This window comes from Magnolia sinica, chromosome 16, assembly GCF_029962835.1.
Source record: "Magnolia sinica isolate HGM2019 chromosome 16, MsV1, whole genome shotgun sequence".
In the NCBI taxonomy this organism is placed as follows: Eukaryota; Viridiplantae; Streptophyta; class Magnoliopsida; order Magnoliales; family Magnoliaceae; genus Magnolia; species Magnolia sinica.
In genome coordinates this window covers 40736140-40808228 of record NC_080588.1, presented here as the reverse complement: position 1 = coordinate 40808228, position 72089 = coordinate 40736140, and the positions used below count along the sequence as shown (strand labels likewise).

At 40.7% G+C, this 72089-nt stretch overlaps 1 protein-coding gene across 1 annotated transcript; it reads left to right on the top strand.

Annotated features, from left to right (window-relative positions):
- The first annotated feature begins 28151 nt into the window (after window positions 1–28151).
- LOC131228810 (uncharacterized) lies at window positions 28152–29198 on the top strand. Its single transcript, XM_058224669.1, has one exon. The coding sequence runs from the start codon at window positions 28152–28154 to the stop codon at window positions 29196–29198; it is 1047 nt and encodes a 348-aa protein (XP_058080652.1).
- The last annotated feature ends 42891 nt before the right edge of the window (window positions 29199–72089 follow it).

Genomic DNA, 72089 nt, shown 5'->3' with positions numbered 1-72089 from the left:
AGAGGTAGCCATAGTCAATGTAGATGTGGTGGCTCGAATCATGGGTATGGAGCGTGGACTAGTGCATGCTGGTGAGAAAAACCTTGCCAGTGAACAAGAAAGGAATCGCCGCACCCGTTTCCTCTGTGGCCAGCTTGAGCTGTGGAGGCGAGAAAATAGCCTTGTGTCGACTAAATTTACAAATGATTTCTGCCTGCTCCACCACATATTTACATATAACGTATACCCAAGGTAGAGTAACCGCACAGAGTGTACTTGGCTCATGGTGGATTTCTTATATAGAGCTGGTCGGGGAGACAAGCTATGTCTGCCTATGTTCATATTATCTTAGATTGTGGATACCACACGATCTATATGAGGAGATGCCTTACTTCCCTTCGATCGACTTATTTGAAAAATTGCCCACCACTTTAGTTTCAAACTCCATATGGGTGATGTTACCCCGATTCATATCATCAGTGACATTACGCTGAACAATATGGGCATAGGCCCCAGGCAATGCCAAGAAAGGCTTGATGAATATGGGGATGAGATTGAGGAGGAGAGTGAGGAGGAAGAAGGGAATGAAGATGAGGAAGACAATGATGAGGAAGGTAGTGGCGAGGAGAGCACTGAGGAAGGAAGTGATGAGGAAAAGTGGGAAGAGGAAGAAGGGGAGGCCAAAGATCTGCATAGGGAGCCTCCTACTGCTACACATGACCGCCGTGATCGGGCCACCTTAGAAGCACGCATGGCTCAGATTGAAGAGAACCAGGCTGCCCTAAGACAGGAGGTCAAGGAGACCCAGGCCGAATTAAAGCAAAGGCTTGAAGAGAATCAGGAATATATGAAACAGAAATTCAAAAGAATGTCTCGCACTCTGAAGGCCCTCTTGTGTTATATGTAGGACAAGGGGGCACCTCCCCCAAGCAATACCCATATGGACCCTAGTTTGGGCCTGAATTTTGAGACTATGCCGAATTCTCAGCCGGCCACTGGCCCCACAAATGGGCCAACACCTTTTCCACCATCGGTTCCAAAGCAAAACCGTGTGTCTTCATAAACGCCACCCGTACCACAGTCGGCTCCTCCTCCTGATAGGTTGGACTAATGCAGCAGCAATAGCAAGTTTGGACCACAATTGCGGGGGCCCTTGCCCAAAACATGAATATGGTCCCTCCTGCACCATCTGTGCAGCCTGCTGAAAATATGAATGCCAATGGTCTATTCAAACGCTTTCAGTATTTTCGACCTCTCACCTTTGCTGGCACTCACAGGCCCGAGGAGGCTGAATACTGGCTAGATCGCATCTCTAAGATGTTAAAGCCGTTGCACTGCATTGAGGTAGAACAGGTAGAGTTGGTTACTTATATGTTCGAGAAGGAGGCCAGTCTCTAGTGGGACAGCGTCCTACGAACAGTTATCCATGAATACATATGGACTGGGACGCGTTTGAGACCGGCTTCCATGGGAAATATTTTCCCTCACTTACCATAATGAAAAGGAGGGTGATTTCCTTCACCTCCGACAGGGAGGAATGTCTATGTCAGAGTATGAGAACAGATTCACGAAGCTAGCCAGATATGTTCCTTTGATACTAGCAGACAAGTTGTTATGCCCCAAACTGGGAAAATGGGTTCACAAAATTCCTGATCATCGAATCCGGCATCGACAGCCTCTATTGAATCCCATTCTTGGTTCCCGAAGCCCATCCACTAGGTTCTGATCCTGGGATGTTATGAGGAGGATTTTCAACATCGATTTGATTCGTAATAAGCATAACCAAAGTCATAACCCACAAACAACAACCAAAAACTCCATCACATTTCCACTATGATCAAAATTTTATAAGTGCAGTTCGCGTAAAGGGAAATACAATGATGATAGACAAAAGCTCCAAAATGATCTATCACGCGGTTTAGCCTCAGCGCTATTGCGATCCAACGTCACTTACAGGCAACGGTCGTGCATAAGCTTATGGAAAGCGTAGAGGGTGGTGAAAGTATGTGCTTAAGGTAATAATATAATTATACAGTATTAGAGTAATGCGAAACATGCTGATGAATCTATGAATACCATTAGTCGTACCAAGGCTATGTGATGTAAGGCATGAATGATGTCGGCCGTACCAAGGCCATGCGATGCGAGATGCAACTCAAGCATACGAATCCTCATCTAAGTCCATATATCAATACAGTTCAACTATCGATTATCACCGGGGTCTAGTACAATCCAAACCAGATTGTCACCCCATTGCGCACAATAAGGTAAGTGGAAGAGACCTCACTATCTGCTTACCAATATCGGGCTCGGCTCATCGATAGTGGACCCATTCCTCGAGTTGCTCAAACTCAGCCTAGCTTTGCCCCCTCGTCTCGGGAGGGTAAGGCCGCACTCCCTTCCAACCGACCACAACGCAGTGGAAAGTGTAGCCCTCTGGTAATCGGTACTCGGCGCTCATCCACCCACTCAGTGTAGACGTTGGAGCAACCTCCTGGTAGCATAAGGGTTTAGGAAATTTCACCCAAGGATATCTATAGCACCCCATGTAGAACAAGATTTTTGAGATCCAATCCTGCTAACCATGAGATGCCTGTGGAGGCTATGACCCTGATGTCACTAGGGCGTACAATAACCATGTCACATAATGCGAAATGCATGAATCACACTATTCAGTCATGCAACAATCCTGCACGTATTGCACGCTCATGTCGGCAACTCCCTTTACCAGGGAGTCCTATAACAATTTGCTCAATGGCGGTGCTATGATCAATCACTCAGCTCATCACAAGCATGCAGATGATGTGTATGAACATGTATCATGATGTTATGTTGTCACATACTCATAATCGAAATCGAAAATCGGAATCGATCAATCACATATGGCAAATGGGGCCCACTTATTTAGGTTAACCCACGTGGAGAATGGGCTTAACAAGGCCTAAGGGAAGGTCACAATGAGGACATCAAGCCATTATTACCCATTAATGTGGACATCTAACCAACATCGCTCCCAAGGAGTGGCCTGCATAAAGAATTCATACACAATGTAGCATCCACACATACATCACATTGGGCCTCACATACATCTCATGAGGCTAATTGAATGGACCGATTCAAATGGGCCGATCAAATGGGCCAACTCAGATGGGCCGAATCAAATGGGCCGATTTAAATGGGCCTTATGTATATTAAATCGGGCTGCACCAATGGGTCGACTCTTATGTATATTGATATCTAACCTATTCATAAGTTAACATAGAGATAGATGAAGAGAAAACCAAATATCAGCTTGGGCAAGAACCACTCTGGCTCCTAAGAAGTTTTAAACGGTGGATGTCATTGTACCCCATTATTATTGTAAATGGTGGGGTCCACTTAAACTTTGGATCTCACTCATTTACCCCATGCCATGAAATGATATCTCAAATGGTTGGACGGTTTGGATACAACACATGCATCATGGTGGGTCCCATAGATAAACGACATGGATGGAATAGGTGGGACCCACGGAACTTGCAGCCGTGTATAGCAGTAGGTCCACACGCCACAGGGCAGCTAATGCTACTGTACATGCAACATATACTGCTAAAAGAACAGCAGAGGTGGGTCCCACGTAGGGCCCACCCTTATGAATATATAGACAATATATAATATATTACAAATATATCTGCTACAGTGCAACTTTTATGCAATAAAGGGTCCAGAGGTGGGTTCCATGTAGGGCCCTCCCTTATGAATATATATAACATATATATGACATATATGTATATATTATAATATATATAATATATCATATTATATATTAATATAATATAATATAATATATTAATATTATATTTAATATATCACAAAGTCCAGGTCCTGGACAGCTTGGACATACACATACATCATAGTAGCCCACACATGGGGTGGGTCCCACCGTCCAAAGCCGGTGGACGGTCCGGATCAAACACATACACTGTAGTGTGGCCCACCAAACTGGATAGACGATGTGGGTGGGTCTCATGGACCACACCATCAGCACACACCTCCCTGCTAGCCCACGTACAGGAAATCAATGCCAAGACCTCAGCGTGCAAAGGATGTATCTTTCACTCAGCCTACCACTGGGGCTATAGGTCTAGGTCCCACGTAGAAACGAGGTATCTTTTACTCAGCCTACCACTGGAGCTATGGATCTGGGTGTGGATAACCCTGTCAAGGAGGGCCCCACACGGACGTGGGTCCCACCGTCCAGGGGTGGTGGACGGTTTGGATACAACACATACACTATGGTGTGGCCCATTTGGATGGGTGGAGGATGCGGATGGGTCTCATGGACCCCATTGTCAGCACACACTTCTCTGTTAGTACACCCACTGTCAGTCCACACTTCACTGTGATGCACGTCCAACATTCCTGGACACTGGACTATGGATGCAACACAGGCATCATGATGGGTCCCACTTGGACGTGGCCCACCAGATTTGGATCAATCTGATATTTGTGTTTCTCCTACATCCAGGCCCACCCAAAGATGGTCAGCAAGGTGGTCCCTACGAATGGGACGACTGGATCATATATCATAGTGGGGTCCACAATACATGAGAAAGAAGAGAGAGAGAGAGAGAGAGAGAGAGAGAGAGAGAGAGATTGGCGAGGATGGAGGGGCCCCGCCACTATGGGCCCCTCTTTGATACAAAGCCTACATCAAGGTGGGTCCCATCATAAGTGGGCCCTTGCATCACAAAAAGATAAAGAACTGGAGATCCAATATCACTCACTGTCTCCTTCTTGCTCCCTAGGCTTCCTTTGCTCCTTAGCTTCGATTCCAATGGAAGATGATGGAGTTTTGATGGTTGAGATGGGAGATGAGAGGGTAGGAAGTGGGCCACATACAAAACTCTCTCATGGAGGTTTGGGAAGCTTGGACGTATGATGTTTTTGGTTGCTTGGAAATGAGCTTAAGAAATGAGAGAGAGAGAGAGAGAGAGAGAGAGAGAGAGAGAGATGGGTGATGGATGTGGTGAGTGATGGGTGTGTAAGAAACTTTTGACTTTAGGGGTAGATGGTGTAAGAAGGGTTTGGGATGTATAAGAACTTCTTGACTTTTGGGGTTACTTGGGGATGGGTGTGAGGTGATGGTGTACTTGACCCTTAATGGGATTAATTGATGGATTGAGGTGACATGTGAAAAGGCCTAGCTATATGTCCTAGAGGGGGCGGGGGAGGGGGGGGCTGAATAGGACTATGCCAAATTAAAACTTTAACAGTGGAATTAAAACGAATAAAGTAAAGATAACACTTTAAACTAATCACAATATAGAAATGTAAAGCAACCCTCAAATACTAGAACTGAGAGGTTGATACCAATGTTGTTGTAAGGACAACCTTGCACCATAAAAACCAAGGGTTTATGACAGGACAACCTTACTAGAACAATTTGAATATCAAAAACTCAAACTGAAAGAAAATAAAGGAAATAGCAAGAAATGAAATTCTAAACTATTACAACATTCCCCACAATACTTGAAATGTAAATATTACAACCTTCACATCCACACATACATCCCACAAACTTGAATGATAAAAGATAGGGAAAATAAATCACACATCCACAAAACACAAAGAGTTATAGTGGTTTGCCTGTGTGTTAACTAACTATTAAACAATAGCCACACAGCTTGCTACTCCACTCCTAATATCCTCACATAGGGGATATCATCGTTCACTATGAAAATAGGTTTCTCAGGTTCACCTAAAACCTTCACAATTTTGTCTTTCAAATGGGCTTACACAATTCAAAAAACCCCACTTCTAAGTTTTCTGGCTCTCCTCAGATAACCAACACAATGAGATTTTTCTGGCTCAATCTCAAAAGAAACTAATACAATAAAAGATTTACACAAATGTAAAATGCCTGGATTTCTCCTTTTGTAGTAGCCCAGTAGAACCAATCGGAGTAGAAATTTGAATGTAGAAGTTCAATGTCCAATACTCACTTTGAAATGGTTCTAAGTTCTAATTGATTTTAAATTAAATCCAATTAGGGCTAGCTCTATTTGATTTTGATTCCAAGAAGAAGGAACACAACAATTCCTCTTTTCAATTCAAATTGGAATATAGAAACAAAATCAAATGAATAAAGCTAACAAAAGAGAATATTAAATATGCATAAATTAGCTTTAAAATGAACACAAACTTATTTCAGAGTGATGCCTTGAATTTACTTGAATTGAGTTGTAAAACTCTGAAATTCGTCATCTATTTATAGTTTCAGAAATCACATCTACGATTGGTCCTATGGACACTACGACTGGTCGTAGGACCAACAACATTTTGAAATTTTGAGCGCGATTGGATCAGACCATTCCACGACTGGTTAAAGGCAGTCTACGACCGGTCATGATCCCTCCACGACTGGTCATAACCACCCTATGACTAGTTGTGAGGCACCAGATTTAGTTGTTGTAGTTTGAGTCGTAGATCCAAGATTGATCGTAAGACGAGTCAACACTATTCACATGACCGGTCGAACAGAGTCCAGGACTAGTCGTGGAAGAATAAAAAATTCTGAAAAATTGCAACAACCTTAGGACTAGTCATGGAATTTCTTGGACTGGTCGAGGCAGTGCTAGGACTAGTCGAACAGGGTTCAGGACTAGTCTTAGAATAGCTCAAATACATGTAAAGTAATTCAATTTGAATTATGTATACAAAATGACCTACCCTAAAGTCAATCTATATCATACCTTGAAAGTAAGATATGAACATCGAGACTTCATTTTCTTCATATGATAGTTGACCTTTGAAGATTGTGAAGCTTGAGATCTCTATACTTGATGTAACATTGAACTTGAGATCTTCTAGAGTTTGAATTACAGTTCATTTCGAGTTATACACAAACTTGAGTCTTTGAACATGATCACTTATTTCACTGTAGCTTGTACTTGCATTTCTTGAAATGGTTTGAAGTAAATCTTCGTTCTTGACTTGAAGCAACATGTTTAGAGAGGTGATGCAATCTTTTGAACCCAAATGCAATGTCTTGATCATATATACCAATGAGCTACACAAGACATATATTGATGTTTTAGCACCACAAAATTTGACAACCAAAGGAGCATAAAACCATAGCACTTACAATCTCCCCCTTTGTCAAATTTGTGACAAACCATACTCCAATCAAAATAAGAGAAGCATTACATGCTCAATAAGGAATTATGCACCAGTCATATATAAGAGAACTAGAACCAGTTACAGCCTGGTTAAAGAATCATGCACCAGTTGTCATTAACTAGTATATAACATTATGAACTAGGCACAACATAGGTAAAACATCTCCTCACAAACTCCCCCTAAGTAGCACACACATATATCCAAAAATAAATAAAAAATTATATGCTACCCACAATCCATATCCATGCCATAAGCAATCAATCCAAATAGGCAAAAACAATCAATCCAAATATTTTTCCCCATTTTTGGCACAATATGACAAAGGAAGAAGAAGAAAAAATGGAAAAGGATAAGAAACAAGAGTTAACTAGACAAGAGATAAGCAAATAAAAGACCACATACCATTAACTAGGTCAATCAAAAGTTAGTAAACCAAATAAAGTGCACAAACCAATACAAGTAGACTTAAAGTTATTACAGACCAAAGAGTAAAGCACTTAATCAGATCCTGAAGAAGGCACAGGAATGGTAGGATCAAGTTGATGAAGGCTCTTGTTTAAGCGCCTAAGATACTTGCACATATATTTAAACCGTGAATCATGGGCCACATTCATATTCTCTACCTTCTCCTTTAGAGCACGAAGACGAGCATCAAAATTAGATGGCTCATAGTCAGGATCATTAGTAGAATCAGAATCAATTTCATCAAAAGTATCATCCAGATTTATATCATCAGGAGGAAGATCACCAGCTTCTTCTTCATTCCCTGCTTCAGCTCCACCACCACCCACATCCACTTGGCCAGGAGCCAATTCCAATTTCATCTTGTTAATATTCGAATTGTTAAAAATAAGATGATGGATAGGAGCATCTCCAATAGGCATAACAACTAGCATGTGAATAGCTAAAATAGTCATAAGATAAGCAAACGGAATATCACTCTGACCTGGATGAAAACGAAACTGAATGACGAAATGGCATATTAAGGAAGGAAGACAAACTTTAGTACCAGAAATGATAGAATGCAAAACTCAAACCATAAAGGCAGTCAGCTCTATTTTATTACTAGAACACGGATACATATTTGAAATAAAGATTCTGTGGAGAACCCTGTATCTGGGTAACAAGTACTTTGAGGGGAGCGCATTCCCTTTATGAGTCTATTGTACATTTATATTACATCGATCTCTAGTGAGCATGTGTTTTTCTGATTCTGAGAGTTTCTCAACTTGAGTATGAATAGGAATACCCTCATCATTGACAGGTATGTCCATAAGGCCAGATATCAGATGACGATCTACATTAAATGGACCTTCTCTAGCAATAATTTTAAATGATAAATTCTCAATCGAAAAATCAAAAATACATGTAAACATGGACTGAGCAATAGATTGGTATGCAGGCCCACCCCAATGTAAGATGTTAGCCCATCATACAGCTTGAATAAGAGGTAGGATACCAAAAGGAGCAATGTGGTCGAGATCAACAGGACGTTCAACAATGACATTGCGCATATGCAAATCCCACACATATGAGGGATCATCTTCAGGTGACTGAAGATGGCGCCGAGTGATAGGGGTTGATCCCTCTAGCATCCATTTGCAATAAAATAAACAAAGAAACAAGTACCTACACAAGATGTGGAGTGGGGTTTTGATAGATCAGATTTTTGAAGATAAAACCCCAAAATTGCAATAAATGAAAAAATAAATTACTTCAAGAGTGAAAATGAAGTAATATTGACTAGAATCTACAAGAAAAATACAAAAGACGCACTAACCTTGAAGATCTAGGAAGGTGGGTACAACTGGTCGGGCATCGGCTTGTTGGAGAGGAAATAGGAAATGAAGAAGATGAAGTTTTTCCCAAATTTTAAAAGGGTCAGCGCGCTACACGACTGGTCGTGGGTCGTCCTCGACCGGTCCTGCCACGATTGGTCGAGCACATCCACGACTGGTCGTGTACCATCAAAAACATGAATTTCTCATAAAAATTTGAAATTTAAATCAATAAATTATCAAATATATATACACTATGATACAAATATGCATGAATAATCAATTTAGAATGCACATACTAAGATCAAATTTTACTTTATCAAACCTGCTTTTGTCGAGCGGTTTAGTGAAAATGTCAGCAAGTTGAGTCTTAGTAGAAATGTATTCCAAAGATATCAGCTTTTCTTCCACTAATTCACGAATGTAATGATACCTAATGTCAATGTGCTTAGTACGTGAATGCTAGATTGAATTTTTTGAAATGTTTATAGCACTGGAATTATCACAATATAATATCATTGATTCCTGTGCAATTCCATAATCGCTTAACATATGTTTCATCCAAACAAGCTAAGTACATGCACTTCCTGCTGCGATGTATTCAGCCTCAGTAGTTGAGAGCGATATAGAACTTTGCTTCTTGCTAAACCAAGAAACTAAACAATTTCCAATATAGAAACAACCACCACTGGTTGATTTCCTGTCATCAATATTACCAGCACAATCAGCATATGAGTACCCAGCCAATTGAACACTAGTATCATATGGATACCAGAGAACCAATTTAGTAGTACTTGAGACATATCGCATAATCCTCTTAATAGCAGTTAGATGTGACTCTTTAGGGTCAGATTGATATCTAGTGCAAATACCAACACTAAAAGCAATATCAGGTATACTTGCAGTTAAATAAAGTAAACTGCCAATCATACTATGATATAATTTATGATCCACATTTTTACCTGTAGAGTCCTTTGAGAGTCTTAAAGTTGTACTCATAGGAGTATCAAAAGTCTTATCGTTCTCAAATTTGAACTTTTTAATCAAGTTCAGAGCATATTTGGTTTGAGAGATGAAAATACCATCAAGTTGTTGTTTTACTTGCAACCCTAGGAAATAATTCAATTCCCCAACCACGCTCATTTCAAACTTAGATTTCATTAAATCTGCAAACTCAACAGTCATGTTAGTATAGGTAGATCCATAAATAATATCATTAACATAGATCTGCACTATTAAGATGTGATCATTAAGTTTCTTAACAAAAAGAGTCTTATCTACACTTCCCATTTGAAAATCATGACTTAGTAAAAACTTAGTCAATTTCTCATACCATGCTCTGGGAGCTTGTTTTAAGCTGTAGAGAGCCTTTTTAAGGCAATATACATGATCAGTGTTCTTAGGGTCTTCAAAACCTATTGGTTATTCAACATATACTTCTTCATGCAGATCACCATTTAAGAAGACACTCTTCACATCAATTTGATAAATTTTAAAATTTCTAAAGCACGCAATGGATATAAATAGTCTGATTGACTCAAGACAAGCTATTGGGGTGAATATTTCATCATAATCCATACCCTCAATTTGAGTGTACCCTTGTACAACCAGTCTAGCCTTATTTCAAATTATATTACCAAGTTCATCAGACTTATTTTTAAAAATCCACTTTTTTCCGATAATATGTTTATCTTTAGGTCTAGGAACAAGATACTAAACATCATTTCTCACAAATTGGTTAAGCTCTTCTTGCATCGCAATAATCTAGTTTTCATCAGTAAGAGCTTCTGTTACATTTGCCAGTTCAATATGGGATGTAAAACATATGTAATTACATATATCTTCTAGTTGTCTACAAGTGCGTACACTAGTGAGAGGGTTTCCAAGAATCTGAGTGGTTGGATGATCTTTAACAGTTCTCAGTTCAGAGTCAGTTTGATTTGATAAAGTATCTGGTTTGTCAATTAAAAGAACTTAATCATTATATGAACTTCGGGCAGGTGTATTCGAGTGATCATCTATGACCACATTAATAGATTCTTGAATAACACCGGTCATTTTGTTCAGTACACAATATGCCCGACTGTTTAAAGAATATCCTAAAAAGATACCTTCATCACTTTTAGTGTCAAACTTTTCCAGATTTTCACAGTCATGTAAAATATAGCACCTGCTGCCGAAAACTTGAAAGTATTTGACAGTAGGCTTCTATCGAACCACAGTTTATAAGCAGTTTTATTATTTGACTTAGTTGTATAAACTCGGTTGATAGTATAGCATGCAGTATTTACGGCTTCAGCCCAAAGATTTTTAGGGAGCTTCATACTATTTAACATTACATTAGCCATTTCTTGAAGCACTCTATTTTTTCTTTCAACAATACCATTTTGTTGTGGTGTTTTAGGTGCATAGAATTCATGCGATATTTTCCATTTGAATCCGTTTGAGAACTTTTTTTACTTCATCAAGGGTTTCTGATTTATCTCTTAAGAAAGCTACCCAAGTGAATCTGGTAAAATCATCGACAATTACCAAAATGTATTTTTTGCCACCTCGACTCTCCATCATGGTAGGTCCTATAAGATCTATATAGAGAAGCTCAAGTGGTCTTCATGTGGCATTGGAGTTCACCTTCTTGTGAGAGCTCCTTGATTGCTGGCCAATCTGGCATTCACCACATATTTTATCTAATTTTTATAATTTAGGCAGACCTCTTATTAGTTCTCTTTTACTCAGTCTATACAAATTACGGTAGTGTACATATCCAAGACGTTTATGCCACATATCAGTCTCACTGGTATGGACCATATAACACAATTGACTAGATGAGCTGGATTCAATAACAATATAGCAGTTTTCAGAAGTTCTGCGACTAGTTAATATTACTGAACCCTTATTATTTAGAATTTCACAACCTTAGTTAGAAAATTTTACACTATGATTGTTATCGCATATTTGAGATATACTTAACAGATTGTGTTTTAAACCTTCAACGTATAAGACATTTTTAAACAAAGGGAGGTTAGAAAGTTGAACCGTACCTTAACCAATAATCCTGCAGTTGCTACCATCACCAAATGTGACTGAACCATCAGTCATATCTTTAAGATCAGTGAATAGACCTTTATCACCAGTCATGTGCCTTGAGCATCCACTATCTAAGTACCACTTTGAATGGCTTGAAGCTTTGAAAGTCGTGTAAGTAACCAAACAAGTACCCTTAGGAACCCATTTCATAACTGTTTTGGGTTTAGGAGAATAGTTGGTCTTCTTATTTTTGTAGTTGTTGTAAGAATGACCCACTAAGTTAGATTTTAACAGCTCCTTAAGCAAATCAACTATTTTTTCAGCTAAAGGGTTTTGGGTTTGATTTTTGTAGTTGATATGATTACTTTTAGGTTTAAAAGATTAAAATGTTTTGGTATTTTTAGAAAAATTTTGATTAGAAATTTTCTCTTTTGAGTTTAAGGACTCTCCTTTTACAAACTTAGGAGAAGTAATCTTGTGATTAGGAGGAACATTTTTATCGTAGCCCAAACCAGATTGGTCACCACATTTTCTTGATCCAGACAAAAGTTTTTCTAACTTTGGATCGCCTTGGACATATCTCCAAGTATCCTTTAAACTCAAAAGAGAAGAGACTTCAAGTTTTAGTTTTTCATTTTTAGATTTTAGATTTTCAATTAAGGAAGTTTTGAAATCTAAATCGCATTTTGATTTTTCAAAACAATCTAAAATATGAGATTTTTCTAAAATAAGTAAATCTAAATTTTCTTTAAGTTTTGAAAACCTTTCTTTTTGAAGTTTTAGTTATACGGCAATTTTACAACTTTCCTTGTATAGGGCATTGTAATTATCTTGAAGATCTTCTTCATTTTCATGATTACTATTTAGATTTTCTTCACCAGTAGAATCATCATGATCTGAAAAAGTGAACTTGGCTAGAGTCATGAGGGCTTTGACTACATTGCCCGACTCGGTTTCAGAATCTTTTGATTTAAAAGAGGCTTTAGTGCTAGAAGCTTTATCCCAAGTAGCCAACATTCCTTTCTTTTTAAGTTTGTCCTTTTTAGGACACTTGTTTGCTAAATGCCCATATTCTTGGCAGTTGTAACATTGACTATCTTTTAAAGATTTTCAAGTTTTAGATTTAGATTTAGATCTTTTCTTATCATTTGATTTTTAAAAATCAACCCTCTTTTTACTTTTAAAAATCTTGTAAAACTTTTTCGCTAAAAGAGCCATATCATCTTAAGAATTTTCACAATCATAATTTTCTTGAGAAATACATTTAGAAGATTTAAGGGCAATAGATTTACCTTTAAGAGCTTTAAAATTTAATTCATGGGTTTGTAAAGACCCAACTAGTTCTCTACCCTCATATTGTCTGTATCACGAAGTTCCTAGATCGCGGTTACCTTAGAATTGAACCGTTCAGGAAGTGAGCGTAGTATCATTGCACACACTTTACTTTCTGGGATTTTATCGCCAAGACCCCACATAGAGTTCACAATGTCATTTAATCTTGCATTAAAGTCCATGAACATTTCATTTTCCTCCATATGTATTTCCTCAAATTTGGTTGTGAGAAGTTGGACTTTAGATTTCTTGACAATTGATGTTCCTTTGTGGTTATTTCTAAAATGTCCCAAGCTTGCTTTCCAGTATCACATGATATAATTCTTTTAAATTCATCCGGTGATAGTGCGCAACTGATTGCATTTAGTGCTTTTACAATGGCGCTACTCTCATTTTTCTGAAGAGTGGTCCAAGAGAAATAAGGTGTTACCTTCATTGATTTTGAACCATCGATTCCAATCACTTCAGTGGTAGGAGGGGTCCATTTTATCATTGTGGCTTACCATATGCTCTCATCCATGGATTTATGGAAAATCCTCATCCTAGCTTTCCAATAGGCATAATTGGAGCCATCAAATGGTGGAGGCCTAATGACTGAAAGGCTATCAAAATTTGACATTTTATAAATAGCTTAGATCGATTAGCTTAGGAATTAAATCCAAAAATATAACAATTAAAATGAGCTATTAGGCTCTGATACTACTTGAAAAGGCCTAGCTATATGTCTTAGAGGGGGGGGGGGGTGAATAGGACTATGCCAAATTAAAACTTTAACAACGGAATTAAAATGAATAAAGTAAAGACAGCACTTTAAACCAATCACAATATGGAAATATAAAGCAACCCTCAAATACTAGAATAGAGAGGTTGATACCAATGTTGTTCTAAGGACAACCTTACACCATAAAAACCAAGGGTTTATGGCAGGACAACCTTACTAGAACAATTTGAATATCAAAAACTCAAATTGAAAGGAAATAAAGGAATAGCAAGAAATGAAATTTTAAACTATTACAACATTCCCCACAATGCTTGAAATGTAAATATTACAACATTCACATCACATCCCATAAACTTGAATGATAAAAAATAAGAAAAATAAATCACACATTTACAAAACGCAGAGTTATAGTGGTTCGCCTGTGTGTTCACCAACTGTTAAACAACAGCCACATAGCTTGCTACTCCACTCCTAATATCCTCACACAGGGGATATCAGTGTTCACTATGAAAATAGGTTTCTTAGGTTCACCTAAAACCTTCACAATTGTGTCTTTCAAATGGGCTTACACAATTCAAAAAACCCCACTTCTGAGTTTTCTGGCTCTCCTCTGATAACCAATACAATGAGATTTTTCTGTCTCAATCTCAAAAGAAACCAATACAATAAAAGATTTACACAAATGTAAAATACCTAGATTTCTCCTTTTGTAGCAGCCCGGTAGAACCAATCGGAGTAGAAATTTGAATGTAGAAGTTCAATGTCCAATACTCACTTTGAAATGGTTCTAAGTTCTAATTGATTTTAAATTAAATCCAATTAGGGCTAGCTCTATTTGATTTTGATTCTAAGAAGAAGGAACATAATAATTCCTCTTTTCAATTCAGATTGGAATATAGAAACAAAATCAAATGAATAAAGAAAGAGAATATTAAAAATGCACAAATTAGCTTAAAAATGACACAAACTTATCTCAGAGTGATGCCTTGAATTTACATGAATTGAGTTGTAAAACTCTGAAATTCGTTGTCTATTTATAGTTTCAGAAATCGCATCTACGACTGGTCCTGTGGACACTACGACTGGTCATAGGACCAACAGTATCTTGAAATTTTGAGCGTGATCAGATCAGACCGTTCTAGGACTGGTCGAAGGCAGTCTATGACCAGTCGTGATCCCTTCACGACTGGTCGTAACCACCCTACGACTGGTCGTGAGGTACCAGATTTAGTTGTTGTAGTTTAAGTCGTAGATCCAAGACTGATCGTAGGACGAGTCGGCACTGTTCACACAACCGGTCGAATAGAGTCCAGGACTGGTAGTGGACGAACAAAAAATTCCGAAACATTGCAACAACCTTAGGACTAGTCATGGAATTTCTTAGATTGGTCAAGGCAGTGCTAGGACTAGTCAAACAGGGTTCAAGACTAATCTTAGAATAGCCCAAATACATGTGAAGTAATTCAATTTGAATTATATATAAAAAATGACCTACCCTAAGGTCCATCTAAGGTCAATCATACCTTGAAAGTGAGATATGAACTTCAAGACTTCATTTTCTTCATATGATAGTTGACCTTTGAGGATTGTGAAGCTTAAGATCTCTATGATGTAGCATTGAACTTGAAATCTTCTAGAGTTTGAATTACACTTCATTTCGAGTTGTACACGAACTTGAGTCTTTGAACAAGATCACTTATTTCGTTGTAGCTTGTACTTGCATTTCTTGAAATGGTTTGAAGTAAATCTTCGTTCTTGACTTGAAGCAGCATGTTTATAGAGGTGATGTAATGTCTTGAACTTAAATGTAATGTCTTGATCATATATACCAATGGGCTACACAAGATATAGATTACACAAGACATATATTGATGTTTTGGTGCCCCAAAATTTGACAACCAAAGGAGCATAAAACCATAGCACTTACAACATGTTGTAGAGATTCTCTTGGATTTTGCAATGCGCGATATTTTTCTCGAACTGAACGCGGGCCCACATCTCCTGGCCTAGGTATCGCCTCGGCACGTGAGACGCGGCATCGGAACCGCGACAACGGTGAGTTCTCTAGGGTACAAATCTCGGGTTGAGCCGACTCTAGTTTGCAGGACTTGGCTTAGGATCATGGGTAAATGTCAGATAAAGGTCGAAGGTTGTCAGAATTCGACAGGGAGGATCGCGAGAACCTATGGAATGATACAGACTAAGATACGGGTCTTACACGAGCCGATGAAGATGTGGTAATTTTCAGAGGGGCTGCAGCCTAAAATTTGTAAAAAGATGTGTTGCGCTAGCATTCCCAATTATGCTGAACTAGTGAATATGTCCCTGTGAGCTGAGCAGGATGGGGACAGAATATCACGTATGCGTATGCCCATGGGCCCGAGGCCTCTACCTGACTTGCCAAACCGACCATTCCTCGGTAAGAGGGCATGTGCAGATTCGCCTCCTAGGCTTATGGCTCCACCGACCTAATAGAGGCGATCTAATCTGTGGTGCACCTACTATAAGAGGATGAGCCATACAGACATTTATTACTTTACCAAGATGAGGGATAACGGCTTTACGCCAACTCAAAAGATCAACCATCAATTACCACAAGCCATTTCAGCTCCACCTCTACGATCATCACCGCCAGCACAGCCTTTTTACTGAACGAACGTACCTCGAAGTAGGCCACCTCAACGACCGATGGTAGCACAGCTGAATCATCCTCAATAGGCACATGTACATGCATTAGCAACTGGTGCATCTGAGACAGCAACTGCAGTGCCTTTAGCCTTTAAAGTCAGTGCCCACATTTAAGGTACGCCTGTATTTCTATTAATGGACACCGGGTCCACTATTTCAATAGTATCATGCGCAGCAGTCAAGCGACTAGTGTTGAAAACTACTCCTATGATTGGGGTAAGACTCTTTACCGCCATAGGGACTTTCTCAGACTCTACCAAGATTTTGTAAATGTTGCTCGATAGACTTAGGAAGCAGAATAATGCTTGTTGACTTAATTGTTACCCCGTTATGGCATTATGATGTCATCCTCGATATGGACTGACTCACCGAGAAGAAGGCAGAGATCGACTACGATACCAGATTGGTGACAGCCCATGGACCTGAGGACACAGCCTTTACGTTCCCAGTGTAGGTCAATTGGCCCTATCACATTAGTTGTTACGCTTCCTTGTTGAAAAATTTAATGGTCCGACACTTAGGGACATACCTGTAGTCCAAGATTTTACGGACGTGTTCAGAACGATACTTGGACTACCTCCTCAGCACGAGATCGACTTTACTATCGACCTTATACCTGGTGCGACACCCATTTCTCTACCGATGTATCGCATGCCTCCATGTAAAATGGAGGAGCTGAGGAGACAAATCAATGATCCGTTGGATGCAGGTTTTATACGGCCTAGCATATCTCCTTGGGGAGCACCAGTATTAATTGTAAAGAAGAAAGACGGATCCCTGCGATTGTGCATTGATTACCGCAGGTTGAACCAAGTGATAGTGAAGAACAAGTATCTCTTACCCAGGATAGATGATCTATTCAACCAGTTGAAAGGGGCAAAGTATTTCTCAAAGATTGATTTACAGTCCAGATATCATCAGTTGTGCGTTAGGGATGAGGACGTGTAGAAGACAGCATTCAGGACCGGTTTTGGTCACTATAAGTTTCTCGTGATGTCGTTCGGACTTACGAATGCACCGGCTGTGTTCATGGAACTCATGAACTGGATGTTTCGGCCGTATCTGTACCGGTTCGTCATCATATTTACAGATGACATTTTGATATACTCTAGGAGCCGAAAGGATCACGAAGAGCACCTACGAGCAGTCTTCGATACACTCAGGAAGAACCAGTTATTTGTTCAGTACAAGAAATGCGACTTCTAAAAGGAAGAAGTCAAGTCCCTGGGACATGTGGTGTCCAAGGAAGGTATTGCTGTGGACCTTCCTAAGGTGACCGCAGTTCAGGACTGGGAGCAGCCCGGTTCAGTTACAGAAGTGAGGAATTTTTTAGGACTTGCTGGCTACTATTGCTGCTTCATTAAAGATTTTTCCAAGATAGTTAGACCTTTGTCTCGCTTACTCGAAAGGATCTTAAGTTTGCCTGGAATGAGAAGGCAGAAGCAGCCTTTCAGGAATTGAAGGACAAATTGACATCCATGCCCGTGATAGTATTGCTAGAGCAAGGGGTCAGATATACGATATACACCGATGCGTCTCATGTTAGTTTGGGTTGTGTTCTTATGCAGAAGGACAGAGTGATTTGCCTATGCATCGCGATAGTTGAGGGAACATGAAGAAAACTACTCCACGCATGACTTGGAATTAGCGGCCGTCATCTTCGCATTAAAGCTCTGGAGACATTACCTCTACAGAGAGGAGTTCGAGCTCTTTTGCGACCACAAGAGCCTCAAGTACATATTTACGCAGAGAGACCTGAATATGAGGCAACGACGATGGATGGAAACCTTGAAAGACTTCAAGTTTGAGGTCTCCTACCACCCTAGCAAGGCTAACCTTGTGGCAGATGCGTTGATCTGCAAGAAGACAATAGAATTTATGGCTCCGCTAATGATTAAAGAATGGAACATGGTAGAATTTGTGCGAGACTTCAAACAGAAGCTTACAATAGAGGAGCCGTTCGAGAGAGTCGCACACATCCGCGTGTAGCCACTTATTGATGACCGAATCATTATGGCTCAGAGAGAAGATGAATGGTTGATGAAGATGAGGAAATGAGCTAGTGACAATGAAGATTCTAAATGGAGACTTGTTCGGATGGGGGTTTACGTTATTGTGGCCGCCTATGTGTCCCGAATCGTCATGACTTGAGAAAGGAAGTTCTCGAAGCTGCTCATAATTCGAAGATGGGGATGCATCCTGGTAGTACAAAGATGTATCGAGATATGAAGCGTTCATACTGGTGGGACAACATGAAGGCTTACATAGTAAATTTTGTATCCCATTGTCTCACGTGTCAGAAGGTCAAGGTCGAGCATTGCTGACCTCCTAGTTTACTTTAGCCCATGCCTATAGCTGAATGGAAGTGGGACTTCATATCTATGGATTTCATTTTCGGGTTGCCAAAGACGAGGAAGGGACACGACTCCATTTGGGTGATTGTGGACCGATTGAGAAAATTGACTCCTTTTCTCCCAATTAGAGTATTAAACCCCGTAGATGATTTAGTCAAGCTTTACACCAAGGAGATTGTACGGTTGCATGGAGTGCCTATAAAGATTGTGTCGGATCGAGACACACGATTCACGTCTATCTTTTGGACTTGAATCCAAGAAGCAATGGGAGTGAAACTAAAGTTCAGTACTACGTTCCACCCACAGACTAACGGGCAGACGAAATGGGTAAATCAGGTGTTAAAAGATATGTTGCGGGCATGTGTGCTCGATTTCAAGGACAGTTGGGATGACTGTCTTCCCTGTGCAGAGTTCGCTTATAACAACAGCTTTCAAGCGAGCATTGGCATGGCTCCCTACGAAGCACTGTATGGGCGTCCATATCGAGCACCGCATTATTGGGCAAAAGTGGGTGAGAAAAGTTTGATTGGCTCGAATTTAGTATAGGCGACCTCAGAGAAGATTGACATTATCAGGCGTCGACTTCTTGCAGTCCAGAGCAGACAGAACAGTTACGCCGATACCAGATGATGATAGCTAGAATTTGAGGTTGGGGACCATGTGTTCCTTAAGATTTTCCCCATGAAGGGAGTTCTTTGCTTTGGCAAGAAAGAAAAACTCACACCGAGATTCATTGGCTCATTCCAGATTCTAGACCGAGTGGATGTGGTAGCATACCACCTTGCTTTCTCCACACCACTTGTAAGCGTGCATAATGTATTTCATGTATCGATGCTTAAGAAATATGTTTTTGACCCTTCCCATATTATCAAATGGGAGTAGGTACAGCTGAGTGAAGATGTTACTTATGTATTGCGACCAACATGTGTTCTTGATAGGAAGGAACAAGTGCTACGTAACAAAGTGATCCCGCTTGTGAAAGTATTGTGGACTCACCATACTGAGGAAGAGGCTACTTAGGAAACAAAAGTCGAGGTCCGTAAGAACTACCCTCGGATTCTTGAGGAGTGCAAAAAGGTACTAATTTCGACAACGAAATTTTTCTTTAAGGGGGGTAGATTGCAACGTCTCGGAAAAATTCGTACAAAGACCCGAGTATCACCTTAGGAAGGAATTACTAAGGATCGAATTATGTAGAAATTAGACAAAAATTAATTAGGTACCAAACTAAATAATCAGTTGAATTAGCTTGGACCACTATCTATACAAGCTGCAAGACCCAAAACCATTAAAATTGTTAACTCAACATTACCTAAAAACCTAGGAGCAATCTTAAAATCCAGTTGCTCTCGGGAGCACATTGAAACCCCGTATCGGACCTGGACCACGCATCGGAAGTCTGACTACCGCGAAACTATAAGATTATGACTGCCTTATTGGGCTTGACAACCATTGTGGGAAATCGAACCTAAATAGTATCTAGAAATACATAACTTGAGACCTGAGCAAAGTGTGTGAAAAACATGAATATCTTTAGAAAATGAACCAGAACTTAAGTGAATTGAACCATTCGCTTACGGGCGAAATTGAAGACTTCAGACCGTCAGTTTTTGACCAAACTTTACCTGTGGATTAGGGAAATTTCCCTGCACATGTCAGCATACTTGTGGCCCTGATCGAGTGACGATGATCATTGAACTGATACATGTCCTCCACGTCGATCCACAAATTCGATCAGACTAAAATCATAACCTGGCTTAGATCCATGGTTAGGAAACTTACTCCATGACATAGGTGAGTAATGGGCCTCCATATGAGTCCCGTTTACCCGAAACAGACACCCTTTGGCTATAACTTAAGTATACCATGGCCCTGGGCCATTTGAACCAGTTCTGGGCCTATTTAAGGACCTTAAACCACCCCATTCCCATTCCATATGAATTTTTCTCCAAACCCTAGGAGAGAGGAGAGAAAAGAAGAGAAAAAAGTGAGGAGATGAGAGAGAGTTTGGGAGATCAAGGTGATGTTCTCTCTTACGACTACACGCACTAGATCGTCTTTACATCTAGCTACACAAGCCAATCCAACTCCAATTTGGGTAAGAAATCCTAACCCTAATCTTGTTTTAGGAATCCAAATAGAGGAATCGATGAAATAGTTAACCTATTTCATGATTTAGGTAGCCATTGTGCTGTAGACGGGGACGTGGTATACGAACCGAGTTCGTAACGGGCGTACAGATGAAAGGTGCGAACTATAAATGTTTAGGTTATGGTTTTTAAGGCTTTCAATGTCAGCAATGATTTATGTCTGACTTGATTGCTACCATATGATCTTAGTTACGATGTATTCAATAAATTATACATGTGTGTGAACTATGTGAATATATAATGCATTCCATGTGTTTGTTAAAATGTTTGAATGAAATTAAAATTTTGATTTGTGCCTGCTATGAATATTAATCTAGAATATATATTTGTTGTATGAACGACAACTCCTTTATGAAAGGATTTGCCACAATATATGCTATAACTAAATTAGTTCAAATATGTAGTAATCTGTAATCTAAGTGTTTAATAAAATGTCTGAATGAGAAAGTGTTTGATAGATCACTTCTAACGAGGGTGTTGAGATGGGATTCTCAACTACCTTATCCATATCTAAAATTTCCTCCATATAATATAAATTGCTACAATGTGATTCGTGGGTGAAATACGTATGTATAGTAACATGTTCAATGTGTTTAATAAATTACTCAAATAAGAATTATGTTTGAATTGTTATTAAATGTTGTTATGATTATCACATGTGACTACTTATTGCATTTGAGTATGATTGGGACTACTATGTAGTCTAGGCAATCGGTAATGTTTCCCGATGGGGTGGCCGAACTAGTTTCGCCACGGTAGATACGTTCAATGAATTCGAGTCGTACGCTGGTTGTCAACAGTGGTTAGGCCACATGGAGTGCTTATGCGTTCCATGTCGATCAATTCAATGTGCACTCGTACCAATCGCACTTATCAATTAACCCGATTGGCCTATTATATGTTTATCATGTATGGACGCTACTACTTAAATCTAAGGTACCACTTACCAATGTAAAGCTTGTTTAACCTTAGTACCGAGATCCGTTAAGACTCATGAGCCAGGAAAGGTGGTGTATGGGACACCAAGGTCGAGCTGTCGGCCTATGCTGAGGTGACGAGCCTTCTCGTAGTGACCAGTGGGTAACCCAAACTCATAAACCGAATATGGTGGTGTATGGGACACCATATTCGAGTTGTCGGCCAATGCTAAGGTAACAAACCTTCCCGTAGTGACCTCAAGCATAAGCTAGGCCTACGCTGAGGTGACGAACCTCTCCGTAGTGACCTCGAGTGTAAACTCGTGAACTTACCTATCCACTATTTTTATCAGGGGTGATGCCCTACAACTTACCTATTGTATGTGATTAACTAGGATTGACAACCCTAGATGGATCATTATTTGGGTAAGTGATATAAAGGGAGGTACCTTAGCTTCTCAAATCTATTGTATAAATAAGCCTAATAAATTACTTAGCTAACACATTCATGCACCGTATTAAATGTGCTTTAGCGAGGAATCGCACGTTTAGGGAGTTTGCCATGCGCGATCATGAGATGATGTTGTTGAGGGAGTGCAGGTGTGGGCATGCATCATTAAGTATATCATTCCTGCATTAACCAGAGTAGTTAGGAAATGTTTGTTGTATTGCCTTATCATTACTGCTTGACTGAATTGATAACATGTTAACCTTTGCCTTATAGTACCACTGAGTTGATCACTCACTACCACTCTGGGATAGTGTTTCAAAACACCAACCAGACTCTGATTTAGTTGCAGGTTGTGATGAGGCTCACATGACGGAGCTGGACTTCTTCGATGAGGAGGAGGAATTCTCCTAAATTCAGCTCCTATGTGGGTCTATGTAGACCTAGAGCTGCGTCGCGGGGATTATAGGGATATTGGATAGGTTGAACCTTTACATTTTGATATTTTGTTTATTTTGAAATAAATATGTATATATTTAGCCCGATGGCATGTTCATACTCTGGAGGTTATGAAACACGTGTATACTTTATATATATTTAGTTCAATCTTCCGCTTGCTTATTTACATTAACTCTGGAGTATGATATGCTGATTTAGTGTAATCCCACTCATGCTTAATGCACTAATATGGACAACATTTAAACATCATTATCTATGTTGCATAAGTAATACGTTGGAACTCAGGAGTTGAGCTTTTCTTGACCCCTGATTTTTGGGGCGTTACATAACCTGACCATACAAGACAAATAAACGGGGTTGATCTCCTGAAAGATCACCAAAAGTGAACCTCACATACTCCAGTGACCGAACAAAGTCAGTATATCCCTACTCACGGCATTAGAGTTTGAGCGAACCATGTTCGCTTGAGTTCCGCCACCAAACTCCTGAACCTAAAATGTCAGAACCATTTAATCTCCATTGGAGGAAGTTCCGACTCTCACTAAGATATCTGAGAAAAATTGGGAAGGCTTTTACGATGCCAAGATTCCTATAAGCAGGGAATCCTTCCGCAAACCATGTTAGAAAAAAAGGATGCGTATTTTTGCGGGACCCACCAACAAGGTCAAGTCGGACATAGGCTCATGAAATCTGATGAACGGGCCAGATTCCAAATACCAACATTGTGGACCTCACTTTTGAGTGGTGTGTGTACATGGTTGGTGCACACCCACCATGCACTGGACTGGAAACCCGGTTAATCGGGTTTGACCCGATGAGCATGACAAAAGTAAAGGAGCCTTTCTTGCTTTTAGAAATTTTGAACAGACAGTGTCCATTTGGCTCAGTTGTGGCCCACCATCAGGGTCCCCTGTTATAATCTAAACCATCCATCCTGTTGATCAAGGTGGCTCGACCAAAACCATGGTCGGCCTACTTGATGGATTGCACGCATGCGTTCATAAGAACCCGTGCTAGAAGACTTTGCGAGCAAGTGTTTTTCCAAAAACAAAAAAATGTGTTTTTCTTGTAGCCACGCTGGCGATCCCCGTACGCTGGCTCCTGTAGGATCCCAACTGTTGGAGTAAATCCATCCTAGCCATCCATTCTCTTCATACGGCTTAGGGCTTTTGGGCAAAACCATGACCGATTTTTTTTTTGCGCCCACTATTTTTCATCCACCTCCTTGCCATAGAATAAATCCAGGCCATCCATCCTCCATCCGATGGCTTAGAGAGAGTTTAGGGCTTCAGAGAAAGGGTGTATAAAGCAAGGGGGGTCGATGCTCCATTCCATGCAACTGCACTCCCTACACTCACCCGTTTCTTTCAAAGTTCGAACCCACCGCAAAAACGGCACTGGAGCTCCATTTTTTCTCTCCCACAAGCATCACATGGAAGAAGTAGATGCTCCAGCATCATCGTTTCAAAGAAAAGAGCCTTCATTAGAAGACCGCCATTAGAGCCAGTCATCTTCCTCGTAAGAAACCACCTGCCGCATCATCATCTGTAGGCGTTGATTCGTGACCTACTCGTTCTTCAGGTAGGCCATATCTATTATCAATGGTAGCCATGAAACAATCCCATTTTCGGGTTCCGGTCAATAGGTGAAACCGGGTGGTGTGTGAGGTATGTTGTCGAGTCGAGTTTGAGTCAACTCGTTGACTGACTAGCTGTTATAATCTTCGTGAGTGGGCAAGACTGACGAGTCCATATCCTGTCGAGTCGAAGAGGTGAAAAGAAGATTGTAATTGAATTTAGTTGAGCATCCAAACCTAGCCCAAAGAATATGGCAATGATTGATCTGTTTTTGTTTGTGTTTTTGTTCTTAATAGTATTCATCTTGTTCAGAGTTATACATTGCCAGAAATTGCAAGTCCTCTCATATATACTAAAGTTTAGTCATTCGTTGATTTCAAAGTATTGAAAATGTAATGCGATAATCATGCCCATGGGATTCTCTGTCCTGAGATCTTATTTCCATCCCTTGTCTGTAACAATATCTGCTATTGTCTGTTTGGACAATCCAAATGTATTTTGACTTGAGGTGATCGTCACTCCTTACTGATTGTAGCATAATAAGAGAATTTTGATATAGAAGTTACATAAATTGAAAAAAAGCTCAGATACCACTGGTGCCACTTGTAGTGGTACATTTTGACTCTTGATCATGTGGGTGTTGGCATGTATGACAGATATGTTAAATTTAAAGATTAAGATATCAACAAGATCCAGTAATATCATCTTAAGATACTATGAACGAACCTATTACTCTCATTAGAGACCAGGTTGCATGGTTGGTGGGCCACCTAACCATGGATCTGTAATGGCTAAATCAGGACAGGGGGACTCCTCTACATAAAGAAATGAATCATCTTTCATCAGACAAACACAGATTAGCTATTGAATAAGTTCTATTTGAGCTGAGTCACACTCGTATTGCACCAACTAACAATCTTGCCAACACAGTGCACTTCACTGGGTCTTGAGGAGATCCGATCGATTGAGCTTCATTAAGGTTCCACCACTGTAGGAGGCCTTCCCTTGAGGGCGGGTATGACTATCTAGCCGACTATCTCAAGCTCCAAAATTCCACATCGAGACTTGCCTACTTGATCAAGTGAAACCAAATCATCCCTAAGTTGGACCAAGGTGAGGACTCACTCTTTGAGCTTCCCACTTGATTTCATTAATCTGGATATAGATGATGACATGATTCCTCTAATCGAGTTACTTACCTTGCTATTAAATATGCTAATTTGTTGTGAAATAAATTCATATGTTGGATAATAGGCATCTCTCTTTAATTATAACATACACAAATGGTTTGATGATAACATGCTATTTTCTTTAGTTGTACATGCATTGATTAACTACATGTTACCATTTGCACTTAACCGATGGAATGAATGGAACCTATCTTGAACTTACTATCATGTGGTCCCTATTTGCCATACATGGCTAGGATCACACCTTGCCTTACATAGCCTGGACTGCATGTTGCCTATGTGGCTTAGATCGTCTAGTTGCCTTCGTGGCGTTGATGGATTATTGGTGCCCTCTTGTGGCTTGATGGTTACATCGATATATCTCATTGCTTCCTGGCCATCTTATGGTGTTCAGTCATACCATGATTTCTGGGTGGAGCTGAAGTTTGTTTATCGATTTTGTAACCATTTTACGGTGTTCACGTAGGACATGATTTTCGGGTGGTCTAGGGTTTATATGTTGTTTGTCTCTTCATCCGTGGTGTTAATCATACCATGATTTTTGGGTGGAGTTGAAGTTCGCTTATCAATTTTCTAGCAATCTTACGGAGTTCAGTACGACATGATTTTCGAATGAAGAAGAGGTTTGAAGGTTGATTTTCTATTCACCTCATGGATTTCACTTATACCATGATTTCCAGGTGGAGCTAAAGTTCGCTTATCTATTTCTAGCCATCTTGCGGAGTTCACATACAAATGCAATTCTCGAGTGTAATAGAAAGTCATATGGTTGATTGTTTAATTATCTAGACATGTTTCCTTGCATTGCGACTGCCATTATATTTTGCTTGTGATGAAATTTTGTTGATTAGTTTGATTTTCTTAATATGAGTATGACTAGAAATGCCCTATTTAGTGTATCTAATTTCATGACTTGTAATCTATATTAGATTATGAATGATGAGTACGTAATCTTAAACGGTGCTCCTAACTGTGATAGCCATTAAGGCTATCAAACTATAGCAGTTGATGCAGGTATAGGGCGAGCTAATGTTGTTCACTAGGTTGCTGGAGTAGATCGAGTAGCTAGGGAGCTAGGTGGGGTCCTTACGGCCCGCATTGATCTCCACTACTAGTTGATAGACTCATGTTTTTACTTACCTGAACTTTATTATTTGAGATTGTATAAGTCTTGTATGGGCGCTACATTTGGAATTTTGTAATGATCAGAATATTTTTATTTAATGCATGGTTTATTCTAGCTCATTGCTGTTAACTCTGATTAATGACAAACGATTTAAATTTACACTGGATTTTATAGGCTAACACTCGTGTTTTTGGAAAACAGGTTATATATTCGGGTCCTGAAAACATGGGGCGTTACAGTTGGTATCAGAGCGAGTCTAAATAAACCAGGCATTGGGAAAAATAGGACTTATATGACCTCAAATAATCCATAGTTGCATTGAATAAATTAGAGACTTGAAACTAGGTTTCATTCCCTTAGTGTTAGGGTAATTTATGAACCTAAAAATCTAAATTTTAGGCTCCCTTGAAATGTTAGGGTAAACCATTTGAACCTAGAAACATAAACCTAAGTTCCTTTGTGAATTGTGATTACCGAATCTAGGAGCTTAAACTTTAGGGTCCCTAATGATTTTAGGCTTAGCCATTTGAACTTAGAAGTAAGAACTTAGGTTCCCTTGTAAATTATAGATGTTTGAAACTAGGGACTAAACTCAAGTACCGTAAGGAAACAAGTACCCACCATGTTGTGCGTTAAATCAAACATAAGCACTCTATAAGCTTAAGGAATCAGACTAGGATCTTGTAATTTGAATCCCCTAATACATCTCTTGTATGTTCCAACGAATGGAAATAACTAATAGTAAGAACTTAGAATTTTAGGCGAAATTCCAGCCCTAGGCTAGGCTTGTTGAAACTAGCTTTGAAAACTTAACTAAGTTTAACATATTTAAACCCAAATCCCCATGTAGAAATTTTAGGCTCCCATAAGAAATTCTAGGATAGTCATTGAACTTAGAAATAAGTTTTAGGTGTTATGGAAAGTTGGGTTAAATTTAAGAACTCATGAGTCTAGATCCCCTATAGTCCATCTCAAGACATTAAAATAACCTTAAAGATTATCATAGGACCTTAACTGTAGGTTGAAGACTAGAAGACGTCGGTATAAGGGTGCTTAAATGGTCATCTTAGTACCTTTGGAGTCTTGTTACACCTAATCACAAAGGATAGGGAGTTGTCGAGCACTTATCAATCTGGACAATACTCTAGTTGCATCATTCATATGAGTTGCCTTATGATCTTAGTTTAAGATTGGTTAAACTTAGGAGGTTATGACCATGATGAATCCTTTCCTTTAACAGGGTTATGGCCCCATCCCATTACCCGAGACTGCAGACTGGTCATTTATTGACTTCACCGACGAATGAGGTTGTTAGAGAAGGGAGTCCCGTGCGCTCTCCTGCACCTTCAGTTAGGTCAAGTGGCCCTGAAAGAGAGCCTACATCAGGAACTATCCCGCCTCAGTCACCTGTGAGTCATGTGGGCACACCTCCACCAAACACGCAACCTGAAACCCCACATGGTGATGTTATTAGTCAGCTAACTACTGTCATAATACAACAACAAGCTTCAATTGCCACACTGTTAGAGGCTCTCCAACGTAATATGGATGCAGTGGCCTCGAAGATCGAAGAAGTTAGTGGGGCAAATATGTTTGAATGGTTTCAGGGGCTGAGGCCACCGTCCTTCTCAGGAGCACCAGTTTCAGTTCTAGCACAACATTGGCTGAATAAAATGGCCAAGATGATGAGATCGCTGCATTGTTCGGATGCCCAAAAGGTTATTCTCGCCACTTATGCCTTGGAAGGCGAGGCCGATATATGGTGGGAAGGCATGTTACGAAGAGTCCCATCTGATTATGAGTGGACCTGGAATGAGTTTAAGAAAAGGTTCAATGAAAAGTACTTTCCTCCATTCTATCGTCATGAGAAAATATCTGAGTTTCTTAAATTGGAACAAGGGAATATGACAGTGTCACAATATGAAGTATGCTTCGACGAATTGTCACGATATGTACCGAAGGCTGTTGAGGACGAGGAATATAAATTGGAAAAGTTTAAGATAGGTCTTCGACTTGAAATCCAGTCGAGATTATGCACCTTCGACTTTACTGACTTTGCTGATCTCGTGGACAAAGCCATGCGAATAAATAAGGACTTCGAGCGTAGGTCCAAAACACGTGCTCTTATTCAAGGTTCGGCAAGCAAAGCCAAGACAACGCCAATTGCATCTCCTATGGCCGAGAAGAGAATGGAATTAGTGCCTCACCTAACTCATTCCTCGGGTCAGGATAAGCTCTGTGATTATTGTAGAAGGCAAGGTCACTTCTTGAAGCAGTGTTTTAAGAAATGACGAGATGAGAGGATCTTTCCTCCAGTACAATGACTTTAGCAACCAAGGTACGACCTTTAAAGATCTTCCTTAGTAGTTATAAGATAGTTCGCAAGGATTATAAAAATTTTGAGAATGCATAGTAATGTGACTAAAACAATTAAAAATAGTTAAAATTATAGATTCAAGGATAGCACCCTAGATAGCTAAATTGCAACGTTGAAGCATAATGAATCATTTAGGCCTATTCCTTGGGGAAACAGGAAATTTGTAACGACCTTGGAAATTTTGTGCTAATTTTTCCTTAAGTAGTTGTTTTTGGGGTAATTAGTGCTATACTCGATTGCTTGTGAAATTCGCATCAATCACTTTAAAATTGATCTGCATGACTCTAAACTTGTAGATTAGTTAGCGCTATGTTCCTCTGAAATCTGGGATCCATCGCTAAATCCAATTGTTCTGGGGAATTTTTAGAAGTTTTGGATAGGACCTGGACCGCGCGTCGAAAGTCCAATAGCGATGATCTTAGGCTGTTGCGGTCACTATGTTAGGCTTGACCATCACCTCAAAAATCAAGTCCATGTGATGTTCTGGGTCGATTTGATTGAGTTCGGAGTGAAGAGTGTGAGAACGGTTGGAAATTTAATAAGCTTTTATGAAATCTGAGTCGTGTTGCTTGCGCGATGATTTTAAGCAATCTGACTGTTGGATTCTGACCCAATTTCACCCTCTGATCAGGGAAGGTGGCCCAGGCATGTCCTTGTACATGTGGACCTGATCGAGATTCCGTGACTGTTGAATTGAGTGTGGTCCGCCACGGCTGATCTTAAGAGCCGATCGGTACGAAAACTCAGCTTGACCTAGATCCATGGTCAGTGAGCTTAAGTCCGACCTTTTGTGGTTATAGGCCCACCAGAAGTGCTTCGTTGGATCGAGAGAGGCTTGCTTTGGTTATAACCTAAGTATACCTTGTCCCTGGGGTTATTTTCATCAATTTGAGGCCTATTTATAGTCCTTAAACCCTAACTCTCTTTTCCATACGAATTTTCTCTAACCCTAGCTTGGAGAGAGAGTGGAAAAGAGAGAGATAATGAGAGAGAAGTTGGTGAATCATCTTGGATTCTTTCCTGTTCTTCTTCATCTTTGAACCTTCACTTTGAATCGTTATTCTGACGGTTCTGAGTTCATCTTTGGGTAAGTTAACCTAACCCTAATCTGTGTTAGAGCTTAGAATAGTCTTGGTATTGTTGTATCTCATTTCTATTCTTGCTTTAGGGTATTCTATCGCCGTTGACGAAGACAACTCGTCTAAATCAGTTCGGTGTTTCTTTTCTGGCTTAAGGTGCGGACTTTAAGTGTATAGGTTACGGTTTTCAAGGCTTTCAATGCCAGTTAATGATTTATTCTTGTTATGGATGAGATTTCACATGCCAAATGTTATGTTTATGTTGCGTTCCTGATATGCATGTGTTATATTGAGATTTGTGTATTCTATGTGTATGTATAAAGTACCGTATACGTATAAAATATGCACTTGTGTTGCCATGATTATTTTTCGTGTATGTATGCTAGATGTATGTATGATAACTCCTTGGTAAAAGGAATTGTCCAAATGCTTGTTGTTCAACATACGTCATGTATGTTGTATCATGTATTCTAAGTGTTTGTAGAAATGCCTGAATGATCTAAAGTGTAACTTATTACACTACTTGTGGGCATTGAGAAGTGATTCTCAACACTCCTATTGATGTGTATATTTCCTCCATGTCAGTTACATTCCTTGTTATTTAATTTCAAGCATTGCTTATGCTTTCATTTATGTTAAGTTGATATTCTTCAAATGCTTGAGTACCACATGATTGAAGTTGTTGTTCCTTTACTGTTTTACATTCAATACCATTATCTGTTGTAGTGTAATGTGTTTGGGACTATGAATAGTCCAGGAAATCGGTAATCTGCCTTAAGGTTGTGGCTGAGATCGCTTTCGCCACAAAGGACTTGATTAGACGAACCCGAGTCATACTAGAGTTATCGGCAGTGGTTTGGCCACGCGGAGTGTTTGCGCACTCTATGTCGTTCAACTCAACGTGCGATCGTGCTAGTCGAGTTCGTCAAGAAACCCGATTATCCGATGTATGTTCACCATATATGGACGCTACTGTTTGAATCTAGGGTACCAAACTTACCGTTGAAATCCTATTAACCATGGTACCTTGATCCGCTAAGACTCATGAGCCGGACATAGTGGTATGGGACACCATGGTCGTGCTGTCGGCCTACGCTGGGGTGACGAGCCTCCCCGTAGTGACCAGTGAGCAACTAAACTCGTGAGCCGACTATGGTGGTATGGGACACAATATTCGTGCTGTCGGCCTGCATTGATTGGTGACGAGCCCTTTGTAGTGACCTCGAGCATGCCTGGATACCGCATTGAGGTGACGAGCCTTGGTGTAGTAACGAAGGTATGAAAGGCGTGCATTGATTGGTGACGAGCCCTTTGTAACGACCTGAAACCATATGATCGTATGAGATATCTAGGACTGACGACCCTAGAATGGATCACTGTTTAGATGGTGATATGAGGAAGGTATCTTAGCTTCCCAATCCTGCTGTATGAAAAGGACTAATAACAACTTAGTAATCATATTCATGCACCGCATTTGCATGTGCTTTGTAGATGTGGCGCACTTTGAGGCGATGTCATGTGTAACGTAAGATGAAGACGTTGATGGTGTACGCGTGAGGGCACGCATCATTCTGCATGCATCCTTGCATTAACAAGAGTATTTAGGATTTATTTAATTGTTCTGCTTTATCATTACTGCTTGATTGAACTGATAACATGTTAACCAGTGCCTTATTGTTTCACTGAGTTGATCACTCACTCCCACGTTCTGGGGGGGTGTTAAACACCCACCAGACTCTGTATTAGGTTCTGATGTTGCAGATGTGGATGCGACTTCTGAGGCAGAGCGGGAGATGGATGATGATGAGGCTGCTTTCTCTTATATGCAGTTTTCAGAAGGGTTCTAGCGAGCCTTGTTCTGATGCGCGGGACTCTGGGATTATTTTTGGGATTTAAATGATGTAACTTGATACTTGTAATTTTGTTAAGTAACACTTTCATACGACCTGGTTGGTGAATGTACTTCAGGGATTTACACTTGTACACATATATTTCTATAAGTCTTCCGCTTGCTTTATTCACTTATCCCTGAATTATATCTGTGTTTTGGCTTAATCTATTCCATGTTTTATGCACTAATACAGTCAACATACATCCATCATTAAATATGTTGCATAAGTGATGTTTTGGAACTCGGGAGCTGAGTTATGCTCGACCCCCGAATTTTAGGGCGTTACAAAATTAGATAACATATTTGAAATGAATAGAATGATCGGGAACACAAATAGACAGAACCATGTTTAAGCAAAGTATATGCGATTTGATGTAAATTTTAAATCCTAATTATTACAATGATCTTAATGCCCTGATCAAGCAGAAGATTGATACTCACTGGGATTAAGAAGGATACTAACAGACTAACTGCCCGGCCAGGTAGAAGTTTGATGTATTGGGTTCAAACCTACTATAACCATCCTTCTGTGTTGCCTAAATAATTAGAACATGAGATTTTTTTAGTAAGATATCTGCTTACCTTAGATGGTAAGAAACTATTCTCGATTTCATTCATGGTGGAAGAACTGAATTTCGGGACGAAATTCTTCTTTAAGGGGGGTGGATTGTAACAATCCCAGTCCTAACAGTTGATCGTGAACACTAAGAAACACAGAAAACAAATTGTCTTCGTCCCATTTGTAGAAGTATTGAATTTCGGGGACAAAATTCTCTTTAAGGGGGGTAGATTGTAACAACCCATACTTTTAGTACTCGAGTGTCACCATGAATTTAACATATTATGTACACTTATACGGTACTTATGTAGCCAACCTAACCCTACATCCATCCTCCAATATGAATCAAATCAATTAAGAATGATCTCCATCCATAAATCAAGTCATCCGACCGTTGATCATGTGGTTTGATATACGTACTTTCCTTTGACTAAATTGGTGAATAAATCTTTATCTATAATGAGTTAGATGTAAGTCCTATTATAAGAATTGTTTAGAAATGGGCATAGGACCATGTAGAACCATTAGATGTCACAAAACTCTTAGATCAACAATAATTATAAAATTGTCATTAACATAGACCCCTGAATTCTAGATCACATAGTTTCCATGATCTATTTCATGTGAAATTTTGTACCTGGCCTAATTATCATAAATTAACCATACACGTCGAATTTCAGCCCTTAGATCGCAATAAATCAGCTACTTGGCCTCTAGATCCGTCCGTACACTTATCAAATCAAGATTCCAACCCGTTCATCTTGTTCAACCCACATGAATATGCTTAACCCATCATTAGAATTACAATATGAGGAATTTATACATGTGAACAAGTCACTCGAATCTAACAATATACGTGTCATACCCCTAATCACTCCAGAAACACACTTTATGACCATCCATTTACAAAACTGACCGTACATCCACTAACATACATAGCCAGAGTGCTAATCATCAAGTCCCCTTATTTTTAATAAGCCATCTGACCAGCCGTCATGTTTGGATCCACCAAACGGGCTATGTAAACATCATGGCAAACCGATCATCATGAAGACCTTAGAGTTTAGGTCCAAAGTACCTGGTAAGTTGTTAATCAGTGGTGTACAAATATTATTTTAGAATTTTGAAATATATTAGCCATTAAAAGAGAATCTTAGTCATCCTTGAGGGATCAAGGCTCAAATTTGGGCAACGGAAAGAGCGTGAAAAATAAAGATCCCCTATCAAATTTCATTACATTTGGACAGTAGACTCATGAGTTATGGATGGCAGAAGTTTTGAAAAAGAAAAGGAGTAGAATTGTAAATAAGGTAACACCACATGCATGGCACAATTGATGAGAGTTACAATTGAAGTTTTAATGGTGAGTATTCTCGCTACTCGGTGGGATCGTGTGGTCCACTAGATTAACTAAACTACTTCATTTTCGACAGTGTCCTAAAATGATGTAACAAACCGGACAGACGGAGTGGATTCTTCGAGAAATCGTCGCAAGGGTCCCACACAATTTGAACAATCTAACGTAAGTAAAAGCGAGGATTCTAAGTAGTGAGCACCACCCACACCCCGACTGATCATGTGGCCCATCCAAAACTCAGCTCCACCTCATATTTTGGCCTATGACCTAACCTGACCTTACAAGACAGATAAACGAGGTTGATCTCCTGGAAGATCACCAAAAGTGAACCCCACATACTCCAGTGACCGAACCAAGTCGGCATATCCCCGCTCGCAGCATCAGAGTCTGAGCGAACCACATTTGCTTGAGTTCCACCACCAAACTCTTGAACTAAAAAAATCAGAACAGTTTAATCTCCATTAGAGGAAGATCTGACTACAACCAAGACATCCGAGAAAATTTGGGAAGGCTTCCACGACGCCAAGATTCCTATAAGCAGGGAATCCTTCCACAAACCAAGTTAGAAATGAAGGATGCATATTTTTGTGGGACCCACCAACTGGGTCGAGTTGGACATGGGCCCATGGAATCTGATGAATGGGCCAGATTCCAAATACCAACATTGTGGACCCCACTTTTGAGTGGTGTGTGTACATGGTTGGTGCACACCCGCCGTGCACTGGACTGGAAACCCGGTTAATTGGGTTTGACCCAATGAGCATGGCAAAAGCAAAGGATCCTTTCCCACTTTTGGAAATTTTGAACGGACAGTGTCCGTTTGGCTCAGTTGTGGCCCACCATTAGGAGCCCCTGTTATAATCTAAACCGTCCATCCTGTTGATCAAGGTGGCTCGACCAAAACCATGGTTGGCCTGCTTGATGGATTGCACGCATGTGTTCATAAGAACCCGTGCAAGATGACTGTGCGAGCGGGTGTTTTTCCAAAAATGGAAAAACATGTTTTTCTTGCAACCAGCGATCCCCGTATACTGGCTCCTGGAGCATCCCAACTATTGGAGTAAATCCATCATAGCCATCCATTCTCTTCATGTAGCTTAGGGCTTTTGGGCAAAACCACGACCAATTTTTTTTTGCGCCCACTGTTTTCGTCCACCTCCCTACCATAGAATAAATCTAGGTCATCCATCCTCCATCCGATGGCTTAGAGAGAGTTTAGGACTTCAGAGAAAGGGCATATAAAGCAAGGGGCGTCGCTATTCCATTCTATGCAGCCACACTCCCTACACTCGCCCGTTTCTTTCAAAGCTCTAACCCACTGCAAAAATGCCACTGATGCTCCATTTTTTCTCTCCCACAAGCATCACGTGGAAGAAGTAGATGCTCGAGCATCATTGTTTTAAAGAAAAGAGCCTTCATTGGAAGACTACCATTAAAGTCGGTCATCTTCCTAGTCAGAAACCACCTGCCGCACCATTATCTATAGGCGTTGATTCGTGACCTACTTGTTCTTCAGGTAGGCCATATCTATTATCAATGGTAGCCCTGAAACAATCCCATTTTCGGGTTCCAGTCAGTAGGTGTAACCGGGTGGAGTCGAGTTTGAGTTAACTCGTTGACTGACCGGCTATTATAATCTTCGTGAGTGGCTAGACTATCCGAGTACATATCCCATCGAGTCGAGGAGGTGAAAAGAAGCTTGCAATTGAATTCAGTTGAGCATCCAAACATAGCCTAAAGAATGTGGCAGTGATTGATCTGTTTTTGTTTGTGTTTTTGTTCTTAACAGTATTCATATTGTTCAGAGTTATACATTGCCAGAAATTGCAAGTCCTCCCATATATACTAAAGTTTAGTCATTCGTTAATTTCAAAGTATTGAAAATGTAAAGCGATAATCATGCTCATGGGATTCTCTGTCTTGAGATCTTATTTCCATCTCCTGTCTGTAACAATGTCTATTATTATCTGTTTGGACAATCCAAATGTATTTTGACTTGAGGTGATCATCACTCCTCACTGATTGTAGCATTGTAGTAGAAATTTGATATAGAACTTAAACAAATTAGCAAAAAAAAAAAAGAAGCTCAGATACCACTGGTGCCACTTGTAGTGGTACATTTTGACTCTTGATCTGTGGGTGTTGGCATGTGTGACAGATATGTTAAATTCAAAGATTAAGATATCAACAAGTTCCAGTAATATCATCTTAAGATACCATGAACGAACCTATTACTCCCATTAGAGACCAGGTTGCATGGTTGGTGGGCCATCTAACCATGGATCTACAATGGCTAAATCAGGACAGGGGGACTCCTCTACATAAAGAAATGAATCATCTTTCATCAGACAAACATAGATTAGCTATTAAATAAGTTCCATTTGAGCTAAGTCACACTCGTATTGCACCAACTAACAATCTTGCTAACTCAGTGCACTTCGCGGGGTCTTGAGGAGATCCGATCGATTAAGCTTCATTAAGGTTCCACCACTGTAGGAGGCCTTGCCTTGAGGGCGGGTATGACAATCTACCCGATTATCTCAAGCTCCAAAATTTCCATGTTGAGACTTGCCTACTTGATCAAGTGAAATCAAATCATCCCTAAGTTGGACCAAGGTGAGGACTCACCCTTTGAGCTTCCCACTTAATTTCATCAATCTGGATATAGATGATGACATGATTCCTCTAATCGAGTTACTTACCTTGCTATTGAATATGTTAATTTTTTGTGAAATAAATTCATATATTGGATGATAGGCATGTCTCTTTAATTATAATATACACAAATGGTTTGATGATAACATGTTATTTTCTTTAGTTGTACATGTATTGATTAACTACATGTTACCATTTGCGCTTAAGTGATGGAATGAATGGAACCTATCTTGGACTTATTATCATGCGGTCCCTATTTGCCATACATGGCTCGGATCACACCTTGCCTTACAAAGCCTGGACCGCATGTTGCCTATGTGTCTTGGATCGTCTAGTTGCCTTCGTGGCGTTGATGGATTATTGGTGCCCTCTTGTGGCTTGATGGTTACATCCATATATCTCGTTGCTTCCTAGCCATCTTATGGTGTTCAGTCATACCATGATTTTCGGGTGGAGTGAAGTTCATTTATCAATTTTCTAGCTATCTTACTGTGTTCACTTACGACATGATTTTTGGGTGGTCTAGGGTTTATATGTTGTTTGTCTCTTCATCTATGGTATCAGTCGTACCATGATTTTCAGGTGGAGCTCAAGTTCGCTTATCGATTTTTTAGCCATCTTGTGGAGTTCACGTACGACATGATTTTTGAATGAAGAAGAGGTTTGAAGGTTGATTTTTTATTCACCTCATGGATTTCACTTGTACCATGATTTCTGGGTGGAGCTGAAGTTCTTTTATCGATTTTCTAGGCATCTTGTGGAGTTCACGTACAAATGCGATTCTCGAGTGTAATAGAAAGTCGTATGGTTGATTGTTTAGTTATTTAGACATGTTTCCTTATATTGCGACTGCCATTATATTTTGCTTATGATGAAATTATGTTGATTAGTTTGATTTTCTTAACATGAGTATGACTAAGAAATGTCCTGTTTAGTGTATCTAATTTCAAGACTTGTAATCTATATTGGATTATGAATGATGAGTGCGTAATCTTAGAAGGTGTTCCTCACTGCAATAGCCATTGGCGCTATCAAACCGTAACAGTTGATGCAGGTATAAGGCGAGCCGATTCTGTTCACTAGGTTACTAGACCAGATCGAGTAGCTAGGGAGCTAGGCGGGATCCTTGCGGCCCGCATTGATCTCCACTACTAGTTGATAAACTCATGTTTTACTTACCTGAACTTTGTTATTTGAGATTGTATAAGTCCTGTATGGGCACTACATTTGGAATTTTGTAATGATTATAATGTTTTTATTTAATGCATGGTTTATTCTAGCTTCGTTGCTGTTAACTCTGATTAATGACAAACGATTCAAATTTACACTAGATTTTATAGGCTAACACTCGGGCTTTTAGGAAACGGGCTATATACTCGGGTCCTGAAAACACGGGGCGTTATAATTGTAGATAGAAGTAGCTTTTGTTTTACTTCCTGATGCAGGTGATTTCTTAAACATTGGTGCTGCATTTTTGGATTTTGATTTGATTTTGTCATATCCTAATCCACTCTTTTCTTTCCCAGGTCTTCTCATCCCTAAGAGTTTTTCTAATTTTTCAATACTCTGGGAAAATTTATAATTCTATTCAATAGATTTTCTAGATTTCTCTACATCAAACATGAGTGTGTGATTTTCATTCTGAAGATGCATGTTTTTATCTTTTAATAGTTTAATTTGTTTATTCAGTTTTTCAGACTCAGACTTGAGAAAATTATTGATTCTTTTGAGCCTATCATTTTCTGAGTGGTATTGTTGTAGATCATTAATCAAGTGCATATTGGTTTCCAATGTTTTGTCTAGATCTATTTGCAACAATTTATTTTTATTTTCATTTATCCCAAGTCTTTCAAGGATATTGATGCTATAGATATAAAGTTGATTATAGGCATCCTGCAGTTTATCCTTTTCTTCTTCTTCTTTCTCTGTTTCCTCATCATCAGATGGAAATGATTTAGTGGCTTGAGGTTCTTTGATTTTCTCAATTTCTATGGGAATGTTGGAGGCTATAGAGACCATAAGAATTTTCAGGGATATTTTGTCTCCATCACTTTGTAAGTCACTACATTCTGAATTTGACTCTTCAGTACCATCCCATGTGGCTGCCATTGCCTTTCCTTTGATTTTCGTATTTGGGCATTCAGTGGACAGATGTCCAGACTTTCGGCAAGTGTAACATTGTGGTTCCTTGGACTTTTTACCAGATTTACCTGTAAAATGTTTGTTGTTCAACTGTCTTCCTTTAAATGGTCAGCCACGATTTTTATGGAAGAATTTTCTAAACCGTTGAGCCAAAAGAGCCACTTCATCATCTTCATTCTCCCTTTCACTTTCATCTTCCTTAATTGTAGTGTTCTTTGAAGTTTTGAGGATATTATTTTTGGGTTTAGGAGTTTTCTTGAAGTGTAGTTCAAATGTTTGTAGGGAACCTACGAGTTCTTTTACTTTCATCTCATCCATGTTTCTACATTCTTCAATAGTTGTAGCTTTCAAGTTGAACCGTTCTAGTAAGGATCTCAGAATTTTCCTACAGATTTTTGGAACCAGAACCTTTTCTCCAAATCCACCCACGGAGTTGCAGATGATGTTCAGTTTTGTGAAAAACTCCATGAAGGTCTCATGCTCTTCCATTCTGAGACTTTCAAACTGTGATGTTAGGAGTTGCAGCTTAGATCTTTTTACTGTGCTGGTTCCCTCATGAGTTGTTTCCGATAAGTCCTATGCTTCTTTAGCCATTCCACACATACTGATTTGATTAAAGACTTCTTGGGACACAGTACAGTAAAGCATTCATTGCTTTTGCTTCAGCAATTTGTTTTTCTTTATCGAAAGCTGTCCATTTTTCTTTGGGTTTTGGTTTGGATATGGTTGTGTCATTTTCAAGTACTATTTGTTCGGTTGGTGGCACATATCCATTTTTAACAATGTCCCAAACATCATGATCGAAAGATCTCAAAAAGTAATGCATTCTAACCTTCCAGTATGCACAATTTGATCCATCAAATATAGGTCTAGTTACAGATGAGCCCTCTCCTTTGGCCATATTACTAACTTCAGTTAAGATCACTCTCTAGGCGGTGAAGCCCTTAAGAGAGACCTGCTCTGATACTAATTGAAATTGCGGTAATGACCGCTTTAGTCGAAGTGGGAATACGCCAAGGTGTCCTAAAGGGGGTGAATAGGACTTTTTAAAATTTTATGAGGATTTAAAACCTATCAACCCTATCCTGACCTAATATACAAATAGCAGGATTGCTTCAATGTAACTCTAATGACTTCCAAGTCAAATAGAGAATCTAATCATATGACTATTCAAAACATAAATAAGATGTATAACATAGTTCATGATGGATGTGATTGTGTGTGAGATGTGATTCTATTTAGTTCTAGGTAATCATGTAAACATGCATTATGAGAACATTCAGAGAATTCACACAAGTAGTAAAGTAAATAGCAATCCCAAACACAGTCATTTTTATAATGGTTCAACTATGTGTCTGCTCCACTTCCGGCAGACGCACTCAACCCTTGAGTGTATCGAATCTCACTAACGAAGGTTTCAAATCAGGTTCACCTCAAACCAGTACAACCTACACGAGGTTGACTATAAGACCTACACATGGTACCTAACATGTCTCCACGAGACATAAGTTTATGCTCCACACAGGAGCAAGGGTCAACACACATCACTCAGATTTTAGGCCACACAGGCCAACGATCCACACAAGGAACCTAACAATTTATGCCCTACACAAGAGCAAAGGTCAACACACAATACCTAGGTTTTAGACCACATAGGTTGAGGACCTACGCAAAGGACCTAAGTTTATGCTCTCCATAGAGTAAGGGTCAACACATAACATCCCCATGTACTCTCCCATCGGAGGCCTCCTATGAGGACTTGAAAGGGTGAGAATCACCTATGACCCAATCCTACGCAAAGGAATGATCAGCATGGTATCTGGACTCTAGTGAATTATAGATAAGCAGATGAATCCCATTTAACACGTTGATGAAGATCTCCTCCTTTAATGGGGAAGAATCTGCAGCTCCCTTGAACCGTAACAGAAATGATGCTTTAATGTATAGCGACGGGTTGGGTCAAGGTTATGTTGGAATCCTACTCTATTAAATGTTTTCCTATTTTAAAGACAGAGTGATTTCAATCATATATGTATTCAAGGTATCCCTGTTTAATGATTTACCATTAAGGTGGTAGTTGGAGGATCCTTGAACGTGGAAGTTCATTCCCCAATCCACTCTATTGAATATCAATGATAAGGGTGGATTGGAGGATGAACTCCAAAGAGAGAAAAAGGCTTAGGGTATATGATCTAGATTAAACACTCAAAAGCTCTTTCTATTTTCTTTACAAACAACCCTAGGCAAGCTGTCATTAAATAGGCAAAAAGTTCCATGAAAATAAAACAGTCATATTTTTTACCGAGTTCAATATCGTCGAGCAGGTTTCGATATCATCACATGTATACTCTCGATAGCATCGAATTGCCGCTTGATAACATGAACTCAATCTGTCAAACGGTTTTGAACCTTTTTGCCAACTGGTCAAGAAAATCGAACATTCTTCGATGTCATCAGATTTCGAACTCCATTGTCATCGACATATGGTTCTATTCCTCGACATTTAAAAAATGTGAGAGCAAACTTGCCTTTAAAACTTAACAGGTATTGATATGATCTAGCATCCCTCGATATCATCTGAATTTGAATGTTGATGATATCGATATCGGTGTCTATTCATTGATTTTTTCAAGGAATTTTCCTATAAGCTTGCTAGACAGTTTGTGTCCTATTTCTATGATATCGACCTAGTCTCGATATGATCGATATTTGAATATCGATATCCTCGAGGTCTCCTCGATACTAAAATGAATTTACCTGAAGGCTTGCTGGTCAGATTTGTGTCCAAATCCGATATCATCGAAGGTCAGTTGATACGTTGAGGTTTGAAATTCGATGATATCGAGGATCTCTTCGAGATATCAAAAATCACATGATTTTCCTTAGCTGCTTTCTAGACACAACTGACCAGATGTCTATTTTATCGAGCATTCTCGATGAACTTGAGATTCAAAATTCAATGATATTGAACATTCGATCAATTCATCGATAATTTAGTCCAGGATTCATTGTGGTTGCTGGACATCTGAAGTCCTCAATTCGATAATATCAAGTGAGTTTCAAGGACATCGATAACAGGGTTTGATTTCGAACCAATTATTGATAAATCAAGAAATGTAGAAAACTTAGAGATTTTCCTAATTTTACAAAATAGTTTTCTCAGCTTGAACCCTAAGTTGTTCTATCCATCTTTTTAAGGGTTTTATATACCTGGTGTTTTGGGACATGGGATGTGAGGATAAGTTTACCTTTTCTGAGTTTGGGCACACATCCTATTGGGGCAGACGCTTGAATGATCTTCCTATGGGGCCACTTGTCTTGCTGACTCAAGACTCACGCTAATTGACAAACCATGGCACTTTCAAGATCTACACGGTCTACCATATAATGCCTCAAAGGAGTCATGTCAATGGTCGCCTAATAACTGTTGTTGTACGCGAACTCGGCCAGGAGCAAATGCTCATCCCAGCTACCCGCGAAGTTGATCACGCAAGCTCTGAACATATCCTCAAGGATCTGGTTAATCCTTTTGGTTTGCCCATCTTTCTACGAATGATAAGCGGTGCTGAGCTGTAAAGTAGACCCCATTGCCTGCTGAAAGCTCCTCCAAAATTGAGACGTGAATCTGTGGTCTCAGTCGGAGACGATCGAAACTGGAATGCCGTGCAGTCTCATGATCTCCTCAATGAATACCTTCATAAGACGATCCAATGTCGAGGTCACACACATCTTAATAAAATGAGCCGACTTTATCGGACAATCGACGGGAACCCAGATGGCGTCGTGACCACTCTGAGTCTTTCCAAGCCCATGATGAAATCAGTCGACACGTGCTCTCACTTCTATATTGGAACACTTAACAGCTGTAAAGGACCAGGGGGTCTCTGGTGGTCGGCCTTGACACGCTGACAAGTGTCACACTCGGCCATAAAACTAGTAATCTGGTGCTTCATCCCTGACCAGAAATACTGCCTCCTCATATCTCTGTACATCTTCTTGGAGCCTAAGTGGATTGTAAGTCTCGATTGATGTGCCTCGGTCATTAGATCTCTATGCAACTTTAGCATGTCCGGAACACACAATCGGCCTCTGTAGTGAAGTCCACCATCGGAACCAAGCTGCCAATCTGACTGCTCCACGGATGCTATCTCTGCTCGGTATCCCTGTAATGACTCGTCTGTCTGCTGAGCCTCGATCACCCTTATGACAAGAGAGGGCTTAATCGACAAGCTCGAAAGCTAAACAATAGAGGACTGCAAACTAAACTCAAAGTTGAACTCTGATACATCCTTCAGCATCTTCCATTCAAGAACCATCATCTGTGCCACCAGGCCTCGTGGTTGATGGCTGAGCGCATCCGCCACCACATTTTCCTTGCCTGGGTGGTACTGGAGGTCGAAATCATAATCCTTCAACAGCTCCATCCATTGTCTCTGTCGCATATTCAGATCTGACTGCGAAAACAGATAATTCAACCTCTTATGATTCGAGAAGAGCTCGAACCTAACCCCATAGAGATAATGCCTCCACACCTTCAGTGTGAAGACAACTGCTGCTAACTCCAGATCATGCATGGGGTAGTTCAGCTCATGGACCTTGAGCTGGCGTGAGGCATATACCACAGACTTCCCGTGCTACATTAGAACAGCACCCAAACCAATTCTCAAGGCATCGGTGAAAACCACAAAACCATCACTCCCATCATGACGAGTGAGGACAGGAGCGAACGTGCGGCGGTCCTTCAACTCCATAAATGCCTCCTCACAGGCGTCACTCCAGATGAACTCAACGCCCTTCCATGTCAATCGGGTTAGCAGTGCTACAATATGGGAGAAACCCTCGATGAATCATCGATAATAACCCACTAGACCTTGGAAGCTACGAATCTTGAACGTGTTCGTGGGATGGCCCCACTAACGCACTGCATCAATCTTTGAGGGGTCCACAGTGACACCCCCCCTCATCACCACGTGACCGAGGAACTTCACCTCCTCCTGTTAGAACTCACACTTCTCCAGCTACGCATACAGCTGGGGGGCACAGAGGGTCTCAAGTATAATCTACAAATGCATCTCATGGTCCTCCCAGGTCCTTGAATACACCAGAAGGTCATCGATGAACACTACAACAAACTAATTAAGGTAAGGCCGGAAGACCTCGTTCATCAGTTGCATGAAGACGGCAGGCACATTAGTCAGCCTAAAAGACCTGACCAGAAACTCGAAGTAACCATAACACGTATGGAAAGTTATCTTCAATATGTCCTCCTCTCGGACCCAAATCTGATGATAATTAGAGTGCAAGTCTATCTTGGAAAAGAACTGAGCACCCTGCAGCTGGTCAAACAAATCATCAATCCTGGGGAGCGGGTATCTGTTCTTAATAATGACCTTGTTGAACTTGCGGTAATCCACGTAGAGCTTCAACGAGCCATCCTTCTTCTTCACGAACAATACTGGGTCTCCCCACGGCGAACTGCTAGGATGAATAAAACCCAACTCACATAACTCATCTAACTGCTCCTGCAGTTCCCACAACTCCATCAGTGTCATATGGTAGGGAGCCTTTGAAATAGGCACAGTACCGGGCACCAAATCAATCTGAAACTCTATCTGCCGGCACGGCGGCAAACCCGAGATCTCCTGAAATACATCATGGAACTCGTAAACTATCGACAAGTACTCAGAACACCCTGCCACTGACTCCTCAACAACACAAGCCAACAAGCTCAGTAGCGGCTCTCCTCTGGGCTCACCAATGAACTGTAATATCAGCAAGTCGGGAATATGAAACGTGGCTGACCTCGCGGTATAGTCCAAGATAGCATGGTACTCGGCAAGCCAATCCATACCCAAGATGACATCATACTCGGCCATCGGTAAGACAAACAAATCAGCGGGCAGGAACATCTCACCAACCAAAACGGGAGAAGATGAACAACGATGGCTCAAAACTGTACACTTTCCCAATGGAGTCAAAATGGATAAGGCCTCAGGCATAGACTCTGACAGAATACCGGTCGATCGGCAGAACTCCTCGGCCACGAATGAATGAGATGCGCCAGAGTCAAATAGCACACAAGCAATACAAGTAAAGATAAGAAGAATACCCTCAACTACTCCTCCAGAAGATGACTGCGGGTCATACTGGGCACCATCTCAGTTGGCAAGGAAAGCAAGCTTGAAGACTGCGGATCCTGACCCTTCACTTGTTGTGCAGCATATACTCGACCCTGGGTCTGCAGGGGAGGTGCATGTCCCCTCTAGTGCGATCTCTGTTGCTGCTGCGGTCACTGTGGTGACCTACCCTACTACCTCTACTGCTGCGGAGGAGGCCTAGGAATAAGAGTCTGATGCTGGGGTAGCTGCTACTATGGAGGATGGTGCAGGGGCTGCTGCGGTGCCCTCTTCTACTGCTGGGGATGAGGACACTCGTGCCTACGGTGTCATGTCTGGCCACAACCATAACATACGCCAGAGAACGGCCCAGATGAAGAAGCTGACTGTGACGAGGATGAAGTTGGCTGCACTACAGGCGGTCTACATCCAGAACGGCCCCGATGTCATCGGTGCTGGTGCTGATGGGAGCTATTGGAGGGTGTCTTCCTCTTCTGGTCTCCACTGGAACCCTTCTCCCTGGACCTCTGCATCATGGCTTAGTTCTCCTCATAAAGCAAGGCCCTATGCACGGCCTCATCAAATGTCATTAACAGATGTCCCACGACACGACTGCGAATGGTGGGACGCGAGTCACTCGTAAAATGGTGAGCCTTTCGCTTCTCGTCGTGATGAGGTAGGAGGCAAAACAAGACAACATAACAAATCGGGCCTCATACTGAGACACCGTCATCTCACCCTGCACTAGGGTCTCAAACTCTAGGCCCTCTGCCCACGGATATGCTCTTGGAAGAACTTTTGGTCAAAATGGACCATGAACTCCTCCCACGTCCACACAAAATCTGGCCTGGCCATCTGGGAAATTGATGACCACTAATGCCTCTCCTCGCCCTGAAGAAGGAAGACGGCCAAAGGAACTCTTTGCTCACTAGTGCACTGCATGGTGTCGAATATCTTCTCCACCTCAGTGCACCATAACTCTACTGTAGTAGGGTCCGGCTCACCCCGGAACCGTGGGGGTTCATGCTGCCTAAAGTCTCGGAGCAGTGCGCTCGCTTACAACTCCTGTGACTACTCGGGGGTCTCGAGAATTAGATGATGGGTATGAAGAGCAGCAGTGACAGCCTGCATTAACTGCTGAAAATGCTTGATCCCAACTGGAACCGTAGGATAAGCGAGGGCGGCACTAGCCTCCGGCAAAGGCACAGGTGCGGTGGGAGCCTCTGGAATAAGAACGATAGGCTCAGGTGGGGGAACAGGCACTACAGGAGGTGGAATCACAACCTCAGGAACAGAGTCGTCTATGGCTGGAGCGGGATGCGCTTGGGTTGATCGGGTCGCTCGAGTATCACGGGTGCCTCCACCTCTCGTACCTCGACCATGGGTGCCTCCTTTAGGCGGCATCATCTACATAAGAACAAAGGTGATGGACACATTGAGATCAGAACCTTGAAGGCTCAAACGGAAAGAATGGAAACACACTTGGGACACGACTTGTCCTAAGCTCGCAGCAGATATGTGATGTCGTCCTAAGTTATTCTGTAGGTTACTTGTTAAGCTTTGATACTAACAACTTTCACACCTCAAAAATCTAGTGGCCCAGATAGCCTAAAATCAAGTTAAGTGGGTCCCAACAAGGGTGGGCCACCATGGGAATAAATTTCAAGATTTAATACACATGCTAAGTATTTTTTAAAAAGGGCAACAATGAATATCTAGAAAATCTGTTAGTGTAGAAAATACTGATGTCCCCATGTTTGGCACCACATGGGGTGGGCCTAAACTTACTCAAATCATTGGAAAATTAGTGGGTTTGATGGTCCCACATATGGACAGCAAGTGGGGTCCACTGGAGTAGCCCACTTACTCTAAAAATCAAGATGGAAAAGGAGCATTTCCAACATGCAATGTTGTTGGATTGTCCAGAAATTTCTAGACAGTCAGCCTACTTTGGCCCACCCCATAGGCCTCAAACATGGGGGAAATGATGTGGGCCCCATTCCACATCAAAGTGGGGTCCACACTCTAGAAAACCCCCAAAGAAATTTGGGAGAAAAAGGCATATAAATACTCCCAAACAATTACTCAAAATCATACTATAGATGGGCCTGAAATCTGGAGAGCAACATATGCTGTCCATATTTCGGTCCATAAAAATTATCCAAAGGGTTTTATACCCTAATCCATCAAGAATGGTCCACTTAGATGGGTCATCAAAATTTTAGATCCATCAACACACCAAAAGCTCCAAGAAAATCCATGTTTGGAGGCCACCCAACCCATGCATGTCACGGTGGGCCTGAATGTCCAGCAAGGTGGGCGTGGACGTCCCATTTTCTGATGGAACTGAGATGTTGCTGACCGCATTAATGGGCCACAAATCTCCAGTAACAAAAGGAAGAGAAAGGGAGAGAGATCACGGCCATGGTGGAAGGTTCCGACACTATGAACCTTCCACCTTCAATCCACACCATCCACTATATTGGTAGCTTACATGCATGCCATTTACAATTAAAAAGAGGTGTTGAGGTAGGGATATCATCCCTACCATGCATGCAAAGGTTTAAATGACCTATGAAAGGTTAGATCTAAGAAAAATGCTTCATGGTGGGTTCATGGAGAATGGCCCACCATGGAAGGAGATATGCATGCTCTGAGCCCATGGCCTTGAATCTAGGAGTCATGTAGGACCTCCACCATGGATTGGTGGGTCCTACATGCTTTCATTCATGTATAAAAAGGAAGACAAGAAGAAGAAAGGGAGGAGTGTCACGTCCCAAACAGAGAAACCGGGCTTACAAAATTCCCGATTGCTGAATCCAGTGCAGACAGCCTCCGTAGTACCCCATTCTCGGCTCCCAACGCTCATACGCTAGATTCCGATCCTAGGATCATAGTAGGAGGATTTTCAAATGTACATTTATCTCATAATAAGCATAACCACAAGTCTACCTAAATCACAAGGCAACATCATCATCACATATCCACTAATATAAACAGTTGAATAGAAAGCTGAGAGGGAAAATACATATATCGATAATCAAAGCTCCAGAAGATAGCTGCATGCTCTAAGCTCAACACTATTGCGACCTAACGCCACTTGTATGCATCTATCGTGCATAAGCTTATAGAAAGCTCAGAGGGTGGTGTAAGTGTGTGCACAAGGTAAGTGTCAAGTATACAATGCAGGTCCATAAATCATATAATGTCAGAAATACTGGCAAGTCTATAAATCATACAGTATCAGAGTATGTAATGCAGATCGATTATGCAATGCAGAGACATAGAGAGCCAAATATTATATGTTGAGGATGCAATGCAATATGTGGTGCGAATTAAATGAACATGCAGGTGTGTGATGTCGGGATGATGGTGCATAGTATCGCAGGCTATGGGGTCCATCACAAGGGACTTCTATCCAAACCAGTCTCATACCTAATTTGGATAGTCAAACTCAATGTGGTAAACTCTTGATCTCAGGCTGGTTACACGCAACTACTATCTACGCATCACGGGTCACTGGAATTCAACTGGGAGGACCGCAGAAGCTTATGGAATGGTACGGGCTAGGATATGAGTCTCACAGCTATTCCCTTCTAATAAAAATTTCATCTTCAAAATTTAAATCATAATACAACCAATACAGAGCTCACCAAGGGAGGGAAATCCTATTAGAACACAACATACCAACATAATCATATACTTAAGAGATAGGGATAACACCAACGAATCTCAACCTCTTGCTCCCAAGACGCCTTATCAACACTATGATGACCTCACTGATTCGGATCCTGGTCAGAAACGATGGAGACTAGAATAATATGCAACCTCATAATCTCAATGGTAGGGAGCTATATCAGAAAATCTCTAAGTTATTCAAACTCGGGGATCTAACCTTTCTAAGTTCTCAATAATCATAGAGTGTAGGGTAACTATCTGCAGATATGTGATGTTATCCTTAGGTATTCTCAAGTTATGCTCTAATACCAACTTCTGTCACACCCCAAACTTAAAAACCGGGCTCACAAAATTCTCGATTGCAGAATTCGGTGCTGACAGCCTGCGTAGTACCCCATTCTCCACTCTCAGCGCTCATACGCCAGATTCCGATCCTGGGATCCAACTAGGAGGATTTTCCAACATATATTTTCTCGTAAGAAGCATAACCATAAGTTTACCCAAATCACAAAGGTAACATCATCATCACATATCCACTAATATAAAAGTTGAATACAAAGCCGAGAGGGAAAATACATATATCGATAATCAAAGTTCCAGAAGATAGTTGCATGCTCCAAGCTCAATGCTGCTCTGACCTAACACCACCTACACGCATTTATCGTGCATAAGCTTATAGAAAGCTCAGAGGGTGGTGTAAGTGTGTGCACAAGGTAAGTGTCAAGTATACAATGTAGGTCCATAAATCATACAATGTCGAAAATACTCACAAGTCTATAAATCATACAATATTAGAGTATGCAATGCATATCGATTATGTAATGTGGAGACATAGAGAGATAAATATCAGATGATGAGGATGTAATGCAATATGCGATGCGAATGAAATTACTATGCAGGAGTGTAAAGTCGGGATGATAGTGCATAGTATCACAGGCTATGGGGTCCATCACAAGGGACTTCTATCCAAACTAGTCTCATACCTAATTTGGATAGTCAAACTCAATGTGATAAACTCTTGATCTCAGGTTGGTCACGCACAACTGCTATCTACACATCACGGGTTGCCAGAATTTGACTAGGATACGAGTCTCACGAGGAGAGTCTTCATGGAGCACCCACCTCCAATGGACAAGCTCTAACTCCAAGTGCTAGCTTTTATGCTTCAAGGGAGATGTTTTAATGGTGTAGATGGGGGTTTGAGGGTAGGATTGAGGGGGAGATAGGTGGAAGAGTTGTTGAAAATGAGGGAAGGTGGGGACGTCTCCACCATGGAAGGAGAGAAATGAGAGATGCGATGGAGAGAGAAGGGAGAGAGAGGGGTATAGCAAAGCAATCATTTATTTTCTTAGCTTGGGAAGATGGTTGTAATCATAGAACATGAGGAAGAACCCAAGGCTAATGATGGGTTTTTAGAGAAGGTAGCCTACTACCTAAGCTAGGGGTAGGTATGATAGGTGCTAGGGTAGGGTAGGTAGGTTGTTTGGATAAGGGAGCTAGGTGGAGCCCACTCTTGGAAAACGTGTAAGGGTTCTAAGTTGGTCTCACATGCATGATGTAAGGCCAATAATTACTCGGTTGATAACTTAAAATGCACATATCAAAATTATGCATGAGATGCGGCGCTGGAACCGCGACACCGATGAGGTCACAATGGCATATGTTTCGAGTCGATCCGGGTTGGGTCTATGTGACTAGACTTAAGGATGACTGCAAATGCTATCCATAGGTCACGGGTCACTAGGATTCGACTAGTAGGACCTTGGGACCTAAAGGAATGAAATGGACACTCATGGTAGGGTCTTATAAGTTTGGGGTAGGGAGTGGGCCACAAACTTGACTATCCTTAGAGCTTCTCTTACTTTTACAGTTGCTCTCTTTGGTTGCTTAGAAATGGTAGAGAGAATGAGAGGGAAAGGGAATGTGATGGGATGAAAAGGGATGGGTTGTGTAAGAGAGGGATGGGTGTGTGTAATAGAGATTTGACTTTAGGGATGGCTTGTGTAAGCGAGGGATGGGTGTGATGGGTGGAGTGATGGGTTGTACTTAACTTGCACTTGATTGATTGATGTGATAGATTGGGTAGAGATTCTCTCGAGATTCATAATGCGTGGCGTTTGCTCAAAATATACTTGGGCCACTGCTCCTAGCCTGGGTATCGCATCGGTGTGCAAGATGCAGCGTTGGAACCACGGTGATGGTGTGGTCGCTAGGTTATAGGTTTCGAGTTGAGTCGACTCAGATATACGAGATGTGATTTAGGCTTGCGCACAAATGCCGACTACAGGTCACGGGTTGCAGAAATTCGATGGGGAGAATCACGAAAGTTTAAGGAATGGTACGGTCTAAGATATGGGCTTTACACGTAACGTGTCATATATGCTCAGTCGAGTTGGCATGCCTTTCAGATGACACATCATACGTTACTTTTTCAACCTTATTTTTTCCCTTTTCTCTAATATTATCATAGCATTCTTCAAATGTTTCTCTTCTTGTTACTTCGGTGTTCTGTTTATGGAGACTTTTTATCATTTTTCCCGGGCGTAATGTGACTACTGCGGCTTTGCCCATCCGTCTCAATGAATGGCCGTCATCCATTTCTCCTATCCTTTGATTCTTTTACCAGTATTTTCTTGAATGATCTATACACTCTTTATCAATTTGTTGCTCTTGTATCTGTTAGAGATTAACAATAGAACTTAATTAGCATTTATTCGCAAATATATTCTATCTCGGAGATGAGAGGAAGGACATTCCTGTTGAGAGTCGCCATTTTGGCGCCTTATAGGACGCCAAACAATGATGAAATTCTTTAAGTTATTCTTAAGTCAATATTAAGGAACATAGAAAATCCCCGGCAGAGTCGCTATTTTGTTTCGATTAGAAACGAAAAACATTTGATTTGGGGAATTATGTCACTCAATAATGACAAAAAAGAAAGAACTAAGAGAATAATCATCGAATTTATTCATTCTAAGTTCATTACATCCTTTTGATCCTCTGATTTCGAGATAGAATTTCTAGAAAATACAAAAGTGCAAGTATTGAATAGGCTCAAATATAAATTTTGGCAGCATTCTGGCTCATATCAGTCACGTCTCCATGGGAGATGAGTTGTTTGGCCTTTCCATGCACTTTGTCGCTCATTGACATGATAAAGGAGTGTCAAGATCCCTTTGAAACACTTGGAACGGCTCGAAGACTTGTGAAAATTTAGTATAATGTTGCCTCAAAGAGTACCCACGCAACTCCTTTATGAGTTGCGCGAGCCAAGCTACCCTTCTTCACTCCCTCTCCTTCTCTCCATCTCCAATACCTGTCAAAGGCACTAGTCTTCTAAACATCCGATCCTACAAATGAAGGGGGGGGGGGGGGGGGTAGGGGGTAATTATAGGCTTCCGTACATGTAAGCCCTCGAATTCCATGTCGTGGACCCCACTTCGCATCATCGACTTAACATATCCTACGAAGGGTAGCGCGGCTTGTAGCAACTTCAGCGAGTTGCATGGACTAGCGCAACTCAGTGACTCGCACAACTCGATCCCTGCACAACTCGTGACCCGCGCAACTTCATCCTTTTCCTGCTCTTCTTCTTTTGAAACATTCTTCTTTTCTTTTCTCCATTGAATTTCTATGCTCCAACACATCCTTTCTTAGAAAATATATGCTCATGAATCATGCGTAACGCAAACCTCTTCAAAATTACTTTATTTAAGCCAACAAAATAATTTGTTCATACATGAAATACATTAGGATGTACTGTAGAAAATCAATAATTTGTTCACACATAAAATACATTAGGATGTATTGTAGAAAATCTAGCTTAATAGAAAATTAATAGTGACAATGGATCTTTAAAGAAAACATACTTCAAAGAAATCGACTATGAATTAGAAAAGTAAAGTGAACAAATGGTTCTCTGCAAAAGAAAAAATTTCTGATACAACGTTTGTTTCAGAATCAAATATTGTACCTATTATGGATACTATGTCCATAAATAATCAAGAAACCATAAACTATGCTGAGATTGAGCAGCGTATCCAAGATTGGCAAATTCAAACAATTCTATTGTTGGATATCTATAGAGATAGAACTTTTGATAATTCATAATTGGATTATATCATCAAGACTATTGAGAAAACAAAACCAATAGTCTCTAAAGAGGGTGATATATCACTTTTAACTCATAAAGAACTCTTACAAAATTCTGGAAAATATAATTGTCCATGTTAGAATAATTCAAGTTGCCATAAAACCTCTAATATGAACAAATCTAAAGACAGTCATTTGACCTATGTTTACAATAAAAGACATTTAGATTTTCAAGACTCTTTATTATGAATGATTGAATGAACACTTAATAATGGCCCTATCTAATACACATTTTCACTCTCATACCAATGATTAGACTAAGGTATTACTCCCATCACAGATTTATGTGTGCACACCTCATAAAAATGCATCCATTATTACCCCCATAGCATCACTTACTGATGTTATGCACCATCCAAACAACTAAATTAAAACTCTTTAATGGCATGAGGATCTCTAACATTTGTTGTTGCCTCCACTACTTCCTAATTTGTTGCTTATAACCTGAAAAATTCCAAACCTTCTATCATTCAATCATTTTCATTTGGATATGGACCAGTTCCTTTAACTGTTGTTTTACGAACCATTTATATGATTTCCCATCTTCAATATTTTTTTACATCCCTCATCATGGTGTGGTGAATCACATAATTAGTTTGGCTTGAGATCTAGTAGCCATAATCATGATATTAAAAATTAATAATAATAAATACATCGAGATATGCCATAAATCTCTTTAAACATTATGCATCCTCCCCTCATCAATCATATGTTTTGTGTAACTTTTCAGTTATGTGGATTACTAGACAAAGCATGTACCATGTGAAAATCATACCTTCATGCATAACTCTTTTCTTAGAAAATGTATACTCATGAATAATGCATAACGCAAACCCCTTTAAAATTATTTCATTTAGGCCTATAAAATAATTTGTTCATACATGAAAAACATCAGGATATATCGTAGCAAACCTCTTTACATGTTATGCATAATCCCATCATCAATCATGCATTTTGCATAACTTTTCCGTTTATGTGGATCACCATGCAAAGTATGTTGCATATGAAAATCATATCTTTATGCATAACATCCTTTCTTAGAAAATATATGCTCATAAATTATGTGTATTAGAACCCCTTTAAAATTGTTTCATTTAGGCTTATAAAAAATAATTTGTTCATATATTATCACCCTTAAAAGATAATGGGCCCTATATAATCATTTCACACATCTATTGTACAAGAATGCACATGGGGATTCAATCATCAATTCGAACATTGAAGAATTCATCAGTTCACACATCTATTGTACAAGCGTGCACTAATAATGTCATCTTCGATGAGGTGACAATGCTGAAGACCAACAAGGATGCTGCAGTAGGGCAATCAAATACACATAGTGAGATCGAGAAATTGTTGGTGCAGGTGGAGCCAATTGAGTTAGTTACTGAAAGGAAAATTCAACGGGTGTAAGATAGTGAGCAAAACAATTAGTACTTAGGAAAGTATAGCTATGAATAGGAAGAAAAGAATCATTAGAGCCTTAGTTCGATACAGGTTTAAAGACATTGTGTCTTTTGCATTGTTTATAGAGAGTAAAAATCCCTCCACCTTTCAAGAGGCAAAATCTAGAAAGGATGACGAAATGTAGATGACGGCCATAATAGAAGAAATGGAATCTCTAAACAGGAATCAGACATGGGAGTTGGTAGAACTTCCTAATGGCCAAGGGCTAGAGGGTGTAAATGGTTCTATAGGAAGAAGGAAGCATTAACAAAGAAAGGATATGAAAATTACAAGGTAAGGCTCCTAGTAAAGGGGTTTTCAGAAAGGGAAGGAGTAGATTACAATAAGATTTTCTCTTCGATCATGAAACATTTCTTAATTAGGCTGTTACTAATGATGGTAGCAAAATCTAACTTGAAATTGGAGCAACTCGATGTGAAGATGAGATTCCTTCATGGGAACTTAGAGGAAGTTATTTACATGAGTCAGCTTGAAGGATTCGAAGAGCTTGATAAGGAAGGTTACATGTGCAAGCTGAAGAAATCATTATATGGGCTTAATCAGTCTCTAAGGTAGTGGTACAAGTGATTTGATTCCTACATGGTGGAGGTTGGGTATAACTAGTGTGAGTAGAATTGATGCATTTACTATAAGGTACTTGAGGATAGGTCTTACATTCTACCTATGCTTTATGTAAATGATATGTTGATTGCTAGAATGACAAGAAGGAGACACTCTTACTTAAGTCTCTATTGAGAAAGGAGTTTGACATGAAGGATTTGGGCACTACAAATAAGATCCTAAGCACGAAGATACATAAATATAGAGAATATGGAAAGATGTGGCTTTCTCAAAAGGGTTATGTGTTAATGCACTGATTTAAGCATTTGTTTATCAATCACATGAGTTTGTGTGTCAGCGAGTCATTTGAGCCCTTGGAATTTGAAGACTGAAGACACATGAAGACTTTGAGCATTAAGGAAGTGAAGAAGAGGTAAATTGTGGTGCCTTGGTGACCCTAACCTTAGATCCAAAATAACTTAACCTCTAAATGATCCTAACCTTAATAAGTAAATCTTATTTAATCATCCCTTAGCCTTATAATCATAATTGGAACATGATAAGATAGAATAAAAGAGGCGTAAAGTTGTTGCAAAATACACTACCTAAACATGAGTTTTTAAGTGGTCCTTGATCCCATCGACAAGTTGTCCATGCGTCTCGATGGAATCAAGTCTAGCTCATTGAGATCGAAAAAACAGTTCAACAACTAAATAAAAAAATTCCTGAATTTTCACGATGAGATCGAAGGGCAGTTCGATCTATCGAAGGACCTTTGATCTAATCGAATGGCCCTTCAATCTAATTGAAAGATTCATTAACTGCTTGTTTTATAGCCATTAGAAACCTTTATCTATCAAATGGGCACTCGATTATTTAGTATTTTCATAGGCGTTTGATACAATAGAAGCCTTGGTGATTCCCCACTCATATCCCTCATCCTAAGTGAAAAGTCACGCTATCGATATCCTAGGGTGGGTGAATAGGATAATGCCAAATAATCAAAATAAAAGTGAAATATATAAAGAATACAAAATCTCAATCGCCCAAGTATTGACACTTTGATTCTAAATAATTCGTATGACAACCTCCACCTAAAATATTAAAAAGGACAACCTTATTTCACGAATGTCTTTAAAATCAGTCTTTCATACAAGCAAGAGAAGATAAAATAATTGCAACATTCACCACGAGAATGAAATAAATAATATTCACTACAATAAATAAACAAAACATTCACCACAAGGCTCAAGGAGTTATAGTGGTTTGGTGCTTTAAAAAACCACACCTACTCCACTCCCAAAATTACTACCCTCGTAATTTTGACTTTCACTGTAACAAGGTTTTCACAGGTTAACCTTAACAACCTTATATAGTTCCTTTTGATTTTCATGGGCTCACCATAATAAAATCCATTTTGCGATTTTTATGGGCTATCATAAACAAAAACCCACTTTATGATTTTCATGGGCTATCACAAATCAACCCATTGAGATTTTTACAGGCTATCTCAGAAAAACCTAATGAAAATGCCCTTGTTTGTCAATTAATGTGACGGTTGAGTCATTCAATCCAGTGATCCCCACATGAAAGAACTACAAGATGCAAACTCAATAAAGTGGATGAATCAAGATCTTCACAGGTAAATTAAACCTCACATCCCATGACCAAAACACCTCATGTATATAATCCCCATTAAAATCTATTTCAAGAACAACTAGGAAATCATATTTCTTAGAAAACTAAGTTACAAAATCATATGGAAAACATTACCATTTTCTGCTTACTTTGATTCCTCGAACATACATGTTCGATGACATGAAATGTGACTCGATGACATCGAATAAGAGTCTTCAGATGTCCAGCAACCACATAAATTCTGGACTGAAATCTCAAGTCATCGAATAGGCTTTTGAAGACATTGAACATGCTTGCTCGATGACATAGAACCCCTCTCGATGTCATCGAAGAAAGACTCTTAAATGTCTAGCAACCACACAAATCCTGGATTGAAATCTCAAGTCATTGAACAGGCTTTCGATGACATCGAACATGCCTGCTCGATGACATCGAAGAAAGACTCTTAAATGTCCAACAACCAAAATGAAACAATTTCATGTCATCGAACAGGCCTCGATGACAGCAAAGGTTTAACTTCGATGTCATCAAAGCTGTCTCGATGACATAAAAAATTGAGACACTCATGTCTAGCAAGCACATGTCAAAAATCACTTAAACTCCTCGATGACATCGAAATTCAAATTTCGATGATAGCGAATACGGACCTGACTTGTCCAGATAGTTCTATCAGGAAAATCATTAATTCTTAGATAACATCGAACACAACTCAATGACAACGAAATTCAAACTTCAATGACATTGAATCACTTTCAATGACATCAAATATAGATATGAGATTGTCTAGCAAGCTCTAGACATTTTTTTGTAAAAATTCCATTGTCACTCGATGACATTGAACGCAGACATAATCTGCCCATTTTTTTTCACCGTTGGGATTTTTACCTTTATATTTGGAGGCTTGGTTTTGGGTTTCACATTGAGAAAAAGAGTGGGTTCTGAGAAAGTAATTGCTACCTACTATCATAAAAAAATTTCTCATGGAAGCTCATTATTCAATCCCTTCTTAAATACAATAATTGAAGAATCAATAGATTGGATTGGAGAATGAACTTCACCAATCAAGGATTCTCTAGCAACTCACTTAATGGCAAATCATTGTACTGGAATCTCTTGAATGCATAATACCCCAAAATCTCTCTATCACTTAAAGACCCATATCTTTAGAGTAGATTCTTCTAAATACCTTGACCCAACTTCAGCAACTTGCATTGGGAGCATCTACAATTGTTGCAGTTCAAGAGAGTTGAAGATTCTTCATCATCAAGGGAGATTATCTTCATCATGTTCTAGAAACGGGGCTCACCTACTTATAATTCATTAGAGTCCATAGAATCTGAAACCATTCCTTGTGTAGGATTGGATTTTAGGTTGAATCTCACAAACTTGTTAAGACCTTTTTACAGGCCTCCGACAGGAGAATATGTATAAAGTCCTTGTGTAGGATCTATATTACCTTATGTAGGCATGATTGATTGCTTTGTGTAGGCACGTATGGTTGCCTTGGGTAGACAATTCCTTGTGTAGGACATATCTGTCTAGTTGTAGGCAGTACCTTGTGTAGGTTGTAACAGCATCCGTCCTCTTCCTAGAGTGGCTTGGACGGCTAGGCCCGGCCTCGTCCGAGGCCGCTCTCTTCTTTCCCATAAGGGAAAGGAGTGATGAGATGAAGAAAATGGTGGTGACTAGCTCAAAGAGAACCATGAAGTTGGAAAAGCTTAATAATGAAGTGGATTTGAGGATATGGGAAGTATAAGACACAAAAAGAGGATTTTTGTGCTCAAATAGGTGAAAATAAGGAAGATGGAGAGTTGTAAGAGGTAGTTTTAGGGTAATGGTGATAGATGGGTATAAGATGTGGGAGAAAATGGAACCTTTGTGTGTATGGGAAAGGAAGTTTGAGAGGGAAAGAGGATTTGTAAAGGTTTCGAGGTGTTGGAGGGTTAGAAGTAGGTTAAAATGAGCAAAGGGGGCTTTTAGGAAGTTAAAAAGGGTTAGCAAAGGGGTCCAACATGTGGGAGGGCCCCACATGGCCGGTCGGCGGGTGTTGCGCCGCCGCCCGCGAGGTGTAGGCAGGTGGTTCCGCCGTGCCCCCCTGGGGTGTCTAGCGGTGGCTCTGCCCTGGGGTGGTGGCCACCCCCTCCCGGGGTGCCGAATACATGCGGGGGACCCTCAGGGTCTATTTTCGTCATTCTATATGTGCGTATTCGCGCCTTTTGGCTTATTTGAAATTTGGAATTTGTTGACTAATGGTTCAAACCCGTCGATTGACGGCCTAAGATCAATTCACATGATCTTGAACGTGTACGGGCTACGCTACAGAAGTCAATCTCGCCCGTCGGTGAAACTTTGGGATCCTATGATTATTTCTAAATTTCATCGCCCCCTTCCTAAGTCAAAGTGCATTTAGAGTGCATCGTGTTACCTATTACCTTGGTCCAGTTTAATCAAAATCATGCTCTGATACCAACTTATAACGCCCTGAATTTCGAGGGTCGAGCAAAGCTCTACTCCTGAGATTCAGCACATCACTTATGCAACATAGATAATGATGTTTAGATGTTGTCCATATTAATGCATTAAACATGAGTAGGATTATACTAAAACAACATATCATACTCCAGAGATAAGCATACGAAAGTGTGAAGGTTATGTATTAAAATAAGTAAGCAATTCACAACTTCCAGAGTATGATGGTGTAACATGGTTTAATATATACAAAATTTGTTTCAAAATAGACAAAATGGGAAAAAGTAAGATGTCTAACTAAACAAGTATCCCAGCATCCCAGCATCCCGACGAGTCAGCTTAAGGTATACGTAGACCCACCAGAAAGCTAACAGTAGGAGAACTCCTCGTCCATGAAAACCTGCTTCATCGCATAAACATCATCATCATCTGCATCTAAACCAGTGTCTAGTTGGTGTTTTAAAATACTGTCCCAGAGTGGGAGTGAGTGATCAACTCAGTGGTACTATAAGGTAAATGCTAACATGTTATCAATTCAATTAAGCAGTAATGATAAAGCAACATAACAATCACTTTCTAGCTACTCTTGTTAATGCGGGAATGGAGTGGAAGTAATGATGAATGCCCTCACATCAAAAACTCTCTCAACAAGCGACGCCGACACCATATCGCATATGACAACACTACCTCTTGTGCGACTTCCACACCTTTAAAGCACGTCCTAACTAATGCAGTGCTATGCATGGTCATGTTAGCCTAGTAATTAATTAAGTTTATTTATACAGTAGATTTGAGAAGCTAGGGTACCTCCCTTTATATCATTGACCTGAACTAAAGGATCCATCTAGGTTCGTCACTCCTAGTCAAGCACATACGATAGGTAAGTTGTGGGGTCATCACTCCCGATTGAAAGCAATGGATAGGAAAGTTCATAATTTTGTGCTCACGGACACTACAGGGTAACTAATCACCTCGACGCATGCCGACAGCTCGAACATAGTGTCCCATACCACCATGCTTGGCTCACGAGTCTAAGTTTGCTCACTCGTCACTACGGGGTGGCTGATTACCTCAGTATAGGCTAACAGCTTGAACACGGTGTCCCATACCACCATGCTTGGCTTATGAGTCTTAGTGGATCATAGTACCATAGTTAAGGCAAGCCTTTACATCGGAGGGGGTACCTTAGATTCAGGTAGTGGTGTCCGTACATGGTAAATACACAATAGGCCAATCGGTTTATTAGACAAGTTCGATTGGTACGAGCACACACCGACTTAATCGACATGGAGTGCATAAGCACCTCTCGTGGCCTAACCACTGTCAATAATCATCGTGCGACCCGAATTCGTTGAATATATCTGAGGTGGTGAGATTTCTTCGACCACCTGAATGGGGACTGTTACCGATTACCTGGACTACTGTGTAGCCCCAATCTTACTCAGATGCAACAAGTAAACACATGTAACAATAATTCTAGCATTTGGCAATCAGTCCAAACAAATCTCTCATTTGAGCATTTCATCAAACACATTAAACATGTCACCAACACTTGCATTTTACCCATAAGTTGTATAGCGGGAAATATGATTACATGGGAGAAACTATACATATGATTAAGGTAATTGAGAATCCTATCTTAATATACTGAATAAATACACTTCATCAACATTCTCTTATTTGGACATTTTATCAAACATCTAAGTTACGCTTCACCAAATACATAGACTAGATTAGTTACGACATATATTATGGCAATTCCTTACACAAGGAGATCATTATGCATACGACAGACGTGAATCCTAGATTAACAGTCATGGTAAGCACAAATCACAAATGCATGTTCATTCAAACATTTCAACAAACACTTGGGATGCATCTTGTATTCAACATAAATCAACATGTATAATATATCGAAAACGTCGTTTCTATCACAATATGGCAGCAATCAAGTTAGATATAAATTATTAGCTGACATTGAAAGCATTGAAAACCATAACCTAAACGTTTAAAGTCCGCACCTTCCATCGGATTTCTCGATTCAGACGCGGTTCAAACACTACGTTCCCGAAAACAGAACAATGGGTGCCTAAACCATGAAATAAGTTAGCTAGTTTATCGATTACTCAATCTAGATTTCTAAATCAAGATTAGGGTTAGGATTTCTTAGCCAAACCGTAACCGAAAATGATTGTGTAGCGAAGTGGGGATGTGAATCCGTACATGGAGTAGTGGGACAGAACCACTACAGCAATCTCTAAAGATTTCCCCTCTCTCCCTACTCTTTTTTCTTCTTTTCTCTCTTCTCTCTCCTAGGGTTAGAGAAATTCCATGGTTCCTAGCTTCAAATTTCAGCTATCTTTGTCTTGTATCAGCATAACTCTTCTGTTTACTCTGGGCCATAAGAAGTTGACGCCTGATAATATCAATCTTCTCTTAGGTCGCCTGTACCAAATCTGGGCCAACCAAACTTTTCTTGCCAAGTTTTGCCCAACAATGCGGTGCTCTACATGGGCACCCATATAAGGCTTCGTAAGGAGCCATGCTAATGCTTGCCTAGAAGCTGTTGTTATACACAAACTCGGCATAGGGGAGACAGTCATTCCAACTATCCTTGAAATCAAGCACGCACGCTTGCAACATGTCTTCAAGTATCTGATTTACCCGTTCCGTCTGCCCATCAGTCTGTGAGTAGAACACGGTACTGAACTTCAGTTTCACTCCCATTGCTTCTTGGATTCGAGTGCAGAAAATAGACATAAATCGTGTGTCTCAGTCCGACACAATCTCCTTAGGAATTTCATGTAATCACACTATCTCTTTAATGTACAGCTTGGCTAGGTCATTAGCCGAATTAGAAACTCTAATCGGGAGGAAATCGGTCGATTTCGTCAATCGGTCCATAATCACCCAAATGGAGTCATGCCCCTTTCTGTTCTTGGGTAACCTGGAAATGAAATCCATGGATATGAAATCCCATTTCCATTCAGTTATGGGCATAGGCTGAAGTAAACCAGGGGGTCGGCGATGTTCGGCCTTAACTTACTGGCACATGAGACAATAGGATACATAATATGCTATCTGGACCTTCATGTTGTCCCACCAGTACGAATGCTTCATGTCTTGATACATCTTCACACTGCTCGGATGTATCATCATCTTGGAATTGTGAGTGGCTTCTAGGACTTTCATTCTCAAGTCATGGAGATTTGGAATGCATAGGTGGCTATAATATCGTAAACCTCCATCCAAGCAAACTCTCCATTCGGATTCTTCACTGTCACTTGCTCGATCTCTCATCTTCACCAATAGTTCATCTTCTTTTTGTGCCGCAATGATTTGGTCATCAATAAGAGGATGTACATGGATGTGTGCGATGCTCTCAAACGGCTCCTCTACTGTAAGCTTTTGTTCGAAGTCTCGCATGAACTCCACCATATTCCACTCTTCTATAATCAACGGAGCTGCAAATTCTATTGTTTTTTTTGTGGCTCAACACATCGGCCACAAGGTTGGCCTTGCTAGGATGGTAGGAGACCTCAAACTTGAAGTCTTTCAAGGTCTTGATGCCTCATATTCAGGTTTCTCTGTGTAAAAATGTACTTAAGGCTCTTATAGTCGTAAAAGAGCTCGAACTCCTCTCCGTAAAGGTAATGTCTCCAAAGCTTTAATGCGAAGATGACTGCTGCCAATTCCAGGTCGTGCATGGGGTAGTTTTCTTCATGTTTCCTCAACTGTCATGAGGCATAGGAGATCACCTTATCCTTCTGCATAAGTACACATCCCAAACCAACAAGAGAGGCGTCGGTGTATATAATATATTTGACCCCTTGATCTAGTAATACGTGTACAGGTGCAGACGTTAGCTTGTCCTTTAATTCCTGAAAGGCTGCTTCTATTTTCTCATTCAAAGCAAACTTAAGATCTTTTAAGTGAGTTGGGATAACGGTAGGGCTATCTTGGAAAAATCTTTAATGAATCGGTGATAGTAGCCAGCAAGTCCGAGGAAATTCCTTACTTCTGTAACTGAGTCGGGCTGCTCCCAGTCCTATACTGCAGTCACCTTGGCAAGGTCCACAGCAATTCCTTCCTTGGAAACCGCGTGCCCTAGAAACTTGACTTCTTCCTTTCAGAAGTCGCATTTTCGGTACTGAGCAAATAACTGATTCTGCCTGAGAGTATCAAGAACTGCTCGCAGGTGTTCTTTGTGATCGTTCTGACTCTTGGAGTATAACAAAATGTCATCTATAAACATGATGACGAATTAGTATAAATACAACCAAAACACCCGGTTCATGAGATTCATGAATACAACTGGTGCATTTGTAAGTCCAAACAGCATCAAGAGGAATTCATAGTGCCCAAAACTGGTTCTGAAAGCTGTTTTCTATACATCTTCATTCCTGACGCGCAACTGATGATACCTGAACTGTAGGTCGATCTTAGAGAAATACTGTGCTCCCTTCAACTAATCAAACAGGTCATTTATCCTGGGTAGAGGATACTTGTTCTTCACTGTTACATGGTTCAACCTGCGATAATCTATACATAATCATAGCGATCTATTCTTCTTCTTCACGAACAACACAGGAGTTCCCAAGGAGATATGTTAGGCCGTATAAAACCTAAATCTAACAGATCATCTATCTGCTTCCTCAATTTCTTCATTTCACATGGAGGCATGTGGTATGTTGGTAAAGAAATAGGTGTCGCATTTGGCACAAGGTCGATAATGAAGTCGATCTTGCACTGAGGAGGTAGTCTAGGGATCATTTTGAACACATCCGTGAAATCTCAGACTACTGGCGTGTCCCCAAGGGTCAGACTATCATAATTCTCTAGTAATGAAGTATAACAGTTGATGCGATAGGGCCAATTGACCTGAACAGGGAAAGTGAAGGTCGTGCCCTCAGGTCTATAGGTTGTCACCAATCTGGTATCGCAGTTGATCTCTGCCTTCATTTCGATGAGCCAATCCATGCCAAGGATAATGTCATAATGATATAGGGCGGTGACAATCAGGTCAATACACACCACCCTGCTCCCTAAATCTATCAAGCAACCCTTACATAGCTTAGTGGCGTCCGTGAAAGTTCCTACTGCCGCAATGACTCTCACCCCAACCATAGGGGTAGTGTTCAGCCCTAAACACTTAAATGTGGAGTATGATATTATTAAAATAGTGGACCCGGTGTCCACCAACAGAAACACAGGTGTACCTTGAATGTGGGTAGTAACTTCAAAGGCTAATGGTATTGCAGTTGCTGACTCAGATGCTTCAACTACAAGTGCATGTACATGAGCTTATCGTGGATGATTTTCTTGCGCTGCCATAGGTCGTTGAGGTGGCCTATTTTGAGGTACGGGCGTTCGGTAAAATGGTTGTGCTGGTGGTACAAATCGTAGAGGTGGAGCTGCTATAACATGCGGTCGCTGACGGTTGATCTTTTGAGGTGGCATGAAATCGTTGCCCTTCATCTTGGTAAAATAAAAGGGGTCAGTGTGTCCCCCTTTGTTACAATAAGTACACCAACGACCAGTTTGCCGCTACTGGCCTGGCAGTGCCATGAGCCTGGGAGATAAGTCCATACGTGGCCTCTTACCGAGTACTGGCCGCTTTTATAATTCAGGCCGAGGCCTCAGGTCTATTGGCATATGTGTTCGAGACAATTTCTCACCATCCTGCTCAGCTCGCAGGGATATGTTCACTAGCTCAGCATAATTGGGAATGCTAGTGCAACACATCTTAGTACGGATATCAGGCCGCAAACCCTCTAAAAACTGCCTCATTCTCATCAACTCATTTGCTAGGATCAATGGAGCATATGTGGCCAGCTTCGTGAAGCAAATCTCGTATTTAGCCACTGTCATCCCCCCTTGTCGAAGGCGGAGGAATTCACCCTCCTTTTCATTATGGTAAGTGAGGCAGAAGTACTTTTCATGGAAACGAGTTTCAAATGCCTCCCACGTCCACACATAGCCTATGGGAATGGTTCGTAGGATGCTATCCCACCAGAGACTAGCCTCCTTCTCGAACATGTAAGTAATAAGCTCCACTTACTCTACCTCAGTACAATGCAACAGCTTCAACATCTTAGAGATACGATCCAGCTAGTATTCAGCTTCCTTGGGCCTGTGAGTTCCCACAAAAGTGGGATGGCGGAAGCACTGAAAGCGCTCAAAAAAGTCACTTGTATTCATTGTTCCAGTGGGCTGCATGGGTGGCATTGGCGGGACTACATTCATGTTTTGAACAATAGCCCCCCAATCATAGTCAAAACTTTTTGTTGTTGCTGCATTAGGAGCATCATCTGCTCCAACCTATCAGGAGGAGAAGCCGCTTGAGGCACGTGTGGCATTGATGTAGTTGCATGGTTCTGTCCCAGAAGCTGTGGTGCACTAGGTGTTAGCCAATTGGTGGGGCCAGTGTTCGGTTGTGAATCTATCATTGTCTCACTATTCGGGCCCAAACTGGGGTCTGTATGGCTATCACTTAGGGGAGGTGCCCCCTCAATCGATCTGCCAAGTGGGAGACATGCTGTATTCCAAGTGATTTTAGGAGGCATTCCCTATATACAACATAGGGTGTAATGTGTGTAAGATTAGGATAACAACACCCACTTTTTTCCAAACATTCTATACATTTCATTTAATGAAAATTTGTCACAATACATGAGATGTAGTATTACATGAATTATGACAGAGAATGTATGTGAGCTAATTTAACAAATTTTTTAACACTAACTACTCTAACATCCAACTAAGCCAACCAAGACTATTACAAAGAAAAACAAGAAATAAAGAAAACAAGAAGACAACGACAACACATGACTAGTCCTCCGACTTTAGCGAAGGTGGAGGCGCACCCTTATCCTACATATAGCACAGGAGGGCCTTCAAGGTGCGAGAAATTTTCTTAAATTTCTATTTCAGATAGGCCTAATTTTCCTTGAACTCCTTCTTCAGGGCGGCCTAGTTTTCTTTAATCCTAGCCATGCGAGCTTCCAAGGTGGCCCGATCATGGCCATCTTCATGTGTAGTAGGAGGTCCCCCAACTGAGACTTAAGCCTCCTCCTCTTCTCCCCGCTCTTCCTCCTCACTGCCTTCCTCTTCACTGCCTTCTTCCTCACAGCCTTCCTCACCATCTCCTTCTTCATCCTCACCGCCTTCTTCCTCTCCACTTCCTTCCTCATCTTCACTACCTTCTTCCTCTTCACTCTCTTCTTCTATTTCACTCCCGTACTCATCGAGTCAAGCTTAGCGTTGTCTAGTGCCAATTCCCATATTGTTGAGTGTAGTCTCACTGATGAAGTGGATCGACATAAGATTATCCATATGAAGTCTGAAACTAAAGTTATGGGCAATCTTGCAGATAATCGGCCGAATGGGAGGGATGCGTCCCCCCGAGTAGATCGTGCAGTCCTGATTATATGTGATAAGGTGAAAGTAGGCAAGCTTAGCTTGTCTCCCTGTCTAGCTCTGTACAGGAAGTCCACCATCAAACAAGTGCATTCTATACGATTACTCCACCTAGGATACACATTATACGTGCATATGTGGTAGAGTAGGTGAAAGTCTGCTGTCATGCGTGATGATGCGAGGCTATTGTCTCGCCTCCAATGAGCCAATTAGCTGCAAAGGAAACATATGTGGCGATCTTTCTCTCATCGACTAGAGAGATGAGTTGCATTGGCATGTACCACACCACATTTTATTCCATAGTACGGGCTATGACGTCCACATCAACTATGGCTTCCTACCTTCCCAAAGGGATAGTCAAATGAAGAGGCTCTAGTAGTGGGTTCCGTATGTGGGCATAGAAGGCTCACACGGTACCTCACTTACATGACCCTTCCCTTCAAACATGGCACACCACCCGGTCTCCAAAAAAAGGTCAATCATTGGATACAACCTAAATAATTTCTTATCCACATGAGCTTCAAATACAACTTTACGGTCATGGAACTTGCCAAGTTCAGCACCCGCCGGTAGTGATCTTTCCAACGAGATTGGAGGATCGAGGTCCCATTTTGATCTTTGCTCTCACTCGGCACTTGCTCTAGTCTTGGCATCCATCCTCTTCTTAGAGCGGCTTGGACGGTTAGGCTCAACCTTGTCCGGGGCTGCTCTCTTCTTTCCCATAAGGGAAAGGAGCGTTAAGATGGAGAAAATGGTGATGACTAGCTCAAAGAGAGCCATGGAGTTGAAAAAGCTTGAGAATGAAGTGGATTATAGGATATGGGAAGTATGAGACACAAAAAGAGGATTTTTGTGCTCAAATAGGTGGAAATAAGGAAGATGGAGAGTTGTAAGAGGTAGTTTTAGGGTAATGGTGGTGGATGGGTGTAAGATGTAGGAGAAAATGGAAGATTTGAGTGTATGGGAAAGGAAGTTTGAGAGGGAAAGAGAATTTGTAGAGTTTTCGGGGTGTTGGAGTCTTAGAAGCAGGTTAAAATGAGCAAAGGGGGCTTTTAGAGAGTTAAAAAGGGTTAGCAAAATGGTCCCACACGTGGGAGGGCCCCACATGGCCGGTTGGCAAAAGGCGCGCGACCGCCCGTGCGGTGCTGCAGCGCCCCGCTTTGGAGGAGGGTGGTGCCACGGCGCCCCTTGGGGTGTCCAGCAGTGGCAATGGAGTGCAAGTAATGATGCATGCCCTCACATCAAAAGCTCCCTCAATAAGCGATACCGACACCATATCGCATATGACAACACTAACTCCTGTGCGACTTCCATGCCTTTAAAGCATGTCCTAACTAATGCAGTGCTATGCATGGTCATGTTAGCCTAGTAATTAATTAAGTTTATTCATACAGTAGATTTGAGAAGCTAGAGTACTTCCCTTTATATTATTGACCCGAATTGAAGGATCCATCTAGGTTCATCACTCCTAGTCAAGCACATACGATAGGCAAGTTGTGGGGTCATCACTCCCAATTGAAAGCAGTGGATAGGCAAGTTTATAATTTTGTGCTCAAGGGTGGCTAATCACCTCGGCGTAGGCTGACAGCTCGAACACGGTGTCCCATACCACCATGCTCGGCTCACGAGTCTGAGTTTGTTCACTAGTCATTACGGGGTGGCTAATCACCTTGGCATAGGCCGACAGCTCGAATACGGTGTCCCATGCCACCATGCTTGGCTCATGAGTCTTGGTGGATCATAGTACCATAGTTAAGGCAGGCCTTTACATCGGAGGGGGTACCTTAGATTCAGGCAGTGGTGTCCATACATGGTAAACACATAATAGGCCAATCGATTTATTAGACAAGTTCGATTGGTACTAGCACACGCCAACTTAATCAATATGGAGTGCATAAGCACCCCTCGTAGCCTAACCACTCTCGATAATCATTGTGCGACCCGGATTCGAAATATACTAAGGTAGCGAGATTTCTTCGACCACCTGAATGGGGACTGTTATCGATTGCCTAGACTACAGCGTAGCCCCAATCCTACTCAGATGCAACAAGTAAACACATGCAACAATTGAACACATTGAATATGTCACCAACACTTGCATTTTACCCATAAGTTGTATAGCGAGAAATATGATTACATGGGAGAAACTATACATATGATTAAGGTAATTGAGGATCCTATCTTAATACACTGAATAAATACACTTCATCAACATTTTCTCATTCGGACATTTTATCAAACACCTAAGTTATGCTTCACCAAATACATAGACTAGATTAGTTACGACATATATTATGGCAATTCCTTACACAAGGAGATCATGATGCATACGACAAACATGAATCCTAGATTAACAGTCATGGTAAGCACAAATCACAATGCATGTTTATTCAAACATTTCAACAAACACTTGGGAAGCATCTTGTATTCAACATAAATCACACATGTATAATATATCGAAAGCATCGTTTCTATCACAGTATGGCAGCAATCAAGTCAGACATAAATCATTAACTGACATTGAAAGCATTGAAAACCACAACTTAAACATTTGTAGTCTGCGCCTTCCGTCAGATTTCTCGATTTGGATGCGGGTCAAATACTACGTTCCCGAAAATAGAACAACGAGTACCTAAACTATGAAGTAGGTTAGCTACTTTATCGATTACTCAATCTGAATTTCTAAGTCAAGATTAGGGTTAGGATTTCTTAACCAAATCGTAACTGGAAATAATTTTGTAGCGAAGTGGCGAGGTGAATCCATACATGGAGTAGTGTGAGAGAACCACTACAGCAATCTCCAAAGATTTCTCTTCTCTCCCTACTCTTTTATATTCTTTTCTCTCTTCTCTCTCCTAAGGTTATAAAAATTCTTATGGAATAGAAATGGGGTGGTTTAAGGGCTTTATATAGGCCTAGAACTGATGTAAATGCCCTAGGGCAATGGTATAGTTAATTTCTATCTAAAGGGCAACTGTTTCTGACGAACGGGGCTCATCGGGAAGTCCATTACTCACCTACATCACAGGGTAAGTTCCCTGACAATGGATATGTGCCAGGATGTGATTTTGGTATGATTAGATAGGCAGATCGACCATGGGAGACCCTTGTCAGATCAACGGTCATGCTTACTCAATCGAAGCCACAAGTATATAGATTCGTGCAGCGAAATTTTCCTTTTCCATAGGTGAGGTTTGGTCAGAAACTGACGGTTTGAAATCCTCAATTTCACACGTAAGCGAATGACCCAATTTACTTAAGTTTCATTTCATTTTCTAGAGATATTCATGTTTCTCACACACTTTACTTAGGGCTCAAGTTGTGTGTTTCTAGATACTATCTGGGCTCGATTCCTACTATGGTTGTCAAGCCCAGTAGGACGGATATAACCCTATAGTTTCGCGGTCATTGGACTTTCGATGTGCGGTCCAGGTCCGATACGGTGTTTCAATGTATTCCTGAGAGCGACAGGCTCATGGGATTTCTCCTAGGTTTTTAAGTAATGGTGAGTTAGCGATATTGATGGTTTTGGGTCCTGCCATTTGTGTAAATGGTGGTTCAAACTAAATCCACCGATTAATTTAGTTTAGTACTTAATTAGTTTTCGTCTAAATTTCTACAGAATATGGTCCTTAGGGATTTCTGCCTGAGGTGGTACTCGGGTCTTTGTATGGATTTTTTCGAGGTGTTACATCCATTCACACATGTTCACTATGCTGTAGACTAGTTGCTTGATTAATACATCTTAAGAAGTATATGAGATTGGACCCTCTATTGGCTTGGAAGCCTTTAAGAATTAGAGTGCCTTGCTTAGTTTAACTATAGATTAGTTTGAGTTAGGCAATAAGGATTTTAAATTGGCATAATTATTTAAAAGTCTTATTCACCCCCCTCTCGGACCTTGATCATACATTCATACTTCAATAGCAGCGGTCTAAACTGCAATTTCAATTGGTATCAAAGCGAGTTCCTCTTAAAAGGGTTTAACAACCTAAAGAGAGATCTTGATTAAAGTTGAAAGTTATGGCCAAAGGAGAGGGAACATCTGTAAGACCCCTATCCTAGTACCATACCTTCCGTCCAACTCCCGCGATCCTCCCCATCATATTCCGGTGACTTGCGACCTATAGATAGTATTTGCGCGTGACCCTAAGTCGCATCTCAAAGATCTGAGTCAACTTGACTGAAAACTTGAACCATTGCGACTGCACCATCACCGTGGTTCCAACGCTGTGTCTTGCGCATTAATGCGACACCTAGGCTAAGAGTTGTGGGCTCGCATGTATTTCAAGGAAACACCGCACGTTGCAGAATCCAAAAGATTCTAGTTGGGAGAGAATGTCTACACTACCTAGCCTATGCCTATCCTATGCCTAGCCTATGGGTCATCATAGCCTAGCCACCCATACCTATCCCCCATCATTGCTAGCGACCATGTTTCCCTCTCTCTCACCTAAAGTCAAATCTTCATGCATGCTTCTTACACCACCATCATTACTCACCACAATCACTCCTCTTACATCTCTTACACAACCCATCATAACTCCCATCCCATGCCTTCTTACTCTACTCTTCTCCCTAATTTCTCTACCCATTCTCTAGCAACCATTGTAGAGAAAATCCTAGGGAAGAAGGAGAACCCCCAGCTCAACCCATTTCCTACCCCAATCTCATCATCCCAACCATTCAAATCTCATCTTCCACCATTAAAGAGGAAGCTTAAGAGCCAATGATTCCAAGGAACCAAGAAGGAGATCAAGACATAGGTGTTTATAGGCTTAGATCTTCATTTTATTCATGGGACAAATGGGGCCTACCGGTTAATGGTAGAGATCCCATTTTGGACCTAAGGTGTGACCAATGGCCCACCATGATATGCACACGTATTCCATGATGGGGCCATTCTCCATGGACCACACCATGATGTTTATTTTGATATCCTATTGCAAGAAGGTCATCTAGACCTTGATCTTGGTGGTGAAAATGGGATTTTCACCCTAGATTTTGATTTACTGCCCACCTATTTTGGGACCCATTTGATGTATGTGTTGTAGATCTATGAGGAGTTTATAGTGGCGGAGCTCCTCCCACCACCCGTTTCTCTCTCTCTCTCTCTCTCTCTCTCTCTCTCTCTCTCTCTCACTCCCTCTCCCTCTCTTTCCATCTTTTTATGTCCCACCTGATGAGTGCATGGACGATCCTGACCGTCCAGCGAGTGGGATGACCTTGCTGTCCAGATTGCTGGACGCCTGGCTGGCCCACCTTGTTGCCTTATTGTGGCCCGTGTGACCGGCTGGTCACACAGGCCCAAACGAAGGGATAAACATAAATGTTAGCTTGATTCTAAGATGGTGGGTCACACACGTGGACCCCACCCTGATGAACATTATACCCACACCCTTCACAAGTAATCCTGTTTTTGTACCTGGACAGCAACTTCTAAAAATCGTATAAAATCAATCATGCAAAGATCGGAGTTAAAACTTGGGAATAATATGAACCACAATATGAGATAACTCTAGACCAAATTTCGTAGTCATCCAATGGTCCAATCATTTGTAGCATAAAGTTTACTTGGCTGCTGTCCAGCAGCACATGCAGGATTCCAATTTGCCTAAAACGGACCCATTTTTTAATTCCTTT

Excerpts from the sequence above, each read along its gene's own strand:
- LOC131228810 (XM_058224669.1), top strand. The coding sequence starts at position 28,152 with ATGGCCCCATCCCATTACCCGAGACTGCAGACTGGTCATTTATTGACT.